At 39.7% G+C, this 71,581-nt stretch overlaps 6 protein-coding genes and 1 non-coding gene across 8 annotated transcripts; 2 read left to right on the top strand and 5 right to left on the bottom strand.

The window, feature by feature from the left end:
• Nucleotides 1-15,549: 15,549 nt before the first annotated feature.
• LOC121890716 (E3 ubiquitin-protein ligase TRIM21-like) lies at nt 15,550-19,135 on the bottom strand. The gene is made up of 2 exons (XM_042403211.1): nt 19,042-19,135; nt 15,550-18,698 (listed from the first exon to the last, which is right to left on the bottom strand). Exon 2 carries the CDS (start codon nt 18,694-18,696, stop codon nt 17,065-17,067), a length of 1,632 nt encoding a protein of 543 aa, XP_042259145.1. The 5' UTR covers nt 18,697-18,698; nt 19,042-19,135; the 3' UTR covers nt 15,550-17,064.
• Nucleotides 19,136-19,957: 822 nt separating this feature from the next.
• LOC121890714 (E3 ubiquitin-protein ligase TRIM39-like) lies at nt 19,958-25,605 on the bottom strand. 2 transcript variants are annotated; one of them, XR_006093894.1, is made up of 4 exons: nt 25,294-25,605; nt 24,356-24,838; nt 20,610-23,461; nt 19,958-20,462 (listed from the first exon to the last, which is right to left on the bottom strand). XR_006093894.1 is itself a non-coding variant. In XM_042403210.1 (3 exons), exon 3 carries the CDS (start codon nt 23,457-23,459, stop codon nt 21,819-21,821), a length of 1,641 nt encoding a protein of 546 aa, XP_042259144.1. In that variant the 5' UTR covers nt 23,460-23,461; nt 24,356-24,838; nt 25,294-25,605; the 3' UTR covers nt 20,564-21,818. The 2 variants fall into 2 exon arrangements, 1 of the variants encoding a protein (XP_042259144.1); XM_042403210.1 differs by lacking the exon at nt 19,958-20,462 and having other exon boundaries at nt 20,564-23,461.
• Nucleotides 25,606-31,221: 5,616 nt separating this feature from the next.
• On the bottom strand, nt 31,222-34,153 carry LOC121890718 (zinc finger protein RFP-like). Its single transcript, XM_042403213.1, has one exon. It carries the CDS (start codon nt 33,872-33,874, stop codon nt 32,639-32,641), a length of 1,236 nt encoding a protein of 411 aa, XP_042259147.1. The 5' UTR covers nt 33,875-34,153; the 3' UTR covers nt 31,222-32,638.
• A 4,749-nt stretch (nt 34,154-38,902) lies between these two features.
• On the bottom strand, nt 38,903-42,962 carry LOC121890717 (zinc finger protein RFP-like). Its single transcript, XM_042403212.1, has 2 exons — nt 41,988-42,962; nt 38,903-41,721 (listed from the first exon to the last, which is right to left on the bottom strand). The coding sequence occupies exon 2, from the start codon at nt 41,717-41,719 to the stop codon at nt 40,343-40,345; it is 1,377 nt and encodes a 458-aa protein (XP_042259146.1). The 5' UTR covers nt 41,720-41,721; nt 41,988-42,962; the 3' UTR covers nt 38,903-40,342.
• A 3,909-nt stretch (nt 42,963-46,871) lies between these two features.
• On the bottom strand, nt 46,872-61,332 carry glt8d2 (glycosyltransferase 8 domain containing 2). The gene is made up of 10 exons (XM_042402785.1): nt 60,535-61,332; nt 55,833-55,876; nt 52,116-52,208; nt 51,085-51,286; nt 50,598-50,715; nt 50,388-50,472; nt 49,431-49,543; nt 49,021-49,187; nt 47,980-48,092; nt 46,872-47,706 (listed from the first exon to the last, which is right to left on the bottom strand). The coding sequence occupies exons 2-10, from the start codon at nt 55,849-55,851 to the stop codon at nt 47,528-47,530; spliced, it is 1,089 nt and encodes a 362-aa protein (XP_042258719.1). The 5' UTR covers nt 55,852-55,876; nt 60,535-61,332; the 3' UTR covers nt 46,872-47,527.
• Nucleotides 61,333-61,477: 145 nt separating this feature from the next.
• Nucleotides 61,478-70,507, top strand: ankrd16 (ankyrin repeat domain 16). The gene is made up of 7 exons (XM_042402783.1): nt 61,478-61,957; nt 66,927-67,147; nt 67,311-67,353; nt 68,354-68,462; nt 68,586-68,747; nt 68,894-68,972; nt 69,472-70,507. The coding sequence occupies exons 1-7, from the start codon at nt 61,620-61,622 to the stop codon at nt 69,636-69,638; spliced, it is 1,119 nt and encodes a 372-aa protein (XP_042258717.1). The 5' UTR covers nt 61,478-61,619; the 3' UTR covers nt 69,639-70,507.
• Nucleotides 62,067-62,154, top strand: trnay-gua. The gene is given in 2 exon segments: nt 62,067-62,103; nt 62,119-62,154. It is a non-coding gene; the product is annotated as a tRNA-Tyr (tRNA).
• Nucleotides 70,508-71,581: the final 1,074 nt, after the last annotated feature.

Below are 71,581 nucleotides of genomic sequence, written 5' to 3'. Positions count from 1 at the left end.
GGTGTTGTTTCACCACAAGTCTCTAGAACAACTTCATTGCTGTCTCTTGAACTCTACCAGAGGGATGAATCATAGGTGTTCAGTTAGGTTGAGATTTAATGACTGTCAAGGCCATAGCGTGTGATTCACTTAAGATCATTTTCATACTAATCAAACCATTCAGTTACCACTCATGCTGTGTATGGGCGCATCTGCAGTTTTTATGGTTATCCACTCATTCATTCAGGCTTTAACTTGTCACCTTCCCATATGTCATTCTTACATTTATTGAGACAAAATATTTTATGCCAAGATTCTTGACTTGGTTCAACATTTATCCTGGCCAGAGGGAGAGCATTTGCTGGCCAGCACTTCACCAAAAAGCATGGCGTGAGAGGCTTTTGCTCTAAGGGTGACAGCCACAATGAAGCCGCCAAGGACTTTCCAGCAGAGAAGTAACATTAAGTGCACCCAATTCCATTAAAAAAAAAACGACAATCTAACATAATGATGATTGATGATGGATCGCTTGTCAACTAGTCTACAAAATATGTGCTGAATTAAACAGTGGTTCCTACAGTTACTTTATTTTTAAAATATCATCAACGTTGCTTGCCTTACACCTACAAACAAGGCAGAGAACACTGCTTATTTTTCCAAAATTTTGAAACCTAATTTTATATACTTGGTGATTTTTTTAATCATTCAAATTTGGCTGGGTGATTAATGTTGGGGTGTTTCAGTGTGCATTTAGTTCAGCCTCTGACTGAACTCAGAACTCATCAAGAACTCTGGTTCTTTCTGTTATTTCCCTCCAGTCTCCCTCTCTTTTCTCCTCTTGTTTCTGTACATTCATGAAGTACATTCATAAAGCCCCACGATAAGTGCAAATTTTTTGCTCAAGATGAAACATTTTCAACTTTCGTGGACACATATTTGTGTTGCCTGGGGTGAATTCTTGCCTTATTTTATGTAATCATAACACGAGAAAAATTTGATCTGCGTTCTGTCTGAACACAGCATTGGAGTCTATAGCAATGTTAGCCACTCTGTGAGACTGTACTTATGTATAGCGGTGCTTTGAGCTAAATGCTAACATTAGCATGGCAACATGCTCAGAATGACAATGCTAACATGAACTGTGTCCAAAATCATTCTCTCGTTCACTCAATCACTACTCCCAATATAACAGACACCCGATAGCTAACAGTAAGAAAAGTAAAATGAGATTTTGGACACTTATAAAATATTAAAAAATATTGTCATTGTGGGATTGTTAGCAGAAAGTCGTAAAAACGTTGGCCAAAATCATTAGGACTCATCCTCTGGGCGCGATTAATGTCAGTACCAAATTTCATGGCAATCCATCCAATATTTTACACGACATTTCACAAAAAATGTCCACCTCATGGTGTCACTAGAAAACAGAGGATCACTAAAGTTAGTAGCATCCATCCTCTGGGGACCATGAATATCTACAAAATTTTATGGCAATCCATCCAGTAGCTGTTACTGATATTTTAGTCTGAACTAAAGGGGTGGACTGACCGACATTCCCATTCCTAGAGCCAATGCTAAAAATGTGGATCTTGCTTGGAATTTAAAATAAATATTGTCCTTGCAATGAGCTAAATTTAAACTGAAGGGACAGAATTTGACCCAGAAGTGGCAATGCTGCCTCTCTCCCCCTCAAGGTGGTTTCACAAGGCCCTTCTTGGGTTTTTAAAACTTACCTGCACAAATCAGCAAAGACACATTTCTTCTCAGTGTTTATGTTTCGTCCTCGTGCCTTGCTGTTATCACTGTGCCCCTACGTTTTATCACTGTGTAAAGAACAAATACCAAAAAGGCCACCAGCATGAGTTATGTCATATCGTCCTGCCTGCAGCTGATGTCAGAAGGTAGAAACTGTGTCACATACCAGTGAGGGATGTCTTCTAACAATGAATATTATATTGTATGCAACATTCTCATAGATCCCGTCTGCCTTTTGTCAGCAAAACAAAATACCATGCTCCAAGTGATTCAAAAGCAGAGAAATCCTGTTTGAGAGTCAAAAGCCCACGCTCACACTGGAAACCACATACTGAATTGTTGGTGAGGTCAAGTGACTGGAGCAAGATGACTTATTGCAGTGGTTTCTAACCAAGTGAAAATCCTAGGAGGCCTGAGATCTGGTTCATGTTGCCTAATGGAAAAAAGAGGAATATCCAACATTTTACACACAGCAGATCTGCACAAACCTAAGGCCAGTAAAATGTTTCAGAGCATTCAGTGGAATGCAGACACATATACACAGCGTAAATCAGAGATTTCACACTAACATTACAGAGGTAAAAGTGGAAGAAGAGAGACGGAGAAGGAATTTAAGTACAAACTCTGTGGGCCACTCCCTAAGGTCCACCTAAGTAGTGCAAGTTGGGAGGTCTTTACACTTTAGAGCAGTCTGAATCCTTCTCAACATGGATTCAGGTTCTGGACAGCTTCCACAGAGGTCTTGATACATGCTGTCTTAAAAGCTCCAAGAGATTTTGCAGTAGATGAATACTGGAAATAAAGTTCATCCTGTTCACCCTCAGTGTCTACAGTTCATGCCTTTCTTTTCCTGTCTCTTGTCCAAACTGAATGCCATTCAAAGTCACGCTGTTTGGTTCAAATCCACCAGGCCCTTCCCACACACCAGCACATGTCTACATCAGTTTGCTATTGTCCAAAAAAAGAAAAAAGAAAGTATGTCTTTATGTCTGGGGTTTTGCAGCAAGTATACAATAAGTTAATGTACTTAACAATTTTGAATTACCAGAAAAAGATAGAATATATGCCAATCAAACTTTGACTTTGGAACACTATTGTCTATTAAGCTTAAAGCTGCCATAGTCAATATTTTAAATGACCAATGGATTGAATGACTATGTGTGACTATGTGTCACTCGTAGTGACAAACTCACAGAGATTTATCACCCAACCCCGCAGTTCCCCTCAGCTCTATGGAGCATTTTAGCGTCTTTCAGCTCATTGTCTTGGTTTTACGGCCCACAACTTTACTGTTTTGGTTAACTCTCACCAGTCCACCATCACATCACTGTATCATAGGCAACTGTTTTCAGTGAAAAAGCTCTGATAAACCCACTGTCCACTACCTGCCCAGCACCAAACAGCAGACAGATAAAGTTAGAGAGCATTTAGCAGCAAGAGCCAGATATTCCCTTAGGATTGGTGGAGACCAAAACAGACTTTTACCCATCAGGAGGACAGAAACACAACTCCAAAGTTATGATAATATTAATATTATTGCTATATTGCTTTTAGTGAAAATGTGATAATGAAATTGTAAAATCAACTCCGGACAGTCAAGCCAATTTTCATTAGCCTGTAAGCCCTGTTTTTGTCTGCCTCAACACCTAAGAAGCTTTCCTGCTTTAGCAGCTAGATGCCCATGTTCTCCAGATAGTTGCTAACTTTGTCTGTCATTTGGCAGGTAGCAGGCAGTGGGGTTTATGCAAAAAAAAAGTTCCTACTGCTGCTGGACAGGAAGGGTAATGAGAGCAGAGCATGTAGGCCGTACAACCAAATGAACAAGCAGAAAGAGGCTAAAAAGCTATGTATAACTGCAGAGTTGGGTGATAATTTGTGGAGAGTTCACCATGGACGAGGAGAACCCTGGGCAAACCAGTGATTTTCTTTTATGAATGTAATACAAAAGAAAACAACCACACTATACTAAATGGTGGCAAAGTATTTCAGACCAGCCACCGTTCTTCCGTGTGAGTGTGATACACAGAGTCCTCACACACCTGTCCGCAGAGGTGTCTGGATCCACACTGACCCTCTTTCACTGTCATAACATTTGCATTCCAACATACAACACATCTCAGGGCTGAGCTTTATGTAACTACTACACACTGATATGAACTGCATCGCCAACACGCACCCAGACACATACTTTGGACTGGAACATCTGTTAGACATAAATGCACATATGTACTTTTGACGTTTTTGGAATGCAGCTGATATTCATATTGAGGGTAACTCACAAAGATATAAACAGCAGATAACTTTATCAGCTACACTAAATGTGCACCAAGTCCAACCAGTTTAGCCAAGAGCAGCTCTGGTTGTTCATAGACACCGATAAAAGGAATGTTTTTTTGTCACCCATGTGCTCATGTGTCCAAAATAGAAACCCACGTGTAAAAACTACTGCTAATGCCCTCATCTTTAAAACTCCATGCCCCCCAACAGGTTTTCTGTCATATATTTGAAATCTCAAGCCTTACTGAAGAAGATCACTTTGATGACATCATCAGGGTTATTTTCTTAGACAACCTAGATAAGACGTTGAAATTCAAGCTAGCAGTGACCTATTGTGACCAAGAAGGAATGATTCTGAAAGAGTGTAGCACATCATTCAGTTAGCTACAGTTTGAAACATTATCTATACAAAGCATATCACTAACTCACTCAGTGTAGATATACAGAACAGTATGAACACCAGTTATCTGTCAGCTGACAACAGTTTGGGCTGTAAAACTAAGATAAGTGAAGAACAAGAGATTGGTTTCAAGGCTTTTGGTTGCTCTGCTGCTTCACAGCTGCAGGTTTGTTACGCTTATTAAGTCCTTCCAATGCAATAAACAGAATTCTTCAAGGAAAATTCCATCCTCAGGTATTTAAGTTTTCATCATGATGAGCATCTAAACCAGGATTTACCTTTGTCCTACTAATTTTCTTAACCTGCCTTGTGTACCTCTATATCAGTTATTGGTTGGTTATTCAGCTTGCCTATAGGTAAAGTAGCCGGCCTATAGGTAAAAAGACTAGTTGTAATGATGATGTTGACAAATTTTCTTGTCAAAAAAGTGTAAGGGTACCCCTCATTCAAAAGCCATCACTTTCCTGCAGCTGTGGGTGTAAAAATCTAACTTTTCTGCAGAGGATGTCTGAACATCAGGACAAAATAAAGCCAAAGCCCTTGCTGTTTGATTCTGAGGGGCTAATGCTATTTACATTAAGACTTTGGATAACAGAACATTTCTGTGATCAGACTTCATTGTAGCTGTGCAGGAAATACTGTCTACACTATGACATTTACAGTATCTACTGGAGTAAGTGTCATAAAATGAGCCCAAAACATTACATTGCCAATAGCTACTTTTTCTCCTCAACTTGTGATTCACTCAGAGGAGTACCGTTTAAAGGGTTGCTTCATCAACATTTCAAAACACAGTCAGATTGGTAATCACAACAAGCAATATTACACAACACCGCAGCCACATGACAACAGGTACATGATACTGTAACAACAATGGTGGATCACCTTATTGTTCATGTCTAGCAGCAGTCATTGCTTCTTGATGAAGTCCATTAAAACTGCATTCAGATATTGTCACTTCGCACCCAGGTAGTGAATAGTAATATGATGAGGACACATGCTCTTATTATAGATGCTTACAGTCCACAAAGGTGCACAGGTGCTGCACCAGTGCACAGGTAACCTATGGCCTATGAAGTAGTTTAACTATCTTTTTGTTTGTCACAGCTTCAGTCTTTGTGGATTTTATGACTATACACTTGATTAATCCCAGCAGGCCATGGCTAAATATCCCTCTGACCGGGGGGCTGGGTTAGTCTGTCCCCTGTCCACAGACACATCTCCAGTTCCTGTCTTAATAGGCACAGCGGAAATAAGAGTGGCTCTTCTAAAATGCAACATGAAATTCTGACCAGCAGCGTGAAAAAAGTGACCACTCGAAAATTAAAAAATTTCAACTGCATGCAAATGAGGGTCAAATTCACCTGGAAGTGATGCAGTGAAACTGACAAAGTGGCTTGATGGTGGACCAGGAAGCTATGAGAAGATGGAGGAGCACTGGGAATTTCACTTTTATACAACCCTTCTCTACCAGATTACAAGGACAAGAACAAAAGAAATGCAGCTTGGCACAAAATAATGCAAATTGTAAGAGGAAGTAGTGAGTTGTTTATTTATACAATGCTTTCTAAGACATACTAACTTGACAAAAACTTAAGAAAAACTTTGGTTAACTCCGAATGCTGGCATTGTAATTGTGAGCCTGTTGGCATTTATCTCAAAGCACCACTGTCCCTTAGTAAAACCTCACAGAACCCTTGGCTGTAGACTCTGAAGTCTTATTACATTTTTGTTTATGAATGGATTAAGCAAAAGAGATACTATGTGTTAAGTAGTGAGCTTTAGAGGGCTTGTTTTCTAAACTACCTAGGATAGCTGCCTCCCTGTTTCTAGTCTTGATGCTAAGCTAAGATAATTGCTTAAACTTAAACTTAAAGCCCTAGCTAAGTTCAGGGAAATTAATACCTAAATCTCAAACACATTACATGGAAATATAAACTAAGTTTTTGCCAACAGATATCCAAACACACACACCTCCTGAAGTGATATTGCTCTGCCAGCTACTATGACTCATAAGCTGACAGTCAAGAGTGATTTTTATATGATAGGCAGGTTTATCTGGTTGTCCCAAATCACATTTGAAATAACAAGAGATAGGGCCTGACACACAACTTAGAGCTTGGGAAATGTGTTTTTTATGTATTATTTTGTTCAGTGGATTAACAGTGTGGCATTACAAAATGGTAAAAAGTTACTTTGTTTGTTGTGCTTAAAGGTACAGTTTGAAATTTTGCAACATACGCTGATTTATATAGATTAAACAATGAGATATGGCATATTAAATAGTAAAATTTCATAGAGCTTGTAGGCTGATTTTTAAAACTTTAAAGCTCCCTGCTTCCAGTCTTTATGCTAAGCTAAGCTACCTACCTGCTGGCTCTGGCTTCATATTCAGCGTAGACGAGAGTGGTAGGCTATAGATCTTCTCATCTCTTGGTAAGAAAGCGAATAATACATTGTTATCGATTGTATTTCCCAAAATATCGAACAATTCAAGATTCAAGATATGCTTTATTTAAAATCATACTACAAATCCCACACTATTTTCCCACTCTGCATAATTGGTAGCATAAGAGAATAGTACTATTTTCCTTGCCTGGAAAAGGACCTTCGTTCCACTCATTTTACACATATAAATTGTTGAATTTTATGTTGCAGCAGTTCATGTGGAACACCATATGATAATGTAAATGTGTTCTGCTGCTTCAGTTTGCATACTTGGCTAATTGAATGATAACTCAACAACAAACAAAATGTGAACATGGATAACCTCAGTACTCATTTGTGATTTCATTTTATCAACAAGCATTGCTGCCCTTTGCCCCAGTTAAATTCTGGCCCTCCTTTCAGGAATCACATACTATAGTTATTTGGTGTCAGGTGATTTTTGCAGAGACAGGAATATGGAAGTGAGTAACTGGCTTGAGCAAGAATGTGTTACTGTACCTAGCAGAGGTGGGAGGGCAGGAATTTAACAAGAGAAAGAGGTTAGTGTCGTTGGTAAATCCCAGGGCAATTATACTGATCCAGGCAAGTCCCACACACCTACAGAGAAGTTCATGTTCAAATGTTCATGTAAAGAAATAGTGAAGGTGGCTGTATATAGACTCACTGTAGACAATACAAACAGAAGTACACATTGACAAGAACACACAAAGATTCCTGTTGTCATTTTTAATTTACTTTGAATGTATACAGAGAAAACAGGCTGGGTGTACAACAGGGTGGTGTATTATTACTGGTTGTAATAATACACCACCACAGGAGGCATATGCATTTTGACTGTCATAAGCTTTTGGTAAAACATCATTTACAGTGATCACTCTTTTAAACTCAGAGTTGTGGTTGGAAACAAACATGTTTTACATGTCAAAAATTCCAACTGAGGGGAGGTTGGAAACAAACATGGTATACATGTCACAAATTCCAACTGAGGGAAGGTTTGAGACAGCTCATGTTAGGGAAAACTAGACATGACACTGATCACATGTTCTGTCTCCGTGCTCTGAGTGCCTCAAGGAGGTAATCGCCTGCCCTACATCCCTGCAGCTGTACAGTGATTGACTGTAATAATGTGGTGTAAATTTAGACATTCAGTAGGCAGGTTTTCAGGGTCAGAGGGGTTGCAGCATTTTAAGGTTGTATTTACAGCCTGCCAAAATAACTTTATTACATAACACTTATTAGGGAAGCCTCGAGAGAATGTACACTGTGGGGGAAAGACAAGGGGATATTTAAGGAAGAACATCAAGTTTTGGTATGCAGCAATTTGATGGTGGCCCCCTTTCCATTGTATGTTTAAGGTGTTATTATATATGTTTATTATTGTCAGCAAATCCCAAGAAAAGACAAAAAGCCAGCAATGTGTTAGTTTTTCTAACCTGTCTGTAGCACGCTATCCTGAACCCACTGGTTCCTGCTGAAGACGTAAATCTTTAAAACAGGTCACAAATATGTAGTTTCATTTTTTTTTAAAAAAAGACCAATTACCTAAAACAGCTGTAGTTTTTAGCAAATGTTACTCAAACAGAAGTAAAGAATGCATTTGTTGGGGACTATTTTCAGCTGCGGATTTACACAAATTTGGTGCTCCAGTGAGTTTTACAGCTGCATGATTCCTCCAAAATTCTGGAGGCTACAAACACTCTTTGAGCGGCTACTTGAATGAGAAATAATACAAAAGAATAATTCAGGTGTCTATTTCCTGTGAATCCCTTGTGCGTGTTAAGCATAGACTGTATTTAAAGATGGACGACATGACAGCTCCCCAAAAGTGACGCCAAAATATTTCGATCACCCCCTGGTGGCTGATTGCAGTATAGGTCATAGTTCCGTCCCCTCCATGTTAGCGGATGGGACATGAGCCAAACTAAAAAATCAAGTACACATCAAATAAATTTTTCTTGAAGATGATTTCTGTCATTTTAGGTAGTTTTTATCATGCTGATGTTTGTTCAAGTGCTCATTTTTCTGATAAGTTTGTCTTTAATTAGTTATTTGATGATGATGATGATTGACAGTTGTGATTGATCTCAAACCTCCGTCAGATGCTGCAGATGAGCTGAGTGACCACCACAGTTTTCTGATGAAAGACGCAAATGTAGGTTTTCATTCATTCACTACCAGCTGTAGCTCGCCAGTTACTGGTTGGTTTGGTTGTCAATCAAGTTGAGGAGGCGTGTCTCGTGGGCCGTCATCCCACCCCACCAACTCTACTACGTAGACTCTGCTTGCAAATTACGTCACACAAGCAAGATGGCAGCTCCTGAAAACACGGTATTTTGGCTTCACTTTTTAAATTCATCGCTTTAGGGGTTTTGTAAACAGTATCAGCTGTTACCTAGCATAGCATTCCATTATTTTGTGGCTTAGCAGAGAAAAGATTACATAACATACACACTAGCTTCGGTCTGTGCCTCTAAGCTGTTACCACACTGTTTGGCTCAGGAATGGAGATGCATGAATTGGGTAAACATTCGACTTTACTAGCTGTTGCTAATCATCCGGGAGTCCACACCAGGGCTGAATTACAAGCAGGGGCCTCAGACGCCCAGGGCTCCATGAAAGCTGGTTTGGTGGAAAAACATGACGCATTGAAAGCAGAGGAAAAGGATGCAATAGCAAAAATATTTCCTTGAAAAGAGAACTGATGGACATTTGTGAAAACGCGACGCCTTGGATGCAATGTGTGATGTAATGAAAGAAGCGAAAGAGGCCATTGAGTGAGACAATGACACTTTGATACAAGAAATTCAGAGGCTAAAGAGTTTGCTAAATGACAAAGCCTTGAATGACAGGTGTAATGAAATCGAAGCGGAACACGTAGCTGCAAGCAAACAAAATGAAGCACTGCGCCAAGAAATTGAGGTGCTCTGCAAAAAGCTTCGAAATGAACCAACTTTGGAGGAAGCGTGTAATGCAATGAAGGAGGCAACCAAGACCATGAGGCTCCAAAATGACACCATGAGAGATGCTGGAGCTCAAGGTGAAGCAGCGAAATATAAAAACATTGGATGAAATCTATGATGCGTTGAAAGCTGAGAAAGATGCGATTAGCGAGCAAAATGGTGAAGCAAAGCAAAGAGCTCTGGCATGTAAAGACTTTGCAGGAAATAAATGATGGAATGAAAGCATCACAAGAGGCCTTAAACCAGCAAAATGACTACTGCGACAACAACTCCAGGAGCTCAGGAGTATGACAAGAAAAAGAAATTGTGGCCTCATATATAGAGAGAGGAGTTCTTACATAGAACTGATAAGCACACAAAATGAGAATATCCAGCAACAAGTTCAGAATGTCGTCAAAAAGCTCTAAAACAGAAAAGCCATGAGTGACAAATATAAAGCCCTGAAAGTGGAAGAAAAGGTTCTCTTGGCAAGAAATAACGTGCTTCTTAAGAAAGTGCAGAGCACTCTACTTAAAGTTTCAAAATAAACAAGATGACAGGAATAATATAACAAAGGAAGAGGACGAAGACTTGATCCAACAAAATTGCACATGGGAATTCAAGGTTCAGGAGGCCTATGACAGACTCCAAAGTGAAAAAGTGTTGGAGGTCATGTATCACTCATTAACAACAGAGCGAGATTGGCCGTGGGCTGGCAAAATGATGCCCTTCTGCGAGAGAACGGGAGCTCAAGAGGGCAAGTGTAGGGCGAGAACATCAGCCGAGAACACGAAGCTCTGCAACAAGAAATTCAAGGGCTGAAAAACAAATTTTTGTTGCAATTACATGATGTGATCACCGTTATGCAACTTTGCATCAATTAGACCACATAAACAAGACTTTAGTGACCAATTATAGCAAAATGGCTTGGACTAAAGTAATAAGTTAGTTTCAGGCTCATACAAATATGCTACGTGCCAACTTTAGTAAAGAAATGACATGTAGGAGAAGATGTGGAAAAAAAAAAAGTACAGAAAATACAAAATGCATTTGTCTGTCTCTACTTTCTGACTTCCCTACCTTGTCTCTGGTTCTTATGTCCAAGCTCATTGGTTCCTACTGATAAATGAATGAATAAATGAAAAAAAAGAAGAAAAAAAAGTTATACAAAAGTTTAGTTTCATTTCATCAAGAAATTTCTCTCTACAGATGACCACTTGAGGTTTTAGTTTGGTTAACATGGGATTTGTTGACAATAATACAATCACCAGACCTGTGGTATGTGTGTGTGTGTGTGTGTGTGTGTGTGTGTGTGTGTTTGTGTGTGTGTGTCTCTAAAGTTCAGGGTGGATTTGTTGACAGAGCAGAGGAAACTAATCTCTGGAAAACCTGTCAGGCGGGCAGTGATGTCACACAATCTGCAGTCTCCATAACGCAAAGATGAACGTGACTCCACACCATGCTCCACACACACTCACACATCCACACCCACTTACACACACACACACACACAAACACACACACACACACACATGGAGATAGACTGTAACACTAAGTGCACAGCTCTTCAAAACTTAAATGTGACACTTTTATCTATAACCTCTCCAACACGCAACTAATGTATCACCTACACTCAATCTCTTTTGCACACACACACACACACACACACACACACACACACACACAGAGGCTCTGCTCCCTGTCTGCCAGCTGTGAAGCTGAAGCAGCATACGTGCAGTCTCACACATAGCCTCCTCACAGACCACAACCTTTTTTCTCACACTGGTTATTAACAGAAAACCTGGATTACTGGATTCTCTGCTATGTCTATGGTGACTTTTGTAAAACCTACCAAATACCATTTTTTAATCTTCGATTCAGGGAAATTTTCTTTAGTGCCATTGCACAAGTTCAAAAGCTTTCAACTTTTTGTCTTCACCTATACTTCCCTTTTTCTCTCTCTTTTTTAATCCACATATTTAATCTTCCCATTTATTTTTTTATTCTTTACTTAAAACTGCAGCACTCACAACAAAAAAGGGCAGTGGCAGCCACCAGACCATCCCCATTGTACCCAGGCTGTATTCTGTACAACATGACATCACTGTTAGGTGTGGTTATAGGTGCAACAGTGTACTCGTCTGAACACATCCATCAGTAATGCCAGGTGTAGTCACTTTAACAGCTAACCTGCTTGTATAGCCAGCTCATCAAACAACAAATCACATGGCTGCACTATATACGACACAGGAAACCTGTATTAATGGTTTCAGCTCTACCTCCATAAATACATAGAGTACTTTAATAATTCCAAAGGTAAATTGTAGTATTACAGCAGCCATGTAATACTGTACAGATACGAAATACAAATAATGAAACATAAATAACTAAAATCTTAATTAGAAACCAAACTAAAATTAAATACTAGAATCATTCTTTAACTCTAATATGTACAATGATAGTGTCTGGGTATATGCTGTACATGGTTAGGGCAACTCTAGTAGATACTGTATAATGTCTTGTAATGATACAGCAAGGCGCATCACTGGAATTGCACAAATGAGTGTTGAAAATAACTATACAGTGAAACTATATATATACAGGCGGTGACAAATTAAAGGAAAAACCTGAATAAATGAATGGAGAAACATAACAAATGCAGATGCTTCCACACAGGTGCACGGCATGGTACAATTAAGCAATTAATATTCAATCATGCTCTGTGGCATGTATATAAATGCTGAGCAGGCCCAGTTGATTCTGATTTTATATCACGATGGCAAGATGAAAAGATCTAGGTCTAAGTGACTTTGAAAGAGGGTTTGTTGGGGCAACTTTTCCTCAGGTGACTAAGAATGTCAATGCAGCACGTGATCAGACTGTCAGCAAGAATAGTCCGTAGACAATTACATAGAGAGAGATATTATAGTAGGGTGGCAGTGCATAAACCCTTCATTACAAAGATGAATACACATTTGAGAGTTCAGTGGTGCAAAAACCACAGGCGATGGTCTACAGACATGTGGAAAAAAGTAATATGGTAAAATGAGTCATCCTTCACCATATTGTTGACAAGTGGACAAGTGCATGTGTGGCAACACCAAGAGAATGGTACAGGCCGGAATTATTGACCCCTACAGTGAAGGGATCTGGTGGCTCTGTTATGCTGTGGGGGGCATTTTGCTGGCATGGTTTGGGTCCCTTTGTCCTCTTAGAGGGAAGGGTCACTGCAAATCAATACAAAGTTGTTCTGGGTCATCACCTTTATCCTATGATGAAACATTTCTGTCCTGATGGGAGTAGTGTCTTCCAGGATGACAATGCCCCAATTCACAGGACATGAGGAGTCACTGAATGCTTTGATGAGTATGAAAATGATGTGAATCATATGCCATGGCCTTCACAGTCACCAGATCTCAACCCAATTGAACACCTATGGGAGATTTTGGACCAATGCGTTAGTCAGTGCTCTCCACCACCATCATCAAAACACCAAATGAGGGAAAATCTTTTGGAAGAATGGTGTTCATCCCTCCAGTAGAGTTCAGAGACTTGTAGAATCAATGCCAAGGCACATTGAAGCTGTTCTGGAAGCACATGGTGGCCCCACACCTTACTAAGACACTTTATGTTGGTTTTTCTTTTAATTTGTCACCTATCTGTACTCCGGTATATATTGAACATGCAGGTATAACTGAGGGAGTGGGGTACCACAAGGTTCTGTGCTTGGTCCCTTATTATTTATGATATGATTATGATAGACAATATAATTACTCCAATACAGATGTAATATATCAATTTTTGGTCAAATGATTTAATCTTGTATGCATATGTCTCTTCTCCAACTTCTCCAGATATGTTTTGAGATTACAGTCTACCTTTAACATTCTTCAGACATCTCTGCAGGACCGTTAACTGGTACTGAATGCAGATAAGACAAAATGTCATTCCATTTTAGATATTCCTGCCATACTGCCTGCCTTAATGATACTGGTATTGAAGTTGTTCAGTCTAATAAATATTTGGGAATTTGGTCAGATAGCTGTCTTACTTTTAAATCTCATGCAGAACAACTGGCACGGAAACCAAACCTGGGTTTTTAATAATGGAATAAAGCATGTTTCTCTCTCTGAGGACAGGGAAACCACTGTACAATCATTAATCAAGTCTGTGTTTGACTAAAGAGATCTACTCACAAATTTTTTGGGCAGCTGCAGTGACTTCTTGGAGTCTCTCTCTTCCTGGTTGCCTGGTGACAACAAGACAACAAGACAACAAGTCAATAACCCTGCACAATAACCACCTGTAAAATCACAGCTTGTCATTTCTACGCTTTGGTTTTTGTGCAGATTATAGAAGCAAGACATAACCAGAACCAGGCTAGCTGTTTCCCCCTGTTTCCTGTCTTTATGCTAAACTAAACTAACCTGCTGCTGGCTGTAGCTTCATTTTTATCCTACAGACATGAGAATGGTAGGGATCTTATGTAACTCTCTGCAAGAAGTCAAATAAGGATATTTCACAAAATGTCAAAATATTTCTGTAAGGTCAGCTGAACCTCATTTAATTGCTGCAGTGTAATAAAGTTTGCGTTGGCTAGAGGACAGTCCTGAAAATGAGTTTGGAAAGCCTCAAATGCCAGAAGTTGAAGTAAAAATGGACTTAATGGTATTGATTAGCTATTTTACACTATGAGGGGGTAAAAGAATGACTAAATATCTTTTTAATATATAATCTTTTTTTTTTTTTTTTAAATTACCAGTGCCTTGTTTACCTCAGTGCCCTGCCAGTTTCCTTTGGGATGCTACATAACAATCCTAACTTTCAGGCTCTGGCCTCCTGCCAAATTGGTGTATTCAAAAACTCAACAACAAGCTGAACTTGAACTCTGACGTCCTGATGACGTGAAACAACACACACCACTGCCTCTGATGAGTTCAGTTCCAGCTCCAAACATCAAAAAACCCTTTATCAGAGTCCAAGAGGGGTGAAGGAGAGTAATACTTTAAACTTCACAGACGTGCGTACATGCACACACAAGAACACACACACACACACACACACACACACACACACACACACACATTCAGAGTTAAGTACCTGTGACCTTAACCCTAGATTTATGGATGGCTGTTCAAACCAGCTTGCCTATGACGCAGCACTCAAATAACATCATTCCTGAAATAATCAACATTTTAAGAGAACCTCCATTCCCACAACTAATAAAAGTAAATTATATGACTCATTTAAAGAGTATTACCAGGAGCACTACAGTGTTTCCCCTTTAAATATTCCCTTTGTACATATAATTTGTAGCTCAGTGCACATGCCAGTTAAAAAACTGCATACAGAGAATTGTACATATTTAACAAGGAATTCAATTTAAGAATATAGCAACTCAGCAAAACACTTAATACGATTTGAGACCATAATCTGTGATGTCAGTGAAAAATAATTTCTGGAGTTCACAGAGCTGGGGACTGACTGTACAGACTCCCACAATGTTTGCTTGAGTTTGAAAGGTATTTCCCTCTAATTAAAATTCACAGTAACAATAATTGTAACTCCAATTGCTTTTACACAATATGTTCATCAAATATCTCCACTCATAGACTCACACAATAGTATGTTTAACAATTTACATCACCACAATGATTTTTTATAAAAGAACTGGCAATTGAAAATGGTTATATCACCAAAAAAATCCAACAATATTGATAATAGTCAACTTTATTTATATATCCATTGTTAACTTTTTTTAAGCAAAAAAATGAAAACAGTGACACACACAGTAAAATATAACACTGTCTGATTTAATAGCAAATGTATGTGTCAGGGACCAAGCAGGTCAGGCACAAGAGACACAATGCAATTTAAGGGTTTTATTTACCCAAATTTCAATGTCCACAACAAACACTCAATCATGAGCTATGGGTCCAAATCAGAAACTGACCCAGAATCCTGAGCAATGAAAATACTGAGATGACTCAAAGACATTTTGCAGTAAGGAAAACCCACTTAAATGAATGAACTTGCCATCGATGGCACAGTGGGTGACAAACTTGGTGGGCTTGAAATCGATGTCCTTGGAAGGCAGGTGGGAGGCATGGGGTTGGATGTGACATACGGTCACCAGGCATGTCAGGTTATGCTGGGATCAGACTACATGAATTCAGCCAGATCGGCAACAAATTTCCAGCATTGGGCCCAAATATGAACGTCGGGAACAAATAACAGATATCTTTACCCCTTGTTGTATGACATAATCAAAGAACAGCAATGTGGCGTCTGGGATACCCCATGACACCCTGACAAAAAGTCTAGCATGTCAGAATTTTAGTATTTTCCTGCCTAGTTTGACAACTCCTACGATGTGTTTCTTGACATTGACCAATAGGATGACAGATGTAATATGATCATATGATCATATGTAAACATGATGAAGAGAAAGAGGGATGCTGCTGTTGCTGCTCTCAGGTGGAACAACAAAACTGAAGAAATGTGTGTTGAGCAGTAACAACAATACCCTTGCCTTTTTGATGTTTCCTTGAGGGAGTACCATGACAGAGTCAAAAAAGACAAATGTTGGTGAGAAATAGTGCATATGCTGTCACTTCAGAGGCAGTGTTCAATGAAAAGAACTGCAGTTTTCTTGATTTCAGTTATAGTGATTGTGAACCACCTGATATTAAAACATATCTTTGTATCTTCATTTACCAGAGTATACAATTCCCAAAACTCAATCATTTTTTCCTCCATGAGACCTTCTGTTTATATACAGCAAACCTGGTAGCTAGCTACATTTATATAATGTTCTTGAGATGTTAACACATCCGTTATCTCAAGATCTCTCTCTCCACACTGTCCTCTTCAAGACACCCAGGAATAGGTCCGCAATCATTTTTTTTCTTTTCTTTTTAGCGCTTCTGTAACCAGCCATCATTGACAATTTCTTGACCCTCCCCTCTAATGGCCTATGAACTTGTGCAAGGTCGTGAAAGGCAGCATGCAATGACTGATTGGGGTCATACTTATAGTGTTGCCAATCTCCACAGCAAGACACAGAAAGAATTTATGGCACTGTGATTGCCTAATCTGACACGGTGACCATCATGAAAGACAAAAATATTGTGTAGTCTGATCCCTGAATTAGAGGTTTTTCTGTAGTAATGAGAAACATAAAAAAACACCAAAAAAACCTACCTGCCAGAATTTGAACTAAGTGATTTAGTTATTTACATATCAATGACTCTGATTATGATTAGTCTAATCAGCATGATGGATGGAACAAATGATTAGGGGAGTGGAGTTTTTACCACCTTTATTTCCATGGGGATTGAAATATGGGTAAAGTTTCTCCTTGAAGTTGCAGCCATTAAAGGAGTAGATAAGAGCTGCGGCATCTACGTCATAAAAGGAGACCAGACCCTCCTCATAATCCACAAACACCCCCACCTTCTGAGGTTTCGACTTCAGAGGGAGATGGACTGATGATCCAGAAGCTTCGTACCGTGTTCCATGGTTCAAGAATACAGACCAGCAGCAAATCTCTGTGCTACATGTGGGCTCCCTTTTGTTGACAGACTCTCTGGCCACTCCTAAAACCCAGCCAGTCTTCCCTTTAACTTGAACTTCAAAGTAAAATCTTCCTGAAGAGAAACTTTGCTTTCCTAAAACAGAATAACAGGAAAATCTTTTTGGACTGGGTGTAAGAATCTGTTTTACATCACTATGACTGACTTGTTTCCCATCATCAGACAGGATGAGATTAGGATGTGCTGTTTCAGGATCAAGAGTCACATCCACTGCAAACTGCTGGACCCTCTTCAGCTCAACAGCGGCACACAGCTTCCTCACTTCTATATCAATTGTCTCCTCCAGCTGAGCCACAGCTCTCTTAACAGTCCCCTCATATGATGAGTGAACTCTGACCTCTGTCCAGTCTTTGGTGGGTGGAGCAGGGTTCAGGTATGGGAAGCTTTGGAGGAACTGGAGGTGGTCTTCAGTGCGTGAGAGCTGCTCCACTTCAGCACTTCTCTTCATCAGCTCAGAGATTTCATATTCCAGCTCTTTGATGAAACCTTCAGCCTGTTTCTCTGTTGTTTTCTGCTTCTCTTCAATCATCTCAATAAGCTCAGTCAGACTTCTCTCAACAGACTGGATCAGAGCAGTGAAGACCTGCACACTGGCTGCTGTCTCTCTGTCTGCATCTTCCTTGCTGAACTTCACTGACTGTTTGATCTGCTGAATCTTCAGTTGTCTCTCCTGGATCATCTGCTGAACATCAGTCTCTTTCTTTTCCAGCTCAGCCTTCTTATTTTTATATTCTTCCTCCACAGAAACAATACGATGCCTTTTGTGATTTGTCTCAGTGCAAAAATGACACACACACATCTGGTCAGTCTTGCAGAACAGCTCTAGAGGTCGATCATGCTTCTTACACATTCTGTCTTCCAGGTTATTCACAGGATTGATCAGCTTGTGTCTTTTCAGGCCTGGGATTCTCTGATGAGGCTCCAGGTGAGTCTCACAGTATGAAGTCAGACACACCAAGCAGGACTTCAAGGCCTTCAGTTTGGTTTCAGTACAGACGTCACAGAGAACGTCTCCTGTCTTTGCTTGTTGTTGCTCTGAGCTGCTGCTGGTTTTCTTTTGAACTGACTGTCTGAACTGAGCAGCCATCTCAGATATGAAAGTGTTGACCCTCAGTTTAGGCCTTTTGTCAAAAAGCTCTTTACACATGGGACATTGACACTGGACATTAGTATCCCAGTGTTTTGTGATGCAGTTCTTGCAGAAGTTGTGTCCACATGGGATAGTGGCAGGATCAGTAAACACATCCAGACAGATGGAACACAGAAACTGATCTTCAGAGAAGAGACTGCTGGCTGCTGCCATGTCTAATAACAAAAGTGAAAGTGTCAAATTAAAACAATGAAATGACAGGAAATATTACAATATGAGCAAAAGTCATGTTAAAACAAGTCTTGTGTTGCACATCACTGAGACATTCTGGGAAATAGGACTGGGCAATAATTCAGTTTATCTACAGTAAACCCATCTAGTACCAACAAGTGAGAAGGAAAATATCTTGGAAGACAACCAGTATGAAACCCCACGATGCCTTAACAGAAAAAACTACTATGTCAGACTTTTTTTTAGCATTGTTGTCGTTGGGTGAATATTCTCCTGATTTCCTTTTAATTACTGTAAAATACAATGAATTCTATCAACTGTACTCACCGAGTGTGCAGCAGGTCTGTTGTATTTTTGACCTGAAAGCCTGAAATCACAGTTGTTTCTTTGTTTATTGAGAAGGATGCCTGTCTTCACTGCTGCTGTACTGTCGCCTTGAGTTACTTTCAGTTTCATTTACTGTAAAACATGTGACTGTGGAACCTCCTCTCTTCCCAGTACTCATCCACGTCTTCATGCAGGTCAGCCAGTTATGTTTTGAGTCCTCCTTTCAGTTTAGAGGTGATTATGGTGACTTCACCACAAAATGGACAGATTATATTTCACATAGATTACAAATTAAAACCTATTTTCACCTGGAATATAATATATGATTAACAGTGCTGTCTCTTGATTAGATATCTCTATCAGTGGAGAAAACAGGAAAGAAGATGAGATACAGTGGCAGTTATTAAATACTAAAAAACTGAAAGACACAAGTCATATCCTCATAGAAGTATAATAACAGCTTAAAAACCAATATCATATCACTTCAATGTTATTTTTAATGCAAATATGTTCCTTAATGTGGAACTGGAAGTAAGTGATATTCTTAGGAGCATGTCACATAATACAGCTATCAAAATAGCAACAGAATGGAAGTGTAATGGTCCTTTAAGACAGGTGACATTGTCATACAGTGAGGAAGTATTTTTATAACTTTGAAGGTACTTTATTGACTATTGCAGTATTTTTCAAAGTTATAGAGTTTTAGTTATAAATCATGTACATATAGTCTACATATACATATGCATACACATACATACTATATATATGCTACATATATTCTTAATTTGTAACAGTGAACATCAATGCAGTTTAAAATTTATTTTAAAAGCTCATTCTATATTTTATCCAGTATAATATAACTCTGACAACAATTAAAGCAGACTTGATGCTCACTGTGATAGATTATGAAGCCCAAGAAAGTTTAATTAAATACCACAGAATAAATGAATGGAAACCAACAGCTGCCTGGAAAGTAGGGAAAATATATTCAAAATATGAAGCACTGCAGCATGACTTGCAAAAGCAGTTAGCAGGAATGTAGAATAATCATTTGCACAGTAGCAGAACTGCAGAATCACCAGTATGGTCTTTTAGGAGTAAATTCAAGATGGAAATCAGTGTCACTGAGAATCTTTACAGTGTATGGTTACCCAGTGCTGCATGTGTGACTTCTCAGATTTTTTCTGACAGTGCTGTGTGGTCTCTGTCTGAAGTTGTATGAGTTGCTGAGCTCATCCAGACAGAAGAACAGAGGAGCTGCTCTCTACTAGCAAACTGCAGCTAATGCAGAACATCTCTGTTGCCAGTAGTTCACCAGATCCTATAGTGGGGATTTCCAGGTCTATCATGCCCTCTGGTGGCCATGATGGAGGCTTCAGCTCATGCCATTAATAGCCAGTGGTGGAGGAAGCGTCCAGATTCTTTAACACAAGTAAGAGAAGTAATACGGCAATGCAAAGTAATAAATTGCAAGCAAAGGTCAATTATTTAAAATGTTATTTAACTGAAATACGCACAGAAGTATTCAGTATCAATGTAATTAAAGTATCAATAGTGAAAATACTCACGCTGAATGGCCACTTTCAGAGTGATTATTGGTGCATTGATGCATTAACATGTGAGCAACATTTTAATGTTGTAGCATGTCAAGTTACAGCTAATTTGAACTCTTTGATTCAAGATTCAAGAACTTTATTGTCATTACACAAGCACAACAAAATTGCAATTGCATCAACCTCGAATGGTGCATTTGTATTTAAGACTTCACACATATTTACTTCACATATATTTACAAAGAATAAATAAGACAGAAATATAAAAATGTCAGTGATATAAAGTACAGAACCTAAGCAATATAAGTACAAAATATAAGCATTACAAAGAATAAAAAAGCAATTAATGATAAAATACAACAGAAATACAATTAACGAGATGCAAAAGCATCAGCAGCAAAAGTACAGTAAAGGTGTGGTGTATAGATGTGGAGTGATGGTGTGTTGGGGTGTTGAATGACGTGTGATTGTTATAGAAATACTGCACATGGTCAGTGGCTTTAAGTGACATGTAAATAAATACATACTGCACATGTCCAATGATGGCAGCATGTCAGCACTGGTAAGAGGAGAACAAAGCCGCTGCCTCTGTGCACGCCGCCATTTTGCATTTGTATACCACTGAGTTGTTTAATCTATAACAATGCATGTAGGTAAACTCTTAATCAGCAAAGTAAATAATAACACCAGTTATTAGTTACTTTGCTCTACTTTGTAGTGGAGTAAAATGTCCGATATTTGCCTCTGAAATGTAGTGGAGAAGAAGTACCAAGTAGCCTAAAGTCTATATGTTCTGTGCTCAAATGTTTGATGACCTCATAGGAATAAAAACACTTTTCAGACATACAACCAAAAATGTTTTCCCCATTTGATTTGATTTGTTTTCAGAAACAATTTCAATAAGAAACATTTAGATTTCAGAATTATTAATCAATCATAAAATGTGTTACCAATATTTAAAGTCATATGAAAGCTTTTTTATTTGTTGCTTTCATAATTAACAGTGATTTTACATTGTTGCAGACAACTTTCCTAAATATAGACTTGTAGCAACATAAATAATTGTACCTAACATAGAAAGCAATAACCAGGCTAATCAGAATGACAGTGAATCTTTTTTGAAAATGAAATGATTAGTCTAATGCCTTTTTATGTCTCACGTAAAGCACTTTAAATTGCATTGTTATTGAAAAGTGCAGTACAAATTAACTTGCCTCGTCTAGTCTAATCAGTGTGATTGACAGGAGAGATGATGAGAGGGGCAGAGTTTTTACCACCATTATTAGCACGAGGACCAAAGATCATGTAGAGTTTTTCTGTTAAGTTACAGCCAGTAAAGGAGTAGATACGATCTGCAGCATCAGCATCGTAAAAAGAGACCAGACCCTCCTCATAATCCACAAACACCCCCACCTTCTCAGGAGTCGACCTCAGAGACAGAGGAACACGGGTGTCATCAAAAGCTTTATAGTTACATCCATTTCTCAGACATATAGTCCAACAGCCATTTGTGGGGAACAGTTCGATTTTCCCCTTCCTGTTAATTGACCCTCTAACCACTCCTAAAGTCCAATCAGTCTTCTCTTTAACCTGAACCTCATAGTAGAATCTGCCTGAAGAAAAACTTTGCTTTCCTAAGACAGCACAACAAGGAAAAAATCTTTCTGGGTTGTCTGGAAGATTCTGTTTTACATCACCATGACTGACTTGTTTCCCATCATCAGACAGGATGAGATGAGGATGTGCTGTATCAGGATCCAGTGTAACATCCACTGCAAACTGCTGGACCCTCTTCAGCTCAACAGCGGCACACAGGTTTTCAATCCCTTGAATGAGTGTCTCCTCCAGCTGAGCCACAGCTCTCCTCACAGGCTCCTCATATGATGACTGAACTCTGACGTCTGTCCAGTCTTTGGTGGGTGGAGCAGAGTTCAGGGATGAGAAGCTTTGGAGGAACTGGAGGTGGTCTTCAGTGCGTGAGAGCTGCTCCACGTCAGTACATCTCTTCATCAGCTCAGAGATTTCCTCTTCCAGCTCTTTGATGAAACCTTCAGCCTGTTTCTCTGTTGTTTTCTGCTTCTCCTCGATCATGTCAATGAGCTGAGCCAGACTTCTCTCAACAGACTGGATCAGATCAGTGAAGACCTGCACACTGGCTGCTGTCTCTCTGTCTGCATCTTCCTTGCTGAACTTTACTGACTGTTCGATCTGCTGAATCTTCAGTCGTCTCTCTTCAATCATCTGCTGAACATCAGTCTCTGTCTTTCCCAGCTCAGCCTTCTTCCCTTCATATTCTTCTATCATAGGAACGATGTGATGAAGCTTGTGATCTGACTCAGCACAGGACTGACACACACACATCTGGTCAGTCTTGCAGAACAGCTCCAGAGGTCGATCATGCTTCTTACACATTCTGTCTTTTAGGTTCTTCACAGGATCAATCAGCTTATGTCTTGTCATAACTGTGATTTTCTGGTGAAGCTCCAGGTGAGTCTCACAGTATGAAGTCAGACACACCAGGCAGGACTTCAAAGCCTTCACTTTGGTTTCAGTACAGACGTCACAGAGAACTTCTTCTACCTTTTCTTCTTGTTGTTCTGAGCTGCTGCTGGTTTTCTTTTGAACTGACTGTCTGAACTGAGCAGCCATCTCAGATATGAAAGTGTTGACCCTCAGTTTAGGCCTTTTGTCAAAAAGCTCTTTACACATGGGACATTGACACTGGACATTAGTATCCCAGTGTTTTGTGATGCAGGTCTTGCAGAAGTTGTGTCCACATGGGATGGTGACAGGATCAGCGAACACATCCAGACAGATGGAACACAGAAACTGATCTTCAGAGAGGAGACTGCTGGCTGCTGCCATGTCTAAGAATGAAAGTGAAAGTGTCAAATAAAAACACTGAAATGACAGAACAACAGAACCAATCACAATATTTGTTTACAATAACTTCCGGATAGAAAACCTCAGCGTCACGTACATACAAATTAATGGCAAACGGGGAGTAAGAACTGAGAAATACACTCAACTGAAGAGAAAATGGTTAAATGTTGTTGTGTATCAAGGTGCTGGGTAACAAGACAGAGTGGAGAAGGGTTCGGGTTTTTCAGTGTGTGTGTGTGTGTGTGTGTGTGTGTGTGTGTGTAACTCATCCCATAGCGTTAGAGTTCAATCCACTTGGTACCGAGTCCGTTTTGTTTACCCCATAACCCCAAATCAGTTCAGTTCAATCCAGTTTCACAAACATAAAATAAAGAAAATTTTAAAATCCGCTCCGGGTTTTACCGCTGACCCCCACAAAACAAAACAAATCAAAGATGCTAGCAAAGCAACACAGTAGGCTACATAAAATAAGTAGAAACATCAGATAGGTCAGACCACCGTGTTTAACTATATATCTTTAAACGTTACATTTACGGCTGCAAATGACAACGGACATGAACGAAATTGCCGATTTCACATATCCCCGCCGGTTGTCTACCCGGAAGTGACAGCTGTTGTTAGCGCGACGTCACAGTGATTCGGTTTATGTTACAATATGAGCAAAATTCATGTTGAAATAAATCCCCAAAACAAACCCATCTATAACCAACAAATAACAATAAGGAGAAAAGTATCTAGGAAGACAACCAACAGGACACCTCCCAATGCCCTAACAGAAAAAACTGCCACTTTTTTAGCATTGTTGTCGTTGTGTGAGTATTCTCCTGATTTTATTTTGATTACTGTAAAATACAATGAATATTATCAACTGTACTCACCGGATGTGCAGAGGGTCTGTTGTATTTTTGACCTGAAGGCTTGAAGTCACAGTTGTCTGTTGTTGAGAATGACACCTGTCTTCACTGCTGCTGCACTGTTTCCTTGAGTTACTTTCAGTTTCATTTACTGTAAAACATGTAGGCTAACTGTGAAACCTCCTCTCTTCCCAGTATTCATCCACCTCTTCCTGCAGGTCAGCCAGTTATGTTTTGTAGCATCCTTGCAGTTTACAGGTGATTATGGTGACTTTACCACAAGGTGGACAGATTATATTTCAGACTGAGATTACAAAGTAAAACTTATTTTCACCTGTAATATAAAATGTGATTAACGGTGGTGTCTCGTGGTTAGATATCCCTTCATCTCTCTACAGTTCATCATCATCATCATCATCCGCTGAACTTCAGTCTCTGTCTTTCCCAGCTCAGCCTTCTTTCCTTTATATTCTTCCTCCAAAGGAACAATACGATGCCTTTTCTGATCTGTCTCAGTCCAAAACTGACACACACATATCTGGGGTCTCATTTATAAAACAGTGAGTAGGATCCATACTAAAAATGTACACGCGCACAAAAAATAATCAGATTTATAAAACCATGTGTGCGCACGAATGCACATATTTTTCACTTTATAAATCACAGTTCACCGTCTTATGTACTTTATTCACGTTGCAAATAGTTGTAAAGAATGCTAAATGAAATAAATAATATAAAGAGCCCCAGAGGCAGCGCTGTTGTTCTGTCTAGTAAAAACATGAAACTTCACGGATGTTGACCTGTTGATCATCTCAGGAGTCAGGCTGCTAACAGCTGAGATGATCGGCCGGTTTCACCCGGTCAGCGGCTCCTCACATGTCTGACGTCCGAGCAGATTTACAAACAGGCGTTATTTGGATAAACTGACCACATATTGGGAATCTAAATTGTTACTTTCTCACCTGAAAAAATCTTAAAACTTAAGAAAGTGACACGTTAACAGTCCTACAGCGAAAATCACAACAGTTTAGCCTGGCTCGAAATCTCCACCATCGCTTCTGCCGGTTGGTGCGAGATGCATTCTGGGATAGGTTTGACAGTGAAGGATCCATCCATCCGAGAAGAGAAGGTCACATTTCTCGGCTGCATTTGGAGGAGCCTTCTAAATGAGACAGCCTTGGCCGCGCCGCTGTGACGCATTCGGTCTTCAAATGCAGCCTTCGTTAGGATGTAGCCCCTTAACTGAGACACAGTTTCTGTCTTACAGGTTCTTCACAGGATCGATCGGCTTGTGTCTTTTCAGGCCTGGGATTTTCTGATGAGGCTCCAGGTGAGTCTCACAGTATGAAGACAGACACACCAGGCAGGACTTCAAGGCCTTCAGTTTGGTTTCAGTACAGACGTCACAGAGAACGTCTCCTGTCTTTGCTTGTTGTTGCTCTGAGCTGCTGCTGGTTTTCTTTTGAACTGACTGTCTGAACTGAGCAGCCATCTCAGATATGAAAGTGTTGACCCTCAGTTTAGGCCTTTTGTCAAAAAGCTCTTTACACATGGGACATTGACACTGGACAGTAATATTCCAGTGTTTTGTGATACAGGTCTTGCAGAAGTTGTGTCCACATGGGATGGTGACAGGAGCAGTAAACACATCCAGACAGATTGAACACAGAAACTGATCCTCATAGAAGTGACAGCCGGCTGCTGCCATGTCTAAGAACAAAAGTGAAAGTGTCAAATAAAAAGGGAACTGAAATGACAATAAATATTACAATATGAGCAAAATTCATGTTGAAACAAGCAGGACTGGGCAATAATTCAGTTTATCTACAGTAAACCCATCTAGTACCAACAAGTGAGAAGGAAAATATCTTGGAAGACAACCAGTATGAAACCCCACGATGCCTTAACAGAAAAAAACTACTATGTCAGACTTTTTTTTAGCATTGCTGTCCTTGTGTGAGTATTCTCCTGATTTCCTTTTGATTACTGTAAAATCCAATGAATATTATCAACTGTACTCACTGGGTGTGCAGAGGGTCTGTTGTATTTTTGACCTGAAAGCCTGAAGTCACAGTTGTTTGTTGTTAAGGAGGATGTCTGTCTTGCTGTACTGTACTGTTGCCTTGAGTTACTTTCAGTTTTATTTACTGTGGAACTTCCCCTCTTCTCTTTATTTATCCACCTCTTCCTGCAGGACAGCCAGTTATGTTTTGAAGCGTCCTTGCAGTTTAGAGGTGATTATGGTGACTTTGCCACAAGATGGACAGATTATATTTCACACTGAGGTTACAAAGTAAAACTTATTTTCACTTGAAATATAATATATGATTAACAGTGCTGTCTCGTGGTTAGATATCTCTATTAGTGGAGAAAACAGAAAAGAAGATGAGATGCAGTTATTAAATACTAAAAAAAACTGAAAGACACAAGTCATATCCTCATAGAAGTATAATAACAGCTTAAAAACCAATATTATATCAGTTCAATGTTATTTTTACTGCAAATATGATCCTTAATGTGGAACTGGAAGTAAGTGATATTCTTAGGAGCATGTCACATAATACAGCTATCAAAATAGCAACAGGATCCAATAGTGCACGTGATGTCAAGCTGGGTGAAAATAGTAGCCAGCTGGGGACCCGGGGTTGTGGAGGGCCTACTGCTGCTGCTCCACAATCTGAGCTAAAATTGTATATCACACATTTGTAAGGCTGTATTCTTTTTTATTTAAAGTAAAGATGGTAAGCTTTAAAACATTTATTACACTTCTCTTTCAGCAGCTTTCACTAGATGAAATGTCTATTACTTTTGATATTTGCTAAGCTTATTTTTACATTAGTTAAAATTTGTTTAAATCAAACTTATTTTTCATTTACATTTCACAGCAAGATGGCCTACAGTATAAATATAATAATAGAATAAAATAGAAAATAAAGCATTTTTCAAATAAGCATCTGTCCTTTTTCTTTTCAATTTTCTTAAGTCTTTAGTCATTTTCCTCATCTACTTTCTTCTCCTCCTCCTCCTCATCTATAGCCAGATGTTTTAGGGCTTGGTAGATCCATAGACCGCAAAAAAATAATGGACGTAGCCACTGTGATGACATCCATTGGTTTGTGGACTGTTTAGCTCAGGTTTAGCCTCGAGTTTGACATTTTGACTGTTGCCGTCTTTGATTTTTGGAGCCAGAAGTGACCATATTTGGACGAGAGGGTGGAGCTGACCCGAATGCTAGCTGCTAGCTTGGTTAGCACGGTGTATTTACAGTCAATGGTTAACTATGATAATGCTAATACTAATTTTCGCTAACAAAAAAACAGCTTAAAACCATTAAAACAAAATGTACTTACTGGAAAAACTGAACATCCAATTCATTAAAGGGTCTTTTAGTGCAACTAAATGCTGAAAAAGACTTTTTTAAGCCACAAGAATTTTACAATTTACTTTCAAGAACCGAAGACACTGAAATAGCAACGGCTAAGTCTACGCCTATACTCTGTCAATCTGGGGTTACGCCATGTTTACGTTACCTAACCAATGTTGTCGCCATAGTAGCAAATTGTCAATCACAAGGTAGCCATGCCCTAAAGCATTCCCTGCTTTATTGTCAAATTTATATTAAATGTGACCATAATTACAAAATGAACATCATGCTGTATTGAAGAAGACTTGAAAGTAGCGATTGAGAACATAAACTCATTAGGAAAGTGTTGAGGTAATAAAGTAAATGAGAAGTATGGCCATTTTCTCATAGACTTCCATACAATCTGACTTATTTTGGGGCCAGTAGAGTTGCCCCATGATGGCCATTAGAGAGAACGCAGGTTTCAGGCATTTCCACATTGGCTCCACTTTTCAGACCTGAACCTACCCACTTAGGTTGATCTGATACTTGTTGCTTTGAACACGTACACAACACAACACCTCCATAAATAAGCATGACACAATCAGCATGAAAAGCAGGTCACAATGACAAAAGGCCATGTGTCTATTTTGTTTGCTGGAAAGAAGCAGAAAACCATTTGAACTTAAGTTGGCAAACGCCACAAATTTGTGGTCTCATTACCTGTCCTGCCTACTTCTTGTGTGACTGACGCGCATGTACACACAAACAAGCAGTGAGTGTCATGATGTAGGCTCCGCTCAACAGGATGCAAGGCCACTTTACATCAATAGGGTGAGAAGCAACTCGCTATAAAAAAAAAAAAAACAGTAAGAAAGTAGTTGGCTGGAAATGTTTTCATATCCAGCCTTCTGGCCGTAAACAGGTGCTTATAGAAAACTGATGAAAGTATCATGGTCCTTTAACAAACAAGTGACACTGTCATACAGTGATGAAAATATTTTTACACCTTTGAAGGTACCTCATTAATCATTCCAGTATTTTTACAAGTTATTCTGTCATCTTAGTTACAAATAGTGTACACATTTGCATATACGTATGAGACACACATACACATATGTATACATACATACTGACTACATATACAATTCTTAATCTGTAACAGTGAACATCAATGCAATTTAAGTCAAAATTGACTTAAAAGCTCATACTACATTTTATCTAAACATAACTATGACAATAATTAAAGCAGACTTGATGCTCACTGTGATAGATTATGAAGCCCGAGAAAGTTGAATTAAATACCACAGAATAAATGAGTGGAAACCAACAGCTGCCTGGAAAGTAGGGAAAATATATTCAAAATATGAAGCACTGCAGCATGACTTGCAAAAGCAGTTAGCAGGAATGTAGAATAATCATTTGCACAGTAGCAGAACTGCAGAATCACCAGTATGGTCTTTTAGGAGTAAATTCAAGATGGAAATCAGTGTCACAAAGAATCTTTACAGTGTATGGTTACCCAATGCTGCATGTGTGACTTCTCAGATTTTTTCTGTCAGTGCTGTGTGGTCTCTGTCTGAAGTTGTATGAGTTGCTGAGCTCATCCAGACAGAAGAACACAGGAGCTGCTCTCTACCAGAAAACTGCAGCTGATGCAGAACATCTCTGTTGCCAGTAGTTCATCAGATCCTATAGTGGGGATTTCCAGGTCTATCATGCCCTCTGGTGGTCATGATGGAGGCTCTCAGCTCATGCCATTAATAGCCAGTGGTGGAGGAAGCGTCCAGATTCTTTAACACAAGTAAGAGAAGTAATACGGCAATGCAAAGTAATAAATTGCAAGCAAAGGTCATTTATTTAAAATGTTATTTAATTGAAATAAGCACAGAAGTATTCAGTATCAATGTAATTAAAGTATCAATAGTGAAAATACTCACGCTGAATGGCCACTTTCAGAGTGATTATTGGTGCATTGATGCATTAACATGTGAGCAACATTTTAATGTTGTAGCATGTCAAGTTACAGCTAATTTGAACTCCTTTGTACACTGCTGGGTTGTTTAAGCCATTACAATGCACGTATGTAAATTCTTAATTACAGTGTCCCTGAAGTGCACATCACAATGACAAATAGGAAAACACGACGACAAATGACAAAACATTTGTCATTTGGCACTGAAGGAGGCACCGTCCTATCTATCTATCTATCTATCTATCTATCTATCTATCTATCTATCTATATGTGCATGTGAATTTTCGTTGTTTTTTTGTTTTTTTTTAACTTCACACGAAAAACAGAAAAACAAAGTAATACATTGATTGTTTACACGGACCCCAAATGCCTCCCCCTCCTCATTCCTGTTAAAAAGACAGACAGTGTGTCCGTCCAATCAGTGATGATCCTTGTCAATAGAGAGCGTCCAATCAGCAACAAGCTTTGTCGATACCTACCTTTTCCGGTAGAGGTTGATGTCGTTGTGCTTTCTACTTTTGCGATCGTGTTGTCTGCGTCTACGGTTGCGTTTTGTTGTTTGTTGTCGTGTTTTCTCTTTTGTTGTCGTGTTTTGTTATTTGTTGTGTTTTGTTATTTGCTGTTGTGTTTTGTTATTTGTTGTTGTGTTTTGTTATTTGTTGTGTTTTGTTATTTGTTGTCGTGTTTTCTATTTTGTTGTTGTGTTTTGTCATGTGTTGTTGTGTTTTGTTATTTGTTGTTGTGTTTTTTGATTTGCTGTTGTGTTTTCCTATTTGTCGTTGTGATGTGCACTTCAGGGCTACTGTACTTAATCTACAAAATAATCAAACTCCAGCTGTCAGGTAAGTGTAGTTGAGTAAAAAGTCCAATATTTGCCTTTGAAATGTAGTGGAGTAGAAGTACAAAATAGCATAGAATTAAAGTACTGAAGTGCAATTACTTCAGAATTGTATTTAATTACAGTACTGAGCAAATGTGCATGGTTACTTTTCTGGCACTGACAACAGCTGAGAACAGCTGATTGCATTTTTAATGATATGTCTTAATTGTTTAATCAGTGGAACAGACATGGTTTATTTCTATGCTCAAAATCGTTGATGACCTTGTAGGAATAAAAAGACTTTTCAATCTTTGATATCAAATGTTCAGCAATTTTGACATACTGTACAAGAAAACATCGGACATAGACTCAAACAAACTTTCCTCATTTGATTTTATTAGTTTTCATTAATGATTTAAATGAGACATATACATTGCAGAATTATTTCTTAACCACAAACTCTCCTGAAATCACAATGATTCTTAAACTGTCTAATATTCAGAATAATATATTTGTAAATACACTGCCTTTACAGTTAACTGATCTCTCTCTCTCATTCTAACATTTTTTTTATTATATTTTGACATTGTCGTAGACAAGTTTCAGATTTACTGAATATAGATAAGATGTAATTACATAAGGACATATGAGGATATATATGATATATGATATATGGGATGATGAATCTGATATAATGTTTATATATAAGACGTAGGTCTGTTGGCTTTGCACTCTCTCTCTCTCTCTCTCTCTCTCTCTCTATCTCTCTATCTCTCTCTCTCTCTCTCTCTCTCTAGACCACACACTCGCTATGCACTGAGCTATTCCTTAGAGGAGCTATTCTACTTGTACAACACATTTTAGTTTAAAAAAACATCTTAAAATACATTTTTTTAAAACATCCCTGATGCTCAGGCCTGGTGGGGGTCAACTCAGGCCTGGCAGCCAGGCTTGCAATACACTAGTGAAAACCCTGCTACTGATGAACAATAACGTTTTCTGAGTCTGACTGAATCACAATCTCACATTCATTGTGCTAACGTAATGTCACAATATCAGAAATGGCAGGAAGCGATGCACTCAGGGAGATCACCACTCCTGACCATTTAAGAAGCGATGTGTGGAAAGTGTTTGGATTTCTGTCCACAAACGTAAAAATGAAACAAAAGCAGGCCCACAGTAAAAGACTTGAGCCTGAATGATCAGTGCTGCAACTGCAGTGCAGGGTTTGGACACACAGCTCTTACTCACACTATCATTTAGACTTGCACTGCATCCTGACCCAAAATAACATGTCACGTATTGATGTAAACAAGCGCATGCTGACGTGGATTTATATATATTTCAGTTAAATGTGTAGTTTAATTACTATGAATATATATATGATGAAAGCTTATTTAATATTTTGATTAACATGATTCATTTTGTGCCTAAGCTTAATTGTTACTTAGCAAGAAAGCTATCACCTATTTATTGGTAATGTTGGAATGACCTCTAGTGGACAGAATGTATAACAACCACCTGCTGATAGTGGCATTGGCAATGCATAAGCCTGTGTATACAGTGTATAGGTACATAGTAAATATTAATAATAGGCTAAATTTGAGCATTAAAAATTCAAATATTAAAATAATAAGGGATGAAATTTGAATTGGATTATAGAGAAAGACTAGACAGCACTATTAAGATGTATGTTTGATATTTTGAAGTATGGTTTTTGTATCACTGCTTCTTCTATGTACTTTATTGAATTGTTCATTGTTTTTGGATGTTTAAGCACACTTGCCATCATAGAGCTTGTCAGCCTATTGGTGTGCATGATGTATAAATATGGTTGTGTTTTCCATTTTTTAAACACTCTGACCTGACAAAGATCTAAGTAGGATCGAAACGTCATTATTAAACTTTTGTGGCCTGGAGTAAGTGTGCAGGTGTTACCTTTTTCATTGATGCTGTTTCCTGATAGCCTTGCACCTACTTGATGTGTGTATAATTAATCTCCATCAACATAATTACATAAGGAGACATGAGATTTAACTTCAGTGATTAATATTTTTCTGCCAACTGTATTAACTGGATACATAAAAATAAGAGGTTGTTTAGAATATACCAATAACCACATTAACTAGAGTGACAGGGCACACTTTCTTTGGAAACGAAATGATGAGTCTAACTTGTGTTACTGACAGGACAGATGATTAGAGGGGGGGAGTTTTCACCGTCAGAATTATGAGAGGGATTGAAATATGGGCAGAGTTTCTCAGTGAAGGTGCAGTCGGTAAAGGAATACATGAGAGCTACAGCATCGACATCATAGAAGGAGACCAGACCCTCCTCATAATCCACAAACACCCCCACCTTCTCAGGCTTTGACCTCAGAGGGAGACAGACTGATGGACCAGCAAGAGCTTTGTACTCATTTCCCTTCATTAAGCCCACAGTCCAATGGCCATTTTCAGGGGACAATATAAAGTAGCCCTTCCTGTTTATTGACTCTCTGGACACTCCTAAAATCCAGCCAGTCTTCTCTTTAACTTGAACCTCAAAGTAAAATCTTCCTGAAGACATACGCTGCTTTCCTAACACACCTAAAGCTGAGGAAAATCTCTCTGGGTTGTCTGGAAGAATCTGTTTTACATCACCATGACTGACTTGTTTCCCATCATCAGACAGGATGAGATAAGGATGTGCTGTATCAGGATCAAGAGTCACATCCACTGCATACTGCTGGACCCTCCTCAGCTCAAAATGAACACGCAGCTTCTCCAGCTCCTTACTGAGTGTGTCCTTCAGCTGAGCCACAGCTCTCCTCACAGTCTCCTCATATGATGACTGAACTCTGACGTCTGTCCAGTCTTTGGTGGATGGAGCAGGGTTCAGGGATGAGAAGCTTTGGAGGAACTGGAGGTGGTCTTCAGTACGTAAGAGCTGCTCCACTTCAGCACATCTCTTCATCAGCTCAGAGATTTCCTCTTCCAGCTCTTTGATGAAACCTTCAGCCTGTTTCTCTGTTGTTTTGTGCTTCTCTTTAATCATCATAATAAGCTCAGCCAGACTTATCTCCACAAACTGGATCAGATCAGTGAAGACCTGCACATTGGCTGCTGTCTCTCTGTCTGCATCTTCCTTGCTGAACTTTACTGACTGTTTGATCTGCTGAATCTTCAGTCGTCTCTCTTCAATCATCTGCTGAACATCAGTCTCTGTCTTTCCCAGCTCAGCCTTCTTCCCTTCATATTCCTCTATCATAGGAACGATGTGATGAAGCTTGTGATCTGACTCAGCACAGGACTGACACACACATATCTGGTCAGTCTTGCAGAACAGCTCCAGAGGTCGATCATGCTTCTTACACATTCTGTCTTTTAGGTTCTTCACAGGATCAATCAGCTTATGTCTTGTCATAACTGTGATTTTCTGGTGAAGCTCCAGGTGAGTCTCACAGTATGAAGTCAGACACACCAGGCAGGACTTCAAGGCCTTCAGTTTGGTTTCATCGCAGACATCACAGAGAACTACTTCTTCCTTTTCTTCTTCTTGTTCTGAGCTGCTGCTGATTTTCTTTTGAACTGACTGTCTGAACTGAGCAGCCGGCTGAGATCGAAAGGTTTTGACCTGCAGTTCAGGTTGTTTGTCAGAAAGCTCTTCACACCTGGGACGTTGACACTGGGCATTACCCAGACAGATGGAGCACGGACACTGATCTTCAGAAAAGAGACTGTTGGCTGCCATGTCTAAAAATGAAAGTGAAAGTGTCAAATAAAAATGAAACTGAAATGAGCAAAATTCATGTTGAAATAAATCCCTAAAATAAACCCATCTAATACTAACAAGTGAAAAGGAAAATATCTAGAATGACAACCAACAGGACACCTCCCAATGCCTTAACAGAAAAAACTGCCATGTCAGACTTTTTTAGCATTGTTGTCCTTGTGTGAGTATTCTCCTGATTTCCTTTTGATTACTGTAAAATACAGTGAATATTATCAACTGTACTCACCGGGTGTGCAGAGGGTCTGTTGTGTTTTTGACTTGAAAGCCTGAAATCACAGTTGTTTGTCGTTGTCTTCAGTTCTGCTCTACTGTTGACTACTTTCAGTTTTTTTTACTGTGGAACCTCCTCTTCCCAGTATTCATCCTCCTCTTCCCAGCAGGACAGCCAGTTATGTTTTGAAGTCTCCTTGCAGTTTAGAGGTGATTATGGTGACTTTACCACAAGATGGACAGACTATATTTCACACTGAGGTTACAAAGTAAAACTTATTTTCACTTGAAATATAATATATGATTAACAGTGCTGTCTCGTGGTTAGATATCTCTATTAGTGGAGAAAACAGAAAAGAAGATGAGATGCAGTTATTAAATACTAAAAAAAACTGAAAGACACAAGTCATATCCTCATAGAACATCACATGACAATGCTTCACTGTACAGGGGTACCAGGCAAGGATGCCCACTCTCCCCATCTTTATTCACCATCTTCTAGGAACTACTTGCAGCAGCTAGAAGTACAGCATTGAGGAGAATGACTTTCTAGAATTTCTATTGATTAAGTCCTCCATTCAAACTAAAATCAACATCAAATCATCTAACCTGGAATTACCTCTGTTACCATCAAACCTAATCAACATCACAACTAAAAAAAACTAATATCTAAAATCTACATGATAATTCCACATTTGACTTAACAATATCCGTCACTACCAAAAAATGGGAACAAGATCTACAAATTGACCCCAGTGCCCACTTCTGGACTCAAATCTGCAAAAACATCTTCTCTCTATCCTCTAACACGAATATCCAGCTCATATGATATAAGATCATTCATTGAGTACACTACACATGGGGAAAAGATGTTCAAAATGGGTTTCATAGACACTTAAATTTGTCCTTATTGTACACAAAACACTACTGACACCTATATGCATGCCACATGGGACTGTACACCAATTAAACAGTTCTGGCGGGATATCAAGGACAACCTCTCCTTTTTTTTGGGCTGCCACATCCCATCATCCCCTTTACTCTGCCTACTAGGAGACATTTCCAACATAAACCTAAACAACACATCCAGTAGAATACTCTCCATTGCCTTAACCATCGCCAAGAAAACTATCCTCATGAACTGGAAATCAAGGAATAAAATCAATATTACAATTTGGGAAAATCCATTTATTGAAAACATGTCAATGGAAAAATTATCTGCGTCCATCAAAAGCAAAACTATGATTTTGACATAATCTGGAATCTGTTTATTAATAGTCTTAACTCTTGATCTCCACACAAATTATACTTGACCTCTTTTTGCCTGTTATGTGTATACAGTTATGTTTAATCTAAACATAACTCTGACAATAATTAACACAGACTTGATGCTCACTGCGATAGAGTATGAAGCCCAAGGAAAGCAGCAGCTGCCTGGAAAGTAGTGAAATATATTCAAAAATGTGAAGTACTGAAGCAGTTAGCAGGAATGTAGAGTATTCATTTGTAGCATAACTGCAAAATCACCAGAAAAGTCTTTTAAGAGTAAATTCAAGCTGGAAATCAGTGTCACTGAGAATCTTTACAGCGTTCGTGTGCCCAGTGCTGCATGTGTGAGTTCTCAGATTTTCAGTCAGTTCTGTGATGTCTCTCTGTCTGATGTTGTGTGAGTTGCTGAGCTCAGAGGAGCAGAGGAGCTGCTCTCTGCTAGCAAACTGCAGCTGATGCAGAACATATCTGTTGCAAGCAGTTCATCAGAACCTTTAGTGGGGATTTTCAGGTCTATCAAGCCCTCTGGTGGCCATGATGGAGGTTCTTAGCTCATGCCAATAATAATCAGTGGTGGAGGAAGTGTCCAGATGCAGGTGCATTGCAAAATAATGCATCGCAAGTGTTACGCCCATAGAGTGGAAGCTCACTCAAGGGGTGACATATTTTAGAAAAATAATTTATTCTGAAAGAACAAATTAACACTTTGTGAGTCAGCTGATCTTCAGTGTAGCTTTACTCTTTTAACGATAACTGCCAACTTAAATTAGTTGGAACAATACAATGACAATACAAAACAATAATAATATAATATTAAAACTCAATATTTCAAAATACAGTAATCATGTATAAACTAGCTATTTCCACTATAAACTAGCTATTAAAAATGATCGTCTATAACAGAGCATTGAACATTTACATTACAATATAATCTCCCTCATTCATCCTCTCTGTTTATGCGTGATGTATTACAACGTGAGCACCTGGTTGCCTTGACAACGGTAAACAACAGTGCTGCTAATCAGCTGTTCGGGCTCTGGCTCTAACTGACAACGTTCTATAACCGTTGTAAACAACTGAAAATAAACGTTACTAACCGTTACAAACAAACTGAAAATAAACGTTGTTAACTGTGAGAAGAAAACGAACAAAACAAAGAAAATATAAACCACGAAACATTCATAATAAATAAAGTTTTATACATATAAAAAAATAACATTGAAACCAGTGGAAATTTCCTATGCGCCACACAAGCAAACATCCTGCATTTAAAATGTTACTAAATTAAAGGCACATAAGTATTAAGTATCAATGTATTTAAAGTAGCAGGCTAGCTAACGTTAGCAGCTTTTTTTTCCCAGCCTGTCTGCGATGATGCATGAGCTGACTTTGTTCAATTTCTTAGAAAGGATCCCTGATTAACTTTCACACAGCAACGTACATACAGATTTAATTACCTTGCGAGCTGTTTAATTTTTTTTTTTTCACAGTAACATTGGTGGTAGCAAGTGCTAACAGGCTAGGGTAACAGTAGGTCAGTGCCATTGCATTAGCAACCAGATGGAGAAGCTTCTAATCAGACTGAGAAAACTACAACTGTGGTCCCAAAAAGAAGTGAAACTACAACTGTGGTCTCAAAAAGAAATACAATTGTTCAAGCAACCATTTTGCCACTCTCACACAGGCTTTACTTGACAGCTTCCCACCCTGAGCGTGACATCAGAGGAAAATGGCAACCATGTGAATATGGTCCATACTTTCTGAACTTTATATGGATCAGCAGCACTACATGCTGTTGTCAGGGAAATGGGGTAAATGAGTTTATTTCCTGGCCCAAAGAATGTCCAGAAGCTGGAAAAGCTTATTTCTATATATACATATATATATATATATGTATATATATGTGTGTGTGTGTGTATATATATATATATATATATATATATATATATATATATATATATATATATATATATATGAGAGCATGTGAATTTTCGTTTTTTTGGGGTTTTTTTTTTACTTCACATGAAAAACAGAAAAACAAAGAAATACATTGATTGTTTATCCTGTTATTAATCAAGTTGAACACAGCTTTGGGTGGAGATTACGCGGACCCCAAATGCCTCCCCCTCCTCCTTCCTGTTAAAAAGACAGACAGTGCGTCTGTCCAATCATTGATGATTCTTGTCAACAGGAGAGCGTCCAATCAGCAACAAGCTTTGTCGATACCTACCTTTTCCGGTAGAAGTTCATGTCGTTGTGTTTTCTACTTTTGCTGTTGTGTTTTGTTATTTGTTTTTGTGTTTTCTCTTTTGTTGTTGTGTTTTGTCATTTGTTGTTGTGTTTTGTTATTTGTTGTCGTGTTTTGTTATTTGTTGTTGTGTTTTTTGATTTGCTGTTGTGTTTTCCTATGTCGTTGTGATGTGCACTTCAGGGCCACTGTACTTAATCTACAAAATAATCAAACTCCAGCTGTCAGGTAAGTGTAGTTGAGCAAAAAGTCCAATATTTGCCTTTGAAACGTAGTGGAGTAGAAGTACAAAATAGCATAGAATTAAAGTACTGAAGTGCAATTACTTCAGAATTGTATTTAATTACAGTACTGAGCAAATGTGCATGGTTACTTTTCTGGCACTGACAACAGCTGAGAACAGCTGATTGCATTTTTAATGATATGTCTTAATTGTTTAATCAGTGGAACAGACATGGTTTATTTCTATGCTCAAAATTGTTGATGACCTTGTAGGAATAAAAAGACTTTTCAATCTTTGATATCAAATGTTCAGCAATTTTGACATACTGTACAAGAAAACATCGGACATAGACTCAAACAAACTTTCCTCATTCGATTTTATTAGTTTTCATTAATGATTTAAATGAGACATATACATTGCAGAATTATTTCTTAACCACAAACTCTCCTGAAATCACAATGATTCTTAAACTGTGTCTAATATTCAGAACAATATATTTGTAAATACACTGCCTTTACAGTTAACTGATCTCTCTCTCTCTCATTCTAACATTTTTTATTATATTTTTACATTGTCGTAGACAAGTTTCAGATTTACTGAATATAGATAAGATGTAATTACATAAGGACATATGAGGATATATATGATATATGGGATGATGAATCTGATATAATGTTTATATATAAGACGTAGGTCTGTTGGCTTTGCACTCTCTCTCTCTCTCTCTCTCTCTCTCTCTCTCTCTCTCTCTAGACCACACACTCGCTATGCACTGAGCTATTCCTTAGAGGAGCTATTCTACTTGTACAACACATTTTAGTTTAAAAAAACATCTTAAAATACATTTTTTTAAAAATCCCTGATGCTCAGGCCTGGTGGGGGTCAACTCAGGCCTGGCAGCCAGGCTTGCAATACACTAGTGAAAACCCTGCTACTGATGAACAATAACATTTTCTGAGTCTGACTGAATCACAATCTCACATTCATTGTGCTAACGTAATGTCACAATATCAGAAATGGCAGGAAGCGATGCACTCAGGGAGATCACCACTCCTGACCATTTAAGAAGCGATGTGTGGAAAGTGTTTGGATTTCTGTCCACAAATGTAAAAATGAAACAAAAGCAGGCCCACAGTAAAAGACTTGAGCCTGAATGATCAGTGCTGCAACTGCAGTGCAGGGTTTGGACACACAGCTCTTACTCACACTATCATTTAGACTTGCACTGCATCCTGACCCAAAATAACATGTCATGTATTGATGTAAACAAGCGCATGCTGACGTGGATTTATATATATTTCAGTTAAATGTGTAGTTTAATTACTATGAATATATATATGATGAAAGCTTATTTAATATTTTGATTAACATGATTCATTTTGCGCCTAAGCTTAATTGTTACTTAGCAAGAAAGCTATCACCTATTTATTGGTAATGTTGGAATGACCTCTAGTGGACAGAATGTATAACAACCACCTGCTGATAGTGGCATTGGCAATGCATAAGCCTGTGTATACAGTGTATAGGTACATAGTAAATATTAATAATAGGCAAAATTTGAGCATTTAAAATTCAAATATTAAAATAATGAGGGATGAAATTTGAATTGGATTATAGAGAAAGACTAGACAGCACTATTAAGATGCATGTTTGATATTTTGAAGTATGGTTTTTGTATCACTGTGTCTTCTATGTACTTTATTGAATTGTTCATTGTTTTTGGATGTTTAACACCCTGAGTGGTTTGGATGTTTAAGCACACTTGCCATCATAGAACTTGTCAGCCTATTGGTGTGCATGATGTATAAATATGGTTGTGTTTTCCATTTTTTAAACACTCTGACCTGACGAAGATCTAAGTAGGATCGAAACGTCATTATTAAACTTTTGTGGCCTGGAGTAAGTGTGCAGGTGTTACCTTTTACATTGATGCTGTTTCCTGATAGCCTTGCACCTACTTGATGTGTGTATAATTAATCTCCGTCAACATAATTACATAAGGAGACATGAGATTGAACTTCAGTGATTAATATTTTTCTGCAAACTGTATTAACTGGATACATAAAAATAAGAGGTTGTTTAGAATATACCAATAACCACATTAACTAGAGTGACAGGGCACACTTTCTTTGGAAATGAAATGATGAGTCTAACCTGTGTTACTGACAGGACAGATGACTAGAGGGGGGGAGTTTTCACCGTCAGCATTATGGGAGGGATTGAAATATGGGCAGAGTTTCTCAGTGAAGGTGCAGTCAGTAAAGGAATACATGAGAGCTGCAGCATCGACATCATAGAAGGAGACCAGGCCCTCCTCATAATCCACAAACACCCCCACCTTCTCAGGCTTTGACCTCAGAGGGAGACAGACTGACGGACCAGCAAGAGCTTTGTACTCATTTCCCTTCATTAAGCCCACAGTCCAATGGCCATTTTCAGGGGACAATATAAAGTAGCCCTTCCTGTTTATTGACTCTCTGGACACTCCTAAAATCCAGTCAGTCTTCTCTTTAACCTGAACCTCAAAGTAAAATCTTCCTGAAGACATACGCTGCTTTCCTAACACACCTAAAGCTGAGGAAAATCTCTCTGGGTTGTCTGGAAGAATCTGTTTTACATCACCATGACTGACTTGTTTCCCATCATCAGACAGGATGAGATGAAGATGTGCTGTATCAGGATCCAGTGTAACATCCACTGCAAACTGCTGGACCCTCCTCAGCTCAAAATGAACACGCAGCTTCTCCAGCTCCTTACTGAGTGTGTCCTTCAGCTGAGCCACAGCTCTCCTCACAGTCTCCTCATATGATGACTGAACTCTGATGTCTGTCCAGTCTTTGGTGGATGGAGCAGGGTTCAGGGATGAGAAGCTTTGGAGGAACTGGAGGTGGTCTTCAGTACATAAGAGCTGCTCCACTTCAGCACATCTCTTCATCAGCTCAGACATTTCCTCTTCCAGCTCTTTGATGAAGCCTTCAGCCTGTTTCTCTGTTGTTTTGTGCTTCTCCTCAATCATGTCAATGAGTTGAGCCAGATCTCTCTTAATAGACTGGATCAGATCAGTGAAGACCTTCTCACTGTCTGCTGTCTCTCTGTCTGCATCTTCCTTGCTGAACTTTACTGACTGTTTGATCTGCTGAATCTTCAGTCGTCTCTCTTCAATCATCTGCTGAACATCAGTCTCTGTCTTTCCCAGCTCAGCCTTCTTCCCTTCATATTCTTCTATCATAGGAATGATGTGGTGTCTCTTGTGATCTGACTCAGCACAGGACTGACACACACATATCTGGTCAGTCTTGCAGAACAGCTCCAGAGGTCGATCATGCTTCTTACACATTCTGTCTTTTAGGTTTTTCACAGGATCAATCAGCTTATGTCTTGTCATAAATGTGATTTTCTGGTGAAGCTCCAGGTGAGTCTCACAGTATGAAGTCAGACACACCAGGCAGGACTTCAAGGCCTTCAATTTGGTTTCAGTGCAGACGTCACAGAGAACTTCTTCAGAAAAGAGACTGTTGGCTGCCATGTCTATGAATGAAAGTAAAAGTGTCAAATAAAAATGAAACTGAAATGAGCAAAATTCATGTTGAAATAAATCCCTAAAATAAACCCATCTAATACCAACAAGTGAAAAGGAAAATATCTAGAATGACAACCAACAGCACACCTCCCAATGCCTTAACAGAAAAAACTGCCATGTCAGACTTTTCTAGAATTGTTGTCGTTGTGTGAGTATTCTCCTGATTTCCTTTTGATTACTGTAAAATACAGTGAATATTATCAACTGTACTCACCGGGTGTGCAGAGGGCCTGTTGTATTTTTGACCTGAAAGCCTGAAATCACAGTTGTTTGTCGTTGTCTTCAGTTCTGTCGACTTACTTTCAGTTTTTTTTTACTGTGGAACCTCCTCTTCCAAGTATTCATCCACCTCTTCCTGCAGGACAGCCAGTTATGTTTTGAAGTCTCCTTGCAGTTTAGAGGTGATTATGGTGACTTTACCACAAGATGGACAGATTATATTTCACACTGAGGTTACAAAGTAAAACTTATTTTCACTTGAAATATAATATATGATTAACAGTGCTGTCTCGTGGTTAGATATCTCTATTAGTGGAGAAAACAGAAAAGAAGATGAGATGCAGTTATTAAATACTAAAAAAAACTGAAAGACACAAGTCATATCCTCATAGAACATCACATCACAATGCTTCACTGTACAGGGGTACCAGGCAAGGATGCCCACTCTCCCCATCTTTATTCACCATCTTCTAGGAACTACTTGCAGCAGCTAGAAGTACAGCATTGAGGAGAATGACTTTCTAGAATTTCTATTGATTAAGTCCTCCATTCAAACTAAAATCAACATCAAATCATCTAACCTGGAATTACCTCTGTTACCATCAAACCTAATCAACATCACAACTAAAACAAAAAAAAAATCTAAAATCTACAAGATAATTCCACATTTGACTTAACAATATCCGTCACTACCAAAAAATTGGAACATGATCTACAAATTGACCCCAGTGCCGACTTCTGGACTCAAATCTGCAAAACCATCTTCTCTCTATCCTCTAACACGAATATCCAGCTCATATGATATAAGATCATTCATTGAGTACACTACACATGGGGAAAAGATGTTCAAAATGGGTTTTATAGACACTTAAATTTGTCCTTATTGTACACAAAACACTACTGACACCTATATGCATGCCACATGGGACTGTACACCAATTAAACAGTTCTGGCGGGATATCAAGGACAACCTCTCCTTTCTTTTGGACTGCCACTGTCACGTCCTACCGGGACTTTTTCTGTTTTTTGGACTCTTTGTGTTTTTGTTCTTTTGACTTCCTTGGTCTTTGTTATCCTTCAGATGCCCTCAGACTTTTTCTGTTTTTAGTTGGACTTTTTTAGGGACTCTTTCATTTGTGTTGCATTTGTTTCCTGGTTTTGGTTTTCTCTGGGCCCTTGTGTGTTCCTCCTGTGTTTTTTGTGTCACCTGTTTGTTTACTTTAGTTCCTGTTTTATTTTGAAATATTTCCTCCTTGTGTCTGGTCACTTTACTTCCTGTGTTTGATTATTTCATGTGTCTCACCTGTGTTTCGTTTCCCTCACTTGTGTTTCATTTGCAATCCCTGTCTATTTATAGGTTAGTTTTCAGTTCGGTCCTTGTCGAGTTGTCTGCTTCTGTTTGATATTCCTGGTTAGTGTTCCTGTGTCTCCTGCATTCTGGTTTGTTCCTGTGACTTTTTGCATTTTCATTAAATATATCTGCATCGGATTTTCCCTGCCTACCGTCTCTGCATTTGGGTCCACCTGCTCCACTCACCCACCCTGACAGTACAACTCAACCAGACATGGACCCAGCAGAGACGAATCCTTTCCAAGGAACCCATCTGGCATTGGGGGGACCTCGATCAGCCAGAGGGGCCTCCAAGCTGGCCAGCCACCAGCATTCTGCTTCTTCCACGCTTGATGTTCCTGCTCAAATGACTCTGTTTGAGTTTTTCTGCTTTCAAGCAGCTATATATGCCAACAAAGATTCAGCTAGCCAGCAGTCTGCTTCTCGACCAGGCAGTCCTCAGCCCCTCCTGGACTGCCTACCACCAACCTGCTAGTCCCGATGCTGCTCTGGTTCAGGACTGCTATTTGAGCACCAGCCTGGCTCTGGGAGGCCCTTGGATCGCCAACCAGAAGTCCGGTCGTCAATGCAGATGACAACACCGTTCATTGGGTCACCTTGCCGCCTGTCCGCTCCAGCGCCTCAGAGTCTCCGCTCCCCATTGTCACAAAGTCCCAACCTCCTGTCCCTGCAGGCGTGCAGCAACCCTCTGTTCCTGCTGGCGTGCAGCAACTCCCCGTTTCTGCTGGGCCGTCGCAGCAACCCTCTGTTCCTGCTGGCGTGCAGCAACTCCCCGTTCCTGCTGGGCCGCTGCAGCAACTCTCTGTTCCTGCTGGGCCGCTGCAGCAATCCTCTGTTCCTGCTGGGCCGCTGCAGCAATCCTCTGTTCCTGCTGGGCCGCTGCAGCAATCCTCTGTTCCTGCTGGGCCGCTGCGCCAGTCCCCCGTCCCTGAGCTGCGCCAGTCCCCCGTCCCTGAGCTGCAACCATCCTGTCCCTGTCCACCTGAAGTCGTGGAGTCACTGGTCATTGGGTTCCTGTGCGGCTGTTTCCTCTGGCTCCCGGGTCCCTGTGGTTCCTGCTTTCCCAGGAAGGCCAGATCTCCACTTCCCGAAACTCCAGTGGCGTCGCCCCCAGAGTCTGCAGCAGCATCCCCAGTGGCTTTGCCCCCTGAGGGGCCCATCCTTCGCCTTCCCCGTTGGCCTGCAGCCTGACCTCCAGAGGGGTTCCACCTTCGCCTTCCCCTTCCCTGTTGGTCTGGAGTCCGACTTTCAGAGGGTTTCTGCCTTCGCTGCCGGCCTGCAGCCCAACCTCCAGAGCAGCTCCTCATGTTCATTCACCCTCCAGAGCGACCTCTGCCATCTGTCCTGCACCCTGGTCGCCCTCCTGAGCGACTTCTGCTGTCTGTCTTGCACCCTGGTCGTGCTCCTGAGCGACCTCTGCCGTCTTCAGCCTTCAGCCATTGCCCCTGCCCTCCGGCTGCCCGGCTGAGACCTTTTTTCTATGCCCTTGTTCAGCCCCCAAGCCGTTCACCCAAGACTCCTGGCTCTGACTCTGCCTCTGTCTGGCCCAAGGGCCTTCCACCTGAACTTTTACCCTGCCCCTGTTCAGTCCCTGGGTCGTTTGCTTGTCCTGTCTCTGCCCCTGTCCGGCCTTGGGCTGCCCTTCTGAGTGCCTCCTACCTGCACCTTGTCTTGGCATGTGGACTGTCTGTTTTTTGTTATCCTTCTGATGCCCTCAGACTTTTTCTGTTTTTTAGATGGACTTTTTGAGGGACTCTTTCATTTGTGTTGCATTTGTTTCCTGGTTTTGGTTTTCTTTGTTCCCTTGTGTGTTCCTCCTGTGTTTTTTGTGTCACCTGTTTGTTTACTTTAGTTCCTGTTTTATTTTGTGTGTCTGGTCACTTTACTTCCTGTGTTTGATTATTTCATGTGTCTCACCTGTGTTTCATTTGCAATCACTCTCTGTGTATTTATAGTCCAGTTTTCAGTTCGGTCTTTGTCGAGTTGTTTGCTTTTGTTTGATGTTCCTGTGTCTCCTGCGTTCTGGTTTGTTCCTGTGATTTTTTGCATTTTCATTAAATATATCTGCATCAGATTTTCCCTGCCTACCATCTCTGCATTTGGGTCCACCTGCTCCACTCACCCACCCTGACAGCCACATCCCACCATCCCCTTCACTCTGCCTACTAGGAGACATTTCCAACATAAACCTAAACAACACATCCAGTAGAATACTCTCCATAGCCTCAACCATTGCAAAGAAAACTATCCTCATGAACTGGAAATCAAGGAACAAAATCAATATTACAATTTGGGGAAAATCTGTTTATTGAATACATGTCAATGGAAAAATGATCTGCGTCCATCAAAAACAATGATTTTGACATAATCTGGAATCTGTTTATTAATAGTCTTAACTCTCGATCTCCACAAAAATTATACTCGTAACCTCTTTTTGCCTGTCAACCATCCAAAATAAATATTCATGCTATCATTGCCCATACACATAACTGTCACTCCATTTACACAGTGATCCCTACAAATTCTCAATCTGATCTGTACTTGCACACAAACAGGCATCACGCACATGCATCCAACAAACATACCAGACGCATACACATCTGACCTCTCCAATCTTCCTCCTTTTTTTCCCCTTCTATTTTCTATATTTCTATCTATATATATATAATTGACTTAAAAGCTCACACTATATTTTATCTAAACATAACTATGACAATAATTAATACAGACTTGATGCTCACTGCGATAGAATATGAAGCCCAAGGCAACCAGCAGCTGCCTGGAAAGTAGTGAAATCCATTCAAAAGGTGAAGCACTGAAGCATGACTTGCAAAAGCAGTTAGCAGGAATGTAGGGTATTCATTTGTAGCATAACTGCAAAATCACCAGAAAAGTCTTTTAAGAGTAAATTCAAGCTGGAAATCAGTGTCACTGAGAATCTTTACAGCGTACGTGTGCCCAGTGCTGCATGTGTGAGTTCTCAGATTTTCAGTCAGTGCTGTGTTGTCTCTCTGTCTGATGTTGTGTGAGTTGCTGAGCTCAGAGGAGCAGAGGAGCTGCTCTCTACTAGCAAACTGCAGCTGATGCAGAACATATCTGTTGCAAGCAGTTCATCAGAACCTTTAGTGGGGATTTCCAGGTCTATCAAGCCCTCTGGTGGCCATGATGGAGGCTCTCAGCTCATGCCAAAAATAGTCAGTGGTGGAGGAAGTGTCCAGATGCAAGTGCAATGCAAAATAATGTATTGCAAGCAAACATCCTGCATTTAAAATGTTACTAAATTAAAGGCACATAAGTATTAAGTATCAATGTATTTAAAGTAGCAGGCTAGCTAACGTCAGTAGCTTTTTTTTTCTAGCCTGTCTGCGATGATGCATGAGCTGACTTTGTTCAATTTCTTAGAAAGGATCTCTGATTAACTTTCACACAGCAACGTAGATACAGATTTAATTACCTTGCGAGCTGTTTAATTTTATTTTTTCACAGTAACATTGGTGGTAGCAGGTACTAACTGTCCATACTTTCTGAACTTTTTATGGATCAGCAGCACTACATGCTGTTGTCAGGGAAATGGGTAATTCTGAGTTTATTTCCTGGCCCAAAGAATGTCCAGAAGCTGGAAAAGCTTATTTTAAGTCTACTGGAGATACTCACAAGTTGCTCATAGCTCACTGTATCAGTCATATGTCCTTAGCAGTAACCAGCCAAAGTAATTTAAGTTTACTTCAAGATTTCATTGCCATATTTGATGTTTGAAACAACCAGAAAAGATGAGAAAATATGAAAAATTAGACTTCTGAAAATTTATTTTAGATTAGCATGGAGACACATTTTCTAAAGCTTACACAGTTCAAAGTCGTAGAAATGTCACTATTCTGAGTCCATGTTAAACACATTCCTTTATGTAATATTGTAATATCTTTACAGATATCTGTCACCAAAATGCAACATTTTTTAGAAGACAGATTAGTCACATTTTATGTATTTAGCAAATACATCCCACTGTGTCAACACTGTTTCTCATACAATGTTTGACCAGCAACATTTCATATTCAAGGACATTCTTCAGTATTACATTCACTGAGTGTTTCATGTCACACCTTCCATCATTGTTCAAGTAAGTCCTGAACATCCCATGCTTCATGTCATGTCATGTGGCTCAGACATAGTATGTTCCGCAGACCTCAGCTGTCGCTCTCAGGTCGTACCAAGGAGAACTTTCTAGAGGGGTCTGGGATGAACCACTTCTCCCACAGATCCATATGAACAGCAGGATGATTCCATGGTTTGAATGGGCCATTCCAGTGCAGCAGATGAGCCTCCTGTAGGAAGCTGTCTGAATAGCGAGCATCTGGACTCCAGCCTGGACACGGGCAAAACACAGGAACGCTATTAGAAATTGACCTCAAGGTGGCACTACAGTATTTTAGTTTTCTGTTTGTCTGTACATCAAGCTCAATATCTCAAACACTGCAGATCAGATTTGCAGAGAAATTTGTCTCTGTTTTAAAATTTGTATTGATTGACTGAAAGGAGGTACTACTACGTTGTCTTACTTGTTACTGACTGGCCCAGTTGAGGGACTGCAATTAAATACTGAAATTCTCCTGTATGTGCAGAGGAGTGATGATCTTACCCAGGTGTCTGACATGCCACAGTGGATCCAGTGTCGTATATTTATCATGAAACACTATCAGCATGGGTGGAGTCGCCACGCCTCCCGCCACGGCACTGCTGTATATGTTCTTCCTATTGGAGAGGGAGCAGAAGAGGTAGAGGATTTTTGATCGGGCAGATACTTCTACTACTTCCCAAATCCTAAATGTAAAACAAATCAAAATCAATATTTACTAAAGGATAGGTTCACAATTTTTCAAGTGTGTCTTAAAACAACAGTCAGGTGTCCATATGAACAGTGAAAGAGGTTTTCCTCGCTGTAATCATTCCTCCTGTTCCTACTGGCTATGAAAAGATCCCCTTCAAATGTGCTTTCAATATAAGTGATGGAGGTCAAAATCCACAGTGTGTCCACACAGTCGTTTTGCGCAAAAATGCATTTAAAAGTTGATGTGAAGCTTATATGAGGCTTCAACAGTCTGAGTTAGTCATATCAAGTGGATATCTGACACATTTACAGTCTTTTTGCATCAAATTCCCTCTTTGTGTTTCCTCAAACAGAGTTTCCCTCTTGAACTGCGGTGGAAGTAGAGTAACAAAAAGAGGGACCTTTGTGCTAAAAAGACTAATGTAAAAAGATATCTACTTGATTTGACTCCTTTGGATGACTTAAGTTTCATATTAGCCTCAAATAAACTTTTAAATACATTTTTGCACAGAAGGAGGACTGTGGATTTTGTCCCCCATTACTTACATCATAAGGGCATTATGAAGAGATCTTCTGATGGTTAGTATGAACAGGAGGAATGATTACAACTGTCCATATGGACTCCTGACTGTTGTTTTAAGACAGTTTTGAAAAACTGTGAACCCGTCCTTTTAATACATGAAATGCAACTTAAAACTGGAAAAAAGCCAACATAGAATAACATATGAAGGCTTGGTAAAGAAAAGAAAAAGTCTGGACAATATACATAATATTAAATTATATTGAATAAATTAATGAAAGAATGAACTGGCAACATGTTTAAAAAAAACTGTCAGTGGTCACTGTGCATACTTGAAATTTTCCTCCATCCAGTCCTCGAGCTGTTTGGTGATCTTCTGTTTCTTCCACTCTTTGACATCTGCCACAAACACTCCAGGGTTGAAAGAGCAGTCACTGGGATTGATTCCCAGATCTTTAACTTCCTGTTTCCTATAGTCAAGGAAGCCCATGTAGGTTGTCTAGGGGATGAACTCAAAGGAAAGTGCACCATATTTCAATCAATTTCAATTTCTGAAACTGAGAATTTTAAAAGTTTACTTCAGAGACGGTGGACCAATACACATATTTTATTGCAAAAAAATCCATGCTGGTTTATTGCTTTTTGATTTTCAGACATAATATTCAGAGTGTCCTCCCTATTGCCCCTTCCCACTGCCATGTTAATACACAAAGAAATGTGGTAAAAAAACATAAATATCCACCTGCATGCCGATGCTGCGCACCATCTCATGTGTGGAGGGCAGGTCGCAGTCGGTGGCGAAAGCAGCAGCGTGTCCTGTCTTCAGTTTGATATTGAACAGATCCCTGATGTCACCTGGAAAGAATGAAAAACCTTTTAGTGTCACAACATGTGCACATATTTCACAACCACCTGTCACATCACTATCATCTAATTTGAAAGTGACAGCAAACCAAACGGTATTTGGTAATATTTGAAAAAGAGACATTCATCCCTGAAAACTCGTTTATGTATATGGAACTTCTGAATCTTAATCATGAAACGTTTCAGAAAGTTGAAAGAGTTTGTCCAGTTTCTATAATTAACTGCAAGCCGCTCAGATCTCCACCAGCTTCACTAAGATATAAATGTATTACTTTCAAAATTCAAAATGTTCAGAACTGTAAAATCTGCATCTGCATCTGTAACAAACAATGCATAGTTATAGACATACATGCTAAATGTTCAAAAGTTAGTTAGAAAATACTGAAAATGTTCAAAAATACATTATCTCACAATGTTAAGACATCTTAATTTTAATAATGATATTTCCTGCATCTATGTCAAAAACTGAGCACTTTTCTCTGCTTCACATCCTGACTTTCTACCAAATGTCACTGAATATTGTTTTTCATAAACAGTATTCTATAACCTAACAGACAAATAAACTGGACAGAAAACCTCTGTGGTCGAGGTTATAGCATCATTACAGATAATGTCTGTGGGGTGATCTGTGTTTTTTTCGTAATGAAAATTAAAACTTCCAAATCCAACCAGATCCAAAAACTTCCAAAAAAGTGTCTGAGGATTTAAACCCTAAAAGTAATCTTCTTTCAAATCAGCCAACTTTAAAACCATTGCATTTTGATGGATATATATAATATGAAGTCTTGTCACATGCACTTTATTGGATTCCTTCCTACCATGATCATATACATACCCTGCACAATGACATCATCATCTAAGTATACGACCCTCTTATGGTTGATGTCAAGCAGAGGTATGTAGAAGCGAACAAAGTTGAGCTGCAAAGCAGAAGATTGAAAAGGTCATTTCACCTGTTTGAAACTGCAACTTTAAGATAAGAGCTGCATCTATGCATGTATAATGTTTGTATCACTGCATGAACACAAGCAAACCCAGAACTTACTGGATGTAACAGATCAGGTCTGGAGGAATCCGGCTTAACCTTTCCCCGGAGAACCATGGGGTTAAACTCCAATAACTTATACTTGATGCCTTTCAGCTTAGTCTTCTCTATGTACCGCCTGCAAAGATACAAAGAAAGTGAGATTAGCCTTACAGGAAGATGAACTGAGCAAACCATTTTTTCCAAAGTTGAGAATGAGCTGTAAGCTCAAATGTCAGAATCCTGAGTAACCAGGTGTCTCGTGAAAAATCAACTTATCTCTTGAAGTAATGTAGCCAGTCTTGTACCTTTTTGTGTGTTTTTGCGTATTGTTTGTAAGTGAGGATTAAATCGGTAAAGAGGATCCCCATCGAGTGAATCACATCCCCCCTCCATACTTGGAACAGTTATAGGTGACAAACAGACTTATAAGAGCACATATCACCTTTAATGTAAAAATCATCACTTAAAGACTAATGTGATGTACAGTGGAAGACAAGTCTCAAACCTGGCCATTTTGATGGCATCACGAAGGGTAACAATATAGAAGAACACACTGGCATGTGTGTTGCTATAGACACTGTTGATGGTTGCCATGGTTGCACCCATACGCTCCTCCGATGCACAGATGATGACAGGGATGACATTATCCACCTCTGACAACTTCGCTGCTGGAGCTTGTGCTGCGTTACCGAGTTTCTTCCAGTGATCTGAGAGGAATCAGGGAGGAGAGGTTACGAGTAGAGGTTGTTTCATCTTGTATGCAGGTTCCTTCATATATGAATGGCAACATAAAGAAAATAACCATGCCTGTCAAGAATTGTAAAAGAATAAGGCTGACATAATAACAAAAAACATCCTTATTGCCAACATAATCCCACGAGAAAACTAACCCAACTCTGTATTATTCCTTCTCTCAGTACTTTTTGACTTCCCTAGTGTACTGTTGTTGCACTCAGCCCCAAGCCCATTCATTCCTGCTGAAAATGTTCGATAAACGTTTAAAAATGGGTCACAAATATACAGTCACATTTCCAAAAAAGGCTCAGTAATTTCCTAAAACAGCTGGGCACTGTAGTTTTTAGAAAACCTTATTCAGGTTGGAGGAAAAAGGGCCTTTGTTGGGGACTATTTTCAGCTGTGGACTGATACACATTTGGTGCTCTAGTGAGTATTTTTGGCAGCAGGACAGTGTGTGTGGGACTAAGTCAGAATAAACTACAGTGTGTGTGTTCATGGTAACGAAGGAACATGTCATCCAGTGCAACAGTGTGACTCACTGATGTGTTTTAATAGTTTTTTTTTTACAACAACGGAGCTCTACAGCACAGAGTAATAAGATATATCAGGCTTTGGATACACACACAATACTATCAGCTCATTGCTGGTTTGGGTCTTTTGAAAATATATTTTAAAAATATAGAATGTCATCAGCCTTATGCTTTTAATGTTTTAAAATGTTAATATATAAGCAGCTATTTTGTACAGTTATCTTGTTGTATATAGTTGTATATAATGTATAAAAACCTGTTTTTGTACCTGAGACTTTGGGCCGAGTGGAGGCTCTGAGCAGTGTACTATGCAGGAGGAGACACACCATCAGCACCAGCAGCACCAGGAGGACCCGATTAACTGCAAAGCAGGAAGAGGAGTCATGTACATGCACATGCAGTAGCTTATATCACATCAGAAGTTTCACAAGTGGACTTGCTGTTTGTCCTTTCTGTTATCAATGAGACAGTTTTCTTTTTTCAGTTGTTTAATCTAGAAAATGTCAAATAATAATGACAATGCCCATCATGTGGTCACAAAGCCAAAGGTGAAATCTTCATATTGCTTTTGCAGTTGGACCAACAGTCCAGTACAATCATATCAGAGAAAAGCCGCAAATTGTCACATTTTAGAAAGCAGAACCAGAGACTGTTTGGCATTTTTGCTTGATAAATGACAAATGTGGTTGGGAATGCTCTCCTATTGCAAGTGAATACACTATCATGTGTAGTGTCAGTGAACGTAGCCCCAGGCTCCACTCCTCTAACCAATCCCCTAATCAGGGCCAGATTATATAAGACACCTGTTGGCTTTGTTCTCCCTCTTGCTTCTGCCATGTGTCCTGGTCAGTCTTCCTGCTCATAGACCTTTCCATACCACAATGGTCTCCACCTGCTGTTTTGCATGGCTTTTAGTGTTGTCATAATTGTGTGCCATATTCTGAACATTGTGTTGTTATGGAAGCAACTGGTATTCCTATTTTTGTTTAACCTCGTTTGTAGTTCTTTTTATTTCTTTGATTTAGTGGAGCTGAGTGTCAGCCTGCTGGGTGAGGTCCCATCACTGTTTGCTATGGTTAAAGGCACTAAGACGCACGAGTGGTGCACACATTTACTGTGTGAGTGTGTTTATATTGCTGAGACTGCAGGTGTGGTGAGTACATGGTAGCACCACTAGACACACATCAGTGTAGCCTGCCACCCCATTTACCAGCCTCAGCCCACTCAGGTTTTGTCTTTCTTTGAAATAGTTGTGCTTACACTTAATGGTAAAATATTTTAATTATGTTTTAAAATGGTTTTGTAATAAAATTCTTTTACAACTTTATTGTGTCTTCCACTAACTACTTTTGTCTTTCAGCATCATTTTCCAGTTTCCTTATTGACGATAAAAATACCTTTTATTTTGAACCACATCTCTGTCCCCTCAGTGACCGAGTCTGTGTGCTTTGTTTAATTGTGAACTCAAGGTTATTGGTGATGACACCTATTTTTCAGTTGTACATATTTCCTGGGGTGCAATTCCCCAGGTGGCGTAGTTGGTCTCCTATCATACATAGTCCTCAACCCTCTCACTGCTACACAGAGGAATACTTTGACATTAAATAAACTAATACTTATTCACTCTTGTTGAATTGGATGAGAAGACTGATGCCACTTTATGTCTGTAGGTTAAGTAGCCAGTAACCAGGCAATGAGCTCAGCTTAGCAAGAGAAAGGGAATCAGCGAGCTTAGCGCGTTAAAAAAAAAATACACCTACCAGCACTAACATGCTGTATTCTGTTTGTTTAATCTGTTCTCAAACAGAAATACAATTTGTGGTTCTATCAATGAAACTTTATTTGTGTAGCACCTTTCGTACAGGTTAGTGCATTTCAAAATACTTCACAGATGACTGACAAGCCAATAAGACAACAAATGCAGACAGTAAACAGTGAAGTGACAGTGAGACTAAACTAATAAAAATTATGAAAATATAATAGATAATAAAATAGATTTAAAAGCTATAATAATAAAAGAATAGAGTGAAAAAACTAGCTTAAAAAACTAGATAAATATAATCGATGAGAGGGGGAAAAAAAATCAAATTTTACAACTCAAATACAAGAAAATAAGTGAATAAAATAAAGTAACTGTCTATAAATCATTCTCAATCAAAAGCCAGGCTGAGGAGGCAGTTTTTAAGTTGGCGTTTAAAGATATCAACACTTCCAGCTGCTCTCATATCCTCAGGCAGACTGTTCCAGCAGCTCAGAGCATAAAAGCTAAAAGCTGCCTTTGGAACAACTAAAAGACTTTTGCCGGAGGACCTGAGGGGCTGTTCTGGTTCATACGCTGTGAGACATATAGGCTGGTGCAAGACCATCAAGTGCTTTAAAAAGTAGGTAACAAATAAAAGAATTTTAAAATCAATACAGAAACTGATGAGCAAGCAGTGCAAGTACTTAAAAACAGGTGTACTGAGTTCTCTCCTTCTGGTCCTGGTCAGCACACGGGCCGCAGAGTTCTGAATCAGCTGTAGATGATTTATAACTTGTTTGGGTAGACCAGATGGGAGAGCATTACAGTAGTCCAGCCTGCTCGATATAAAGGAGCATACTCGGTGTCACTCAGAGAGAGAAATGAGGAGACGGGAGAGCAGGAAAAAAACAGCTAGCCAAGCTCCTAAACTGAGCATTCGTCAAGAAATAATTCAAGCACATAACTCACCATAAAACCACAAATTGTTGTTTTTACCTTTCTTTTTGTGTAGACATTGTATTAACTTGATACAATGTCTTAATAAGTGGGCTTTAGGTATATTTTTTAACTTTGGACAGAGTTCATTTCCCTAATTCAAGTCTTTATGCTAAGTGAGGCTAACTAGCATTAGCTGCATGCTTAGCATACAGTCATAAGAGCGGTATCAATCAATAAAGCAATTTTCCAAAAATACTCCAGTATGTAATATGTGATGTAATTATTTCAACACTAAACATCAGCATAGAAAGCTGTGTAAACTGAGTTGATATTTTACTGTTATGGTTTCCTCTTATAGTGACAGAAATAGACATTATGTTTCATACCAAAATGTGACTTTTTCCACCAGCTGCCTGTCAGACAGACCACAGAGAGGATCAAATCTCCATCTGCTAAGACTTACAAGCCTCTTTCATCATTTTTGGCCGCTTATCCAGGTGCCATAACTAATTTGAACAGGTATAAATTCCAAAATGCTCTCCTGTCTGCACAGTTTGCTTCCTGACCAGCAGATTTACACTGTGGCCTAATATTCAGGGACCTAGATCAAGGGTTGTATAAATGCAGGTTTTGAGACATTTTATAATGTCCTAAGAAGTGCTCTTAACCTGTAGAAGATCCAGTTTTCAAGTTGTAAAGTGTTTTATATAAACAGATCTTTTGGCTGCAAGTTTCATCAGCCCAACAATAGTAACATTTTCTCAAGGAGCAAAAATCTTCGGGTAAGATAAAAACAGGAAACTCAAATCTGGACGTTTTGATCTTGAAAACAACAGCAGTTGTTATAGTTTTTGTATTATGCCACATTTAAAGTGTGCATCAGTTTTTAATTGTCAAAGTTTCCTCCAAGTATTATATTCAATCCCTGCCGTTGTTCACACACTGGATGAGATCATAAACTTTAACTCCTTACAGCCTATCATCTGGTTACCTCATTACACCCCTCCCCCAGCACACACACTTTCTCTCACACACACATGTTTTCCAGCTCCCCTCACTGGAGAGAAATAAGGGGGGGGGGGGGGTACTTTACTCATAGCAGCTGCACCAACTAAACTTCACTTTTACCACAAAACCAGGCTCATATTAATGTGTTAAGCCACAAGCAAACAACTGATTGTGTTACAAGTGTTACTGTTCATCTACATTAAAGAGAAACATGAACATTTATTCTCTGTCTCATGAAAATTTATGTCGCCATAAATCAGAGATATTTTAATCAAATTACAATATATTTTCACTTACTTTTTCTCAAAAGAGCCATATTTCATGTTTGCTTCAAGCCTCATCTGCAAAAAAACACAAAGAGACAGAACGTTATGGAGTCACTCAAGAGAAGTTCACTCTCAGAGAAACAAAAGATGAAATATTTCTTGGCATTAATGATGATGAATGGAGAGTTGAAGGATCTGGCCTTTCCATATGACACCTGGCAACACAGCTGAAGGTTACTTAAAAGATATCTGAAATCCACAAAGATGACAGATCTCATATATTTTTGCACAAACAGGGCGAAGGAATTGTAAAAAAAAAAAAAAAAAAAGAAAAGAAAAGAAAACTTTCATAACACATGGTTGAGTATAAACAAGGCTAAAGAATCAGGTTGCTCTACCAGAGATTAATGTGGTGCAAAGATAACTGCACCAAATAGCTTTTTATATATATTAACATTCTATAAATTAAAAGGATAAGGCTGATGATGTTCTATATTTTACTTTTTTTTTTTCTTACAAATCCCTTCAGAAGACCCAAACCAATAATGACACTATAGTTTATTTTGACTGGATCCCAGACACACCGTTCCGCAACCAGAAATACCCTCTAGAGCATCAAATGTGTATCAATCCGCTGCTGTAAATAGTCCCCAACAAATACACCATTTCCTCCTGTTTGAGTAATATTTTCTAAAAACTACAGTGCCCAGCTGCTTAAGGAAATGACATTTAAAGTACATTTAAACATGTAACTATATTTAAAGAATTACATCTTCAGTACGAACCAGTGTAGGGAAGGAAAGTCAGAAAGCATTGTGAGATGGATCAATTCATCATTGATTTTGGGCTTTTCATAAGTTGTGTAGACAGTAAGAAGAACACAGACTAATACTAACCTTATCCTTTAACTTTCTGAATCTACTTTAATGTCTTAAATGGTTTCATTGTTGCTCCAGCAGCTTACTGCTCCAGCTTCACAGAGAAAAACTCTTAAGAAATCTCTGCAAATTTATAGTTCTTGGTCAATACTGTGATTCTGGTTCAGAGATAGTACTGTTCTTTGAGGGTGAGACATGTTTCAGCATTAAAACAGGATGCTGGGGAGAATGTTGATATCAGGGGGCATTTATTCCCAGGTATCTGATTGAGACTCATTAAGGAGGCATTGATTGGGTTGCCCCACAAAATCTAATCACAGCAAAACTTTACCTAAACAGTAATACTACATTCTGACATATGCTTTGCATATTCTGATGTTTGAGACTGTGACAAACTGCTACTTTGACCTGACTTGCAGTAAACTCACTGAGGCCAAAAGCCAGGAGACACTGGATGACACATGTGGCTGTATTTTTTCCAAAACCATCCACCACTGCCTTCCTTCCTGGTGCCAAGGCTTCGTCAAGGAATCTACTTGCCTTCCAGCCTTTCAAATGTTTATATAACTTCAATAACCAAAAGACAAAATGCACAACTCAACTGTTTCAAAGCCTAAAAATCCCTCCTTTTTTTCCTCATCTCTATCTCATCCTCTTAAAATCAGTAGGTAACAGGGGTTTCACTGAAATAACTATGTGTGTGTTCATTGTAAAGTCATCAGTTGAAGTATCTCATCTACACTGTCTGCTTTTCATGTTTCAGCACTTCCCTCTCAAAACCTGCAGACTCAATCTGAATTTCAGCAGTCAGCTGCAATGAAGCAGGACGTGCACTTTATGTCATGCATTTGTTTCTAGTTTGTTTGTCACCGTTTGGAGCAGCTCGAAACATCTGGAGCTCATTAGCTTCAGACACAATCCTTCCAGAGAGCAGCACTGCCCAGGATACTGTCTCTGGCCTGCATTCGAACAATTGGTCAGCCACTGAGGACTAATACACTGTTTAGCTTACATGTAATACTGTATGTCCTCCAGTCTCATTGCATTTTAGTCACATTGTCAGTATTTTTGCAAATTTGTAACACAAAATATGAACTCTCACATTTTTATGCCACTTGTATTCTTTATTTTTGGCTGGACAGGCCACGGACCAGCCCTATAACCCCGAATGTCCAAACACTACTGCACATATTCAGTGGGCCGCACAACACGGAAGCAAACCCGGAAGCTAGAAACCTTTTTGGCGTATGCCCATGGATGTATAATAAGAGCTGGATAGGGCACTGCCACTCAGCCTTGCAGCCAATTTTTCCCAGTGGCCACTCACGGTATTGCAGCAAAAAATCCCCCTGCGGCCCAAAAAGGATTTTCCCCATAGACCACCATTGTAAAAGAGACGCTTGTAAAACTATTGACAGGACGCTCACAGGCGGGGCCAGCGGGGGAAACACTACTGTGCATATTCAGTGGGCCACACAATGCGGAAGCAAACCTGGAAGCTAGAAACTTTTTTTGGCGTATGTGCCAGACGAGCAATTCCTATAGGACTGAATGGGCGCCATTTTTTGTCCGGTATCCAGCTCTTATAATACATCCATGGTAGTGCCATCTTGGATTTGTCTGTCGCCATGTTTGATTTTTGGAGCCAGAAGTGACCATATTTGGACGAGAGCACTGAGCTGACCATAGCGCTAGCTGCTAGCTTGGTTAACACAGTGCATTTACAATCTAATGGTTAACAGTGATAATGCTAATGCTAATACTAATTTTCGCTAGCAAAAAACAGGCCTAAAACCACTAAAACAAAATGTACTCACCAGAAAAACTGATCATCCAACTCATTGGTTGGGTCTTTTATTACAACCACACGCTGAACAAGACTTTTTTTAGGCGATCAAAATGTAACAATTACAACAAAATGAACTGAAAACACAAATAATAGCGGCAGCTATGCCTACATGCCATGGTTATGTTACATAAGCAACATTGTCACCGTGGTAGCGACTTGTCAATCACAGGTAGCCACGCCCTAAAGCATACACCGTTTTATCTCTTTTTTACTCTAAATGGTACCACAATTTACAAAATGAAGATCATGCTGTATTGAAGAGGACTTGAAACTAGCAATTGATGATCGCTGCAATACCGCGAGTGGCCACTGGGAAAAATTGGCTCCAAGGCAGAGCAGCGGCGCCCTATCCAGCTCTTATTATACATCCATGTTTTCAGCCCCGAAGGTTGCCGCTTGATCACGACATTTGAGGCTTCAAAACGACAGTCCATAAACCAGTGGGTGACATCCAGTGACTACGTCCATATTTCTATTTACAGTCTATGGAGTTAACAGATAAGTAGAACAGTTATATTTAAAATTGAAATAAGTTCTCATTCACATCAAATATCCCAAGATATGAGTGGAAAGTATTGTTCTTGCAACTGCATTCAACAGTTTAACAAAACCAACTGGCCAAAAAAAAAAAAAAAAAAAAAGAAAAAAAAAGAGGAATGAATAAATGAATAAATGAAAATGAATGTTAATAAGTTGCATATAACGAAGTGGCCAAGTAATCATTCAAGGCAAAACAAAGATATCTTGGTCTTTTAAACGATCATTTAAAAAGACACACTGGGCTTTTGACTGGTCTGTCTCTTGTCCTTGATAAACTATCATGCATTTAAATAACATGTCGAAAACATCTGCTACGGATTCTTTTTAAGGAACTTTCGCATTATTAGACAGGAAGGATGGGATATAGAGAGAGGGGATGACATGCAGCAAAGGGTCTGCGTCGGAATCGAACCCGTGTCGCTGCGATAAGAACTCAGCCTGAAATTACGTGATACGCGCTCCAACCGGTGAACCACCGGAACTCAGGTCAGGATTAAAGTCGGCTAGTACATGCGTAGTTCTGACAGCGGGCAGCAATAATTGACAATTTACACGGAGCTCAGTCAAACTTTATTTAACGTTAGACATATAGAAAGCAAGCCCAAATAAGCAATTACACTTCAGAAACAAGACAGCAGCCTATTTCTAAGTGACTTCACAGGAAAACAGGCCAAAAGTCGCTCACAATAAGCGGACTCGGCAACTGTCACTCTCTCCCTCTCTCTCTGTGCGTGTGTGTGTGTGTGTGTGTGTGTGTGTGTGTACGTGCGTGCGTGCGTGCGTATGTTTGTGTGTGTTGGATGGGGGCTGGGGGTTCACCAAACCACATAAGGGCATTTAGTCAGCACACTACAAAAAGTTCCTAACCCATATAGTTAACCATTTCAGGGCTAAAATTCATTGTAATTCTCATTTCTTAAAACACTAATGTAAACCTATGCAACATTTCATTAAATTTCAGTGAAGTTTTACTTGTTGGTGATTATGGGGAAGGAAAGTCCTAGAAATCCCTTTTTAGCATGTTTCATTGTTTGAAACAAGCTAAAAAGAGACAGATCACTCCCCTCGTAGAATACTGTGTCACAAAACTGAACAGTATTTAATTGCATTGAACACACATTTATGTCATTATATGTGCATTTACAGATTTTTCACGTGTCTTTAAAGTTAAAATAGGCTTGCAGTAGGCTATATGTGGTAGGATATTTTTTTCAGTGTGGTAGGACAAAAAGTTCTCTTGTCTAACAATGCATCAGGGATGTAAGAAAAGAACAACATAAACAACATATAGGACAACTTAAAACAGCCATACAGAATACTAGAAAATTGTATTATTATTACAGTAAATATGCACTTTAGAAGACAGAGATAAAGTAAGAAGGAGGTGTGTCAGTTCTGCTTTGATATGTAAATTATCAGTCATGTAGCACATGAAAGAACATTTAAAATGCCATAAATGTACTCACCAGAAAGAAGGGTGGTGATTATGGTAAGTCTCATTCCTGGTGTTCCTGGTGCATGTTGTAAAACCTCTGAGAACTGAGTCACAACCTCACCAACAATCCCACTTTTCTCCTCTCCCACCTTTTTTTTCCTCCTTCTTTCCTCCAGATGTGACTCATCTTGTTCACGAGCCCCTTGATTTCTCGCTGTCATTTAGCCAGAAACTGGATTTAACCTGATTTCATGGAATCATAGCGGTGGTATTGAAAGATTAATTTCTGCTGTAAAAGCAAAAATTTGTTCCAGTCTTGATGTTTAGCCACAATGAGAGAATGAGAAAAAAAACTGCAGTTAGGTTTAAAAATACCACAAAGCTGCTTTATTTTAACTAACAAAGAACTGTGACATGTTATTAAAGTGGCGTTTATTCAGCTTGTACCGGGCAAACTTACTACATCCAGTAAGAAATTACAAATTTGAAAGAAGTTTCGGGTACCTTAGCGAGCGTTATGCGTGTTGTCATATAAAAAACTACATTTCCCATAATTCCCGAGGGTGTCGCTCTGCTTGAAAGGACGACTAAAGTTTATCCCTTATATAAAAGCTTGGTCTTGTTAGATTCAGTAATATTAGTTGGGTCTGTGGACAGTAATGATTTTGATCCACGTGCTATTTGATGATCATTAATAATAATTTAAAAAAACAAATGAGTTAATTGTTACACAGCCATTATTATTGTTAGCAAGTAACATATTTAAACGGTTTTCCTTGGGAATGTATCATTTATGAAGGTGTTAGTAACACACGTATAATGCACGAGATGTACTGTAAGGTTTAAGAAACAATAGCCCAACACGAGTATCAAAAAATGTAAATTTTACAATAAATGATAACGACAAAAATAATTGTTAGTGCACATTTTGTATAGCTTTGACAGAAACAGTGTAAGGTCATGGTTGGCCATTTGATATTTTTGCTACTCTGTGAATAAAGCTGGTAACAACACTTCTCTCCAGCATGTCTTCTGACAGTTAAGAGTTGTATTTAATCACAGTTTGACCAGTAAGTGACTTTGCGCTCCAGCAATAGTCTCTACCCTCCACCCAGCATGGACGAAAACACTTTAAAACTGCTGGTGAAGCTCACTCAGGAGGGACAGTGCGGCTCTCTGGAGGAACATATAACATCAGGCGGCTCGGCGGCAGTGCAGGCTGTCTGCTGCAAACACTTCGGCCGGTCTGGAGACACTTTGCTGCACTACGCTGCCAGACTCGGACACCTGGATATTGTGGAGTATCTGATAAAGCGGGTAGGCATGGATGTGGAGGTGTACAACAACGACTACAAGAGGCCGTTGCATGAAGCTGCGTCCATGAGCCACCAGGCCTGTGTGAGCTACCTGCTGCGGGAAGGAGCCAAGGTGGACAGTCTCAAGAAGGCTGACTGGTAAGGATGACCCTATTAACCTGGTCACAATTGAGCGAAAATATTGTATACACGTACGGCGCCATCTGTTGGCTTTAAAAAGCAACTGTCACCCCTGTGCAGTCAGCTCCCTTCGATAGCTCAGTTGGTAGAGCGGAGGACTGTAGTGGCTTCAAGCTGAAATCCTTAGGTCGCTGGTTCGAATCCGGCTCGAAGGAGAGATTTTTTGGCCTTGATCAACAGCAGGCCGCCTACAAATCGCGCCTATTTCAGTTTCACTCGTTCAACTGGTTGATTACCCGGCTTTGTTGAATACTCGAGCCTTCTTTCTTGTTCTCGTTCTCTTTTTCTTTTCTTTTCTGGGGACAGTTCGGCCATCAGCAATGAATCGAAAGTTTCGTGCTCCCCAAATATATTAAAAATGATATTAGAACAATCTTCCATGTTTCTTCCGTGTTTTCTGATGGAGTAAAAGCTAACGTTAACGGTTTTTTGCCACACGGTGTCGCGAATGAGCTGACGTTGTCAAATTTATCGGACTTATCTCTGCGGATTGATATGATTGGACGTGGTCATAATAATGGTCTGTTATTCTTAGCATTGGTCTGCTATTCAGAAATAACAGACCGTAGAATACCGTAATTAACCATCTCGAGGATACCGTCCATTCCTCTCTGTGGAGGAGAAGGGTGTCTTCTCCTGTGGAGCTGGTGCGGAGCAGAAGGTCGTCGGTTCGATACCCGGTCGGGACGGAAAATTAAATCCCGTACATTTTTTTTTCATGTGATCTAACAGTCGGCTTATAACTGGCAGTGTTTTAATAAAGAATAATTCATATTTCAGTGAAGAACTCGCCGCTATCGGGTCAGACGGTAAACTGAGCACTGTCAGTAGTCACGGCATGGAGAATTGAGACAAATCCGGCTCTCCTATTGGTTGCCAAAAGTTGGATTCTCAAAGTTGAGACAAATGGAGCATCTGATTGGCTGTATCGGATCTAATCACGGGATCATAGCCATGGGCGGCTATTGGTCAACTGTTGAGACTGTGGAAACTGAAAAACGGAGCTCGGGTGCTGTCAGCAAGCAGACTGGTCAGCAAACTATGGCGCAAAGTACAGCCGCATCTCGCAAGACGAGGCAGAGAGGGAAATCCAGACTTAACAAGAGACTCTCTTATATAATAACAGGATTAGACTGGAAATGAGTACATTTCTCTTGCCCATAACGCTGACACCAAGAACCACAAAGATCCATGTAAAGAAAACTACAGGTACTGCATCTTTGCTGAGCCTGACAATCCAAACAGGCCCGTTGCCAGTTTTAAAAAAAATGTTTATCCCTTTTCCAACATGACATTAAAGCTTTCTACCTTCACCCACTAAAAAAAGACCAACAGCTACTGATCAAGCAGTGTGGTACTCCCGTGAGCTCAGGCAAATGTTACCCCAAATCAGCCAGGCAGCTGTGCTTTTAAGGACATACACCAATCACAGCTTGAGGAGCACAGCTGTTCACCTCATCTCTCAGGCTGGTCTTGAGAGAAGGGAGTTAAAAGACCTCATGCCAGAAGCACTGATATGAACAAATTTGTTCCTAAGATACATTTATGAATGATTTAAGAACATTTGTGGCATTCATCAGGTCCAGACCTGTTGTACATGTCATGAATAGATCATCTCTGCCTTTCTTCACAGGAGGAGAAACACTTGCTTGACTTACAGTTATAATGTCTTAATCTAAATTAATTTGGAGTGCAAAATTTATATCCTATTTACCATATTATCATCATCATGGCTGCCATTTATTGAAAAAGTTTTTTAGATTTGTAGATTTTTTTTATTGGTGGTGCAGCAGCTTCTACATTTCAGTAGTTTCTAGGGAACTTCTCTCTGTCCAGTATCATGTAGTGTTGCAGCTGACACTCTAACATCACCTACCGTTGGCTATAACATTCTCTCCTTTATTATCTCTGTGACTGTCACATGACGGCCTCTCATCACGGAGCGCTTTGCTTTAGAAAGATGTTTTTTTTTAGCATCTAACTTCATGTCAAAGCATTCCCTCTTTATTTCTGTCACAGTACAGAGCTGCTCTGATGACACGTCAGCTGTGTAAAGTTTTATTAATAGGTAAATAATAGTCTTAACAGTTCAGCTTTACTGCCAGCAGGATAAAGTTACAACAACTTTACGACAGCCGTCAACCATCAGTCAATCCAACCTGTCTGTATGACAGCTACTCATCATTTCGTCTTCCCCCCTCAATGAAGACAACATACAACAGACAGCTTTTCATAACAAGACAACAACAACACTAATAAGCATTTAAAGAAACTAGTGGTGTAAACTACACCTTTCTTTCTGTTTAGTCTTTTCAGTCCACAACTACAGCTCCAGTTTAACCTCAGGCTTTCTGGTCCACTCTGACCTCCGCAGTTGAACAGGATGCTGAACCACCTTCGATGTGTCAATGACAGTCACGTCTGCGCCACACTGGACCTCCGTGACGTTCTCACTTTTGTGTCCTTCGTCACTTGTGCCATTGCTCTTATGTCATCATCACTCAGTCTGCTCTCCATGATCAAGTCATCCTCTCCGCTAACCTGCGCTTGCAATGACTCCCTGGTTTTCAATACATACCTCCTGTTTCTGTGGAAGACATCGGCATTCTCTGTCATGACACTGTGTGACCTGGGAGTGACCTGTTGCAGAACGATGGCTTTTTTAGCCCATGACCGAGGCCTTTTCTCCTGTAGAGGCACAAGAGCAGCGGCTGTGCGATCGTGACACGTCTTGACTTGTCTGCCCGCACCTCATCTCTGTTTTCAGGCGTGCGGGTGCCATGACTGGGCAATCGAGTACGGATCTTGCAACCCAGCAATGGTTCAGCTGGAGACTTGCCACTTTCCAGAGGGTCTGTATGACATCAGGGCCAGGTACGGGTCGGTGTTTTGGAATATGCTGCTTTCTATAATAGTCTTTTCACAATCTGTACCGCCTTCTCTGCTTCTCCGTTGGCCTGAGGATAGAGAGGACGGGAGGTTACATGATTGAACTCATACACTGAAGCAAACGTCTGCAACCTCATGACTGGCATAGGGAAGGCCATTATCAGAAACCAGAGGGATGTCCTGACTGGAAAAGACTGACTTTAATTGAGTTATCACGGCTCTTGATGTGATACTGGACAAGATATGTTTCCGGATAATTGGAATAGTAATTTATAATTAACAAATAGTCTTTGCCCTCATAGTGAAATATATCAATTCCTATCTTTTCCCAAGGCTCTGATGGGATCTCTGTGGTTCCTTTGTTTGTTTATAGAGATGCTCCTGATATGTAACACACTCACTGATCAGCTGCTCAATATCAGAGTTCATGTTTGGTCAGTAGGGAGCCTCACGTGCTCCTCTTTTTGACTTCTCTGCACCCAGGTGCCCTTCATGTATCCTGGTGAGCGTTTCTTGTCACATAGATTTGGGCGCCACGATCCTGTCACACTTTAAGCAGAAGTCCGTCCACCACAGAGCTCTGACTGAATGTGATAATATTGTTTACATGATCTCTTCTTCTATCCCTCTTGGAGATTTCTCATCACTTTCTTCAGAGCGGGGTCGTTAGATGTTTCTGTGGTTGTCTTTGATAGCTGTGGGGGGGGGGGGGGGGGGGGGGGGGGGGGGCAACACTGCAGAGACCATATCTATATGTGGAGCCACGTGCTCCTCTGACTCATTGTTGTGTGTGAGACATGGTGCAGCTCCGGGCAGTGTATCAGCTATGAATATTTGTGTTCAGATGTGAGCTCATAATCATAACGCTGCAGTCTCATCATTAGGTGCGACATGTCACGCAGGTTTTTCTTTGCAGTCCCGAGCAGTGGCTTATGATCTGTTTCTATGATAACTTTAGGAAGTCCAGAGATGTAGGTTTGACATTTTTCACACACAAAAGCCAAACCAAGGCACTCTTTTTCAATCTGTGCATATCTGCACTCTGTAGCTGTCATGGGACTCTGCAGCAGCTCTGTACCCTGTCAGGGTTTATTTCCTAATAACGACCAGCTCGCTGTACATTATCCTTTACTTAACATACATTTATAACAACATATACAAACCAAAGAAAAGCAGCAACAGTAAGCTTATCACTATTATTCCCAGGAGCAAAGCTTCTGCATTAATCAAAGATAAATCCCTGACAGTCTTTCAAAAACCCAAAAGTTCTGTTTGAAAGATATTTCCACAAGCCTCATCAAAATCAAAATATTACGTCGGCTGCACAATAAACCACATTTTAAACCTGTTTCCCAACTGACTATTTCCTAATCTAAACAAGATGATCAATCTGACGATGCCTCTGACAAAAATATGAACATATTAGTGTGTTTACATTTTTCTTGCATCATAGAAAACGAGCAAGAAGAATTTAAATTGGCCCTAATCACTTATTATTAGTGCAAATGCTCTATGTGATTCAATTGAATAACTGAAAAGTGATGATTTCACATGGCCAATGGGATGAGATGGTGTCAAAGATTAAAGATTAAAATGAATGATTTAATAATTCACTGTGAACTATTCACCACATTAATAGTAGAATTTAACAAAGTATTCCATTTCAAAACACTGATTTTTTCTTTCCTCTGACATGTTTGATCAAGTTTGCACTGTGTTTTTACATTTTGTATCTTTGTACATTTCATTTTCTGTTTAACACTACTGCCATTCTTTTTTATTATTATACATGTATAAGTTTAAAACTAACAGTGTTGGGATAAGTTCTCATCATTATTTATTATTTATTTTAGGTGGATCAATCACTGATGTTTCTCAGCATGTGTAATAATATTGATCAAATTATTTTCTGAGCTCTTTATTTGCAAGATAACTATCTTTAAACACATGTAATCGTTTATTAAGTAAAGCGTGTAATGTGATGCGTCAAGTAGATTCAGTCCAGTTCATTCGGTCAGTGTTGCCTCTCCTCTCTCAGGACTCCTCTGATGATGGCCTGCACTCGGAGGAACCTCGACGTGATCCAGGAGCTGCTGTGCCACGGCGCCGACCCCGCGCTGAGAAACAAAGACGGCTGGAACTCCTTCCACATCGCCTGCAGAGAGGGCGATCCTCTGGTCATACACCACCTGCTTCTCATCGCGCCGGACGTCTGGAAGACGGAGAGCGGGACGCGCAGGACGCCGCTGCACACTGCAGGTGAAGCATTCTCACATCCTGATGTCCTGACTTCAGGCTTGTCTTAAACAATTATCTCAGATCTGAGACAGTCTTAAATTGTAAGGGTTGTGTAAGTGTGTGTGCTTTGATGACTGAATAAAGTGTCATATTATAACTCATGCTCTCTCTGTTCATCATCCAGCGATGCACGGCTGTGAGGAGGTTGTTAGGATCTTGCTGGAGAGGTAGGAATGTGTATGTAAAGTCAAATTTGTGACGTGTTTCAGTCAGCTCTGGAAACACTCTGATAAAACTTACAAGCATAAACATAAATGTGACCCAGAGGTCGCTGGTTTGATCCCTTGTTTGGCAGGTTGAATGTGAGTGGAGAAACACAGATAACTGCTCCAGTGAAGCGACCAGTAGATCAGATTCTTGTTGTACTGGGCAGCTTCCAAAAAAAAAAGAGCACTGCCCTCAGTGAAAGTACCCTGCAGGAATAAAGAGGAAAAAAAGAGTGTTTCCAGTTTTCAAATATGATCTGTGCCTGTACACAGTGTTGTACATGTGTATGATGAAGTGCTTTACATAAGACATAAAAAGGCATCAAGACAAAATATAACAGAAACATAAGCAAATATGTAAAGACACATATAAATAGAGGTGATTAAAAACTGAGAGCTGCTTCTCTGTGTTTAGTTTTGACTGTGGGGACAGAAAGCAGACCTGTCCCAGACGACCTGAGAGACCCAGACGCTTCATAACGTAGCAGCAGATCAGAGATATATTGAAGTCCAAAACCATGACTGCTTTATAAACTAACAGTAGTCATTTAAAATCAGGACTCTGGCAGCAGCATTCTGCTCCTTTTTTTTTTTTTTTACAGAGACCTGTCAAGTTAACATGACAGGCAGGCTTTTCTAAATCCTGCTGAGACATAAATCCTTTCATTTCTGGATATATTTTTAAGGTGACAGTAGACTGATTTTGTTATATGAATGTTAAAATGTAGGTTTGTGTCCATAAACACACCAAGATATCTGCCTTGGTTTGTACTCTTTAATATTAGGGATTCAAGGTGAACGCTGACATTTAAATGTTTCCTGTTTGGTGTCAAAAACACATTTTAGGTTTATCCTTGTTAAACTGGAGGAAAGTTTAGCAGTATACCTGCAAAACATGGAGTTACAATCCTGTTTCCATTTGATTTTATATATATATTTCCTTCACTGGCCCTCCTTCCAGATGTGGCTACACCCCAGACGTTAGAGACAGCTGTGGAGTCACTCCTTTCATGGACGCTGTGAGGAACGGACACCTCTCAGTGGCCAGACTGCTTTTAGAGGAGCACCAGGTAGAACGAGGCAATTTTAATCCAGTAGTTTTTACATTTTTACAGTTTTTCCAGTAGCGCTGGATGTAAAAATACAGATATTTATGTGAGCTGTCCGAACCCTGCCTGTGTGCACTGCTGCAGGCATCTCCAACAGCAGCTGACGTACTCGGCACTCAACCGGTGCACCAGGTCGCTGTCACCGGCCAGGACGAGGCGCTGCGGTTCCTGGTGAGGGACCTCAATGTAGACGTGAACCAGAGAGCGACCGGCATCCAGCTCACTGCCCTGCATTACGCTGCCAAGGTTAAAGAGTCAGTTATTTCTCTTAGATTGAAGGAAGCTGTTCAATCATTATAACTTGCTAAATCCTGTCGTTAAGATGGGAAAAATAACAGAATTACAATATGAAAATGTTCCCACTTGAATGTGTGTTTTTCTGTGTTTTTCAGGAGGGTCACACGTCCACTATAAAAACACTGCTAGAGTTGGGAGCGGATCTTCATGCTCGGGACAAAAAGGGAAGAACTGGTAAGCAGTGTATCAGGCTCCGTGTTTTGTTTTTCTACAAACTTAAAGCTCCTGAAAAGCTTTGTTTCAAATCTGAAGTATTTCTCTGTAATATAAAATATTCCTGGCTAAATAAGCAACAATAAAAACTCAAATTTGGCGGAAAAAAGTCTTATTTATTGAGAGTTTGAGACTCAGCTAATCTGCTCCATCAGGACTGTGCGGGTGTGGTTGAATAGGATTTGCCTGACAGCATTAAGCAAACAACCCCTCAATTGTCATCACATTTTGACTCAGATGTCACTAAATCCTGATTGGTGTTCGGAGGCATGTGACATCACTTGTCTCACATTCCAGGCACCCAATGGGTTCAGTCCATTTGGGAACATTATAAAAATCAACTGAGCAACGAAACTTGCGGCAGATAGACAATCCATCACTGTCTGTAAACACCGGCCACCATATTTATTCTATCAGTCAGGGTCTTTTACTACCCTCATGTTTTCTCTTCTCCTCCCAGCTCTTCACATGGCTTCCATCGGGCAGCACGCAGACGCTGCCAGAACGCTTCTGCAGCTCGGACTCAAAGACTCAGAGGACACATCTGGCATAACAGCACGGCAGCACGCCAAGAGACCAGACCTAGTGCGAGTATTCGAATGTGGCTCGTCAGACAGGAACAGTTAGTATAAAACAGTGATATAAAAACAGTGATTTGCAGTGGGTTATGTATTATTAATTTAATAGAAGTGAGGAAAATAACCTGAAACGTGTCATGGGACTGCGGTTGATCATTTCAGATGGTGTGGGTGGATTACAATAACACTTGTGTGGAGTTGTGCAGTGTATTCCTAAGAAGTGGGGGTATTAGTCACATGACTTGTGTAACTCCTGAAAGAACAAAACATTCTTCCTCATACAAATAAAATGCTGAATTCATAAAAAATCTGCAAGCAAAACAATTCTCAGCGTCTGGTATGAAAACATGCTTACAGTGGCTGATAATAGTTAATATTAACAAACTTTAGAGAGATATTGCTCTTTAACTGATGTAATTGAGTCAGTTTGCTGACTTTATGACTTCCACTTGTCTTATCATCATCATGTAACTGCAACTCATGGCGACAGCTCAACAAAAGTTACATCATCTGGCTTTAAAGTTCTGTTTTATTTACACGAGACCTGAGCTGGGTTCTAGTGACTTGAGACTCGACTTGGACTACAGACCTTTTAATCGCGTTTGTGGCGACGAGACCGATCACATCGACCCTTGTACGTATGCATCATTTTTTTCCTGGGATCGCTATGCAGTGAGGTTGTGAGACGTGATTGGACACGTTGAAGATAAGAACACCTGCTTGCCTGCACGCTTGCTTGGATGTCTGCTAGGCTGCAATATCACAAAACAAGACCCACGCTTTAAACTCAGCAACCATCTCTGATAGTTCCATGTACTTTGTGGCTGGCTGATGTGTCTTACTTGGTTTGAAAATACTGTTGGTAATAACTAGTGTATGCATGTAAGTGTGTATGAAATAAACTTTGATTTGAATGAAGGGTTTGTGTTATTACTGGGCTCTAATTTGTCTTGACTTAACTGTGTTTTCTTAGACTTAAGACTTGTCAATAGTAGTGTCTGTTATGTGTCTTGCATCCCTTTAGATGCTATTGAGAATTAACTGAGAATGAATAAGTTCATTAGAAAATGCTGAGCTTGTAGATAATGTTAAATTGAGTCCTTGACCTGAGTTTTTGGCTCGTTCAAGGGGGAATTTCACCTTTTTAAAATGCCTGTAACTACCATTAATTTGTTGGCGGACTTTATATCCTATAATACAGACAGATGTGAGAGTGACTAACACAGAGGCTAACGTCATGAATGTCACTGGGTTTACTAAAGAGGTGTGTCTAGTCCACGCTGGCAACACAAATAGTGAAGAGAGACTAACTAAGATGGACTGCACATCATTACACTTCAGTTGTTGGTGGGATTTCTGATATGAGATGATGAGTTTATGTTCTAGTAGAGGATTTTAACACAACATTTAGTCAGACTTCATTGTTCAAAAACCAACTATGAGTGACAGTTTGTGGAATCTGCAGGTTGGGAATGATGAAACTGCAGGGAATACTCAGAATTTAAGGGTTCTGAATATTTAACAATAAATAACATATAAAACAAATGACTTACTAGTTTGTTAAAAAAAACAAACAAAGAACATATACTGTATTAATTCATTCAAGACACATTTTTAAATCTTAAAGTCCCCCTCCACTCAAAAATGTGTTTTTCTTCTTGCAGAACGATGTATGTATGGAGTTTGTTTTAACATTCATCTGCTGAACGAGGAAAATTTCTCTGTGCTCACCTTAAACCTGAGTTCAACATGTATGTATATACAAGATGATTTTGTGACATCACAACTAGTTTGGAGCCAATCATGGTCCAGTATGCAACCTACACAAGTGTTATGTGGAAACTTAAAGCCTCCACAGTGCACAAACACTGAGAATGGACTTTACAGTGAAGTAGGAGACATCTTGTGTCCAGCAGTTCAACTTCTGATATAAACAACATCGACATATTCATTGAGTTAATAAGCTCAACCTATTGGAATCAAGGAAAAACA

Source organism: Thunnus maccoyii, chromosome 23, assembly GCF_910596095.1.
Source record: "Thunnus maccoyii chromosome 23, fThuMac1.1, whole genome shotgun sequence".
Taxonomy (NCBI): Eukaryota; Metazoa; Chordata; class Actinopteri; order Scombriformes; family Scombridae; genus Thunnus; species Thunnus maccoyii.
This window is presented reverse-complemented; position numbering and strand designations above follow the sequence as displayed.

Bases quoted from the DNA above. Each gene is read 5' to 3' on its own strand.
- LOC121890716 (XM_042403211.1), bottom strand. From the start codon at position 18,696: ATGGCAGCAGCCAGCAGTCTCTTCTCTGAAGATCAGTTTCTGTGTTCC.
- LOC121890714 (XM_042403210.1), bottom strand. From the start codon at position 23,459: ATGGCAGCAGCCAGCAGTCTCCTCTCTGAAGATCAGTTTCTGTGTTCC.
- LOC121890718 (XM_042403213.1), bottom strand. From the start codon at position 33,874: ATGACAAGACATAAGCTGATTGATCCTGTGAAGAACCTAAAAGACAGA.
- LOC121890717 (XM_042403212.1), bottom strand. From the start codon at position 41,719: ATGGCAGCCAACAGTCTCTTTTCTGAAGAAGTTCTCTGTGACGTCTGC.
- glt8d2 (XM_042402785.1), bottom strand. The intron at 50,473-50,597 runs GTAAGTTCTGGG...TCTGCTTTGCAG, and splicing joins GACCTGATCTGTTACATCCA to CTCAACTTTGTTCGCTTCTA. The intron at 49,188-49,430 runs GTGGATATTTAT...TTCATCCCCTAG, and splicing joins TGCGCAGCATCGGCATGCAG to ACAACCTACATGGGCTTCCT.
- ankrd16 (XM_042402783.1), top strand. From the start codon at position 61,620: ATGGACGAAAACACTTTAAAACTGCTGGTGAAGCTCACTCAGGAGGGA. The intron at 67,148-67,310 runs GTGAAGCATTCT...TTCATCATCCAG, and splicing joins GACGCCGCTGCACACTGCAG to CGATGCACGGCTGTGAGGAG. The intron at 68,973-69,471 runs GTAAGCAGTGTA...TTCTCCTCCCAG, and splicing joins GGACAAAAAGGGAAGAACTG to CTCTTCACATGGCTTCCATC.